This window comes from Cannabis sativa, chromosome 4 (assembly GCF_029168945.1).
Source record: "Cannabis sativa cultivar Pink pepper isolate KNU-18-1 chromosome 4, ASM2916894v1, whole genome shotgun sequence".
Taxonomy (NCBI): Eukaryota; Viridiplantae; Streptophyta; class Magnoliopsida; order Rosales; family Cannabaceae; genus Cannabis; species Cannabis sativa.
In genome coordinates this window covers 79335192-79406877 of record NC_083604.1, presented here as the reverse complement: position 1 = coordinate 79406877, position 71686 = coordinate 79335192, and the positions used below count along the sequence as shown (strand labels likewise).

General features: G+C 30.0%; 10 protein-coding genes and 1 pseudogene across 10 annotated transcripts; 6 read left to right on the top strand and 5 right to left on the bottom strand.

Annotated features, from left to right (window-relative positions):
* Nucleotides 1-4533: 4533 nt before the first annotated feature.
* Nucleotides 4534-5772, top strand: LOC115713834 (auxin-induced in root cultures protein 12-like). Its single transcript, XM_061114648.1, has one exon. It carries the CDS (start codon nucleotides 4796-4798, stop codon nucleotides 5558-5560), a length of 765 nt encoding a protein of 254 aa, XP_060970631.1. The 5' UTR covers nucleotides 4534-4795; the 3' UTR covers nucleotides 5561-5772.
* An 8522-nt stretch (nucleotides 5773-14294) lies between these two features.
* Nucleotides 14295-15532, top strand: LOC115714608 (cytochrome b561 and DOMON domain-containing protein At4g12980-like). The gene has a single exon (XM_030643353.2). The coding sequence runs from the start codon at nucleotides 14679-14681 to the stop codon at nucleotides 15411-15413; it is 735 nt and encodes a 244-aa protein (XP_030499213.2). The 5' UTR covers nucleotides 14295-14678; the 3' UTR covers nucleotides 15414-15532.
* A 3792-nt stretch (nucleotides 15533-19324) lies between these two features.
* Nucleotides 19325-21350, top strand: LOC115713073 (cytochrome b561 and DOMON domain-containing protein At3g25290). Its single transcript, XM_030641556.2, has 3 exons — nucleotides 19325-20092; nucleotides 20220-20474; nucleotides 20730-21350. The coding sequence occupies exons 1-3, from the start codon at nucleotides 19469-19471 to the stop codon at nucleotides 21039-21041; spliced, it is 1191 nt and encodes a 396-aa protein (XP_030497416.2). The 5' UTR covers nucleotides 19325-19468; the 3' UTR covers nucleotides 21042-21350.
* Nucleotides 21351-36733: 15383 nt separating this feature from the next.
* Nucleotides 36734-41252, bottom strand: LOC115715051 (receptor-like protein 33; annotated as a pseudogene).
* A 163-nt stretch (nucleotides 41253-41415) lies between these two features.
* LOC115712488 (receptor-like protein 34) lies at nucleotides 41416-42752 on the bottom strand. Its single transcript, XM_061114647.1, has one exon. It carries the CDS (start codon nucleotides 42341-42343, stop codon nucleotides 41687-41689), a length of 657 nt encoding a protein of 218 aa, XP_060970630.1. The 5' UTR covers nucleotides 42344-42752; the 3' UTR covers nucleotides 41416-41686.
* A 991-nt stretch (nucleotides 42753-43743) lies between these two features.
* Nucleotides 43744-50978, top strand: LOC115713357 (uncharacterized). The gene is made up of 14 exons (XM_030641838.2): nucleotides 43744-44087; nucleotides 44211-44320; nucleotides 45522-45584; nucleotides 45677-45887; nucleotides 46085-46189; nucleotides 46286-46416; nucleotides 46537-47086; nucleotides 47358-47423; nucleotides 47554-47630; nucleotides 48075-48356; nucleotides 49025-49352; nucleotides 49472-49627; nucleotides 49978-50499; nucleotides 50603-50978. The coding sequence occupies exons 1-14, from the start codon at nucleotides 43824-43826 to the stop codon at nucleotides 50789-50791; spliced, it is 3054 nt and encodes a 1017-aa protein (XP_030497698.2). The 5' UTR covers nucleotides 43744-43823; the 3' UTR covers nucleotides 50792-50978.
* Nucleotides 50979-51714: 736 nt separating this feature from the next.
* LOC115715320 (ras-related protein RABA5c-like) lies at nucleotides 51715-55554 on the bottom strand. The gene is made up of 2 exons (XM_030644175.2): nucleotides 55024-55554; nucleotides 51715-52121 (listed from the first exon to the last, which is right to left on the bottom strand). Exons 1-2 carry the CDS (start codon nucleotides 55349-55351, stop codon nucleotides 51799-51801), a joined length of 651 nt encoding a protein of 216 aa, XP_030500035.1. The 5' UTR covers nucleotides 55352-55554; the 3' UTR covers nucleotides 51715-51798.
* Nucleotides 55555-61272: 5718 nt separating this feature from the next.
* Nucleotides 61273-62283, top strand: LOC115715328 (cysteine-rich repeat secretory protein 55). Its single transcript, XM_030644185.2, has one exon. It carries the CDS (start codon nucleotides 61334-61336, stop codon nucleotides 62123-62125), a length of 792 nt encoding a protein of 263 aa, XP_030500045.2. The 5' UTR covers nucleotides 61273-61333; the 3' UTR covers nucleotides 62126-62283.
* A 151-nt stretch (nucleotides 62284-62434) lies between these two features.
* On the bottom strand, nucleotides 62435-66385 carry LOC115715327 (asparagine--tRNA ligase, cytoplasmic 2). The gene is made up of 8 exons (XM_030644184.2): nucleotides 65616-66385; nucleotides 64360-64596; nucleotides 63667-64281; nucleotides 63400-63585; nucleotides 63256-63323; nucleotides 63029-63158; nucleotides 62873-62931; nucleotides 62435-62780 (listed from the first exon to the last, which is right to left on the bottom strand). The coding sequence occupies exons 1-8, from the start codon at nucleotides 66051-66053 to the stop codon at nucleotides 62597-62599; spliced, it is 1917 nt and encodes a 638-aa protein (XP_030500044.2). The 5' UTR covers nucleotides 66054-66385; the 3' UTR covers nucleotides 62435-62596.
* A 389-nt stretch (nucleotides 66386-66774) lies between these two features.
* Nucleotides 66775-67478, bottom strand: LOC133037184 (uncharacterized). Its single transcript, XM_061114040.1, has 2 exons — nucleotides 67463-67478; nucleotides 66775-67265 (listed from the first exon to the last, which is right to left on the bottom strand). Exons 1-2 carry the CDS (start codon nucleotides 67476-67478, stop codon nucleotides 66775-66777), a joined length of 507 nt encoding a protein of 168 aa, XP_060970023.1.
* Nucleotides 67479-69573: 2095 nt separating this feature from the next.
* On the top strand, nucleotides 69574-70846 carry LOC115714777 (uncharacterized). The gene is made up of 3 exons (XM_030643529.2): nucleotides 69574-69956; nucleotides 70347-70423; nucleotides 70503-70846. Exons 1-3 carry the CDS (start codon nucleotides 69902-69904, stop codon nucleotides 70671-70673), a joined length of 303 nt encoding a protein of 100 aa, XP_030499389.2. The 5' UTR covers nucleotides 69574-69901; the 3' UTR covers nucleotides 70674-70846.
* Nucleotides 70847-71686: the final 840 nt, after the last annotated feature.

Genomic DNA, 71686 nt, shown 5'->3' with positions numbered 1-71686 from the left:
AACAACACACACAAACTATACATGAAAAATATATATTTTATTTGTGCACACATTATTATTATTATTATTTTGAAATAAATTATTATTATTATTATTATTATTATTATTATTATTATTATTTATATATACAAAAATAATTACACTTTATTTTAAAATTAAGCCCAATTCTAGTCTAAGTTATGTCTAGGCCCCACCTAGTCTAGGGGCTCAAAAAAATAATCTTTCTCTTTTAAAATTATATATATTTTTTACTAATTTTTCAAAATACTAATTTTTTTTTTCTAAATAAGGATCCAAAAATTAATTTTTTTTTTATATGGTCCACTAAATTACAAGACCGATTCAAAATGCAAGGTATTTTTGGATATGATGTACTATTATATATGAATTGTTAATATTTTTTTGAAAAAATAATTAATAATTATATGCGAAAATTATATTTTTCAGTAGTTAATATTTAAAGTGGAAAGTTTTTAGTAATTACATAATATAATTACACTCAATTCTCATGGGGGCTATGAAAATTAGGGTGTGTGTAATTGAAACTCCTTAATTACCTTGAATTACACAATTACAGTGTAATTACATAGTCAAACAAATATGTCAAATTATGTAATTATCTCTAATTACACACAAATTTAATTACACCACGACTTTCTAAACACAAATTTAATAAATTATTTAATTTTCCATATTAAAGGAAAAAAGAAAAATATTATTGATAGTACTATGATTATTATTAAAATTATTTGAATTTTTTACGGTTAAACCCTCTCAATTATCATTTCACTTGCATTTAATTTTCCAAACTCAAATTTTGGTAGTAAAACTCTTCAAACTACAAAACCATTACCAAATTTAAGGTGCCATCTATTTTTCATAGTTGACTGTCAACTTGGATTACTTATGTACATGACACGTTTATATTGATACATCTAATATTATTATTTAAAAATTATAAAAAAATTATAATATATATTTTTTAAATATTTTTTTTATAATTTTATTTAATTTAAAAATAATTTTTAAATAATAATATTAGGTGTACTAATATAAACGTATCATGTGTATAAGAGTATACATATAAGTAATTTATGATAGCAGTTAACCAGATAATACTTTAAATATACTAACAGAAGTTTAGAGAATCTTACCACTAAAATTTTAACTTAAAGAATTAAATATAAGTGAAACGATAATTATGAGAATTTAACCGCCAAAAATTCAAATTATTTTAAGGCAATAAAAAATTCCAACTACCCAATAGTGTATATAATGTAAATTAGCTTGCCCAAGCTATCCATATTTGACTAAAATATTAGTAATGGCATAATTATGGCTTTTAATTGTATCCAGTAACTATCACGGAAGATAAATATAAACATAAAAATAAATAATATACTAAATTTATATCAATTTATATCGGTATCAGTAATTTTATAGATTATTGCTAATTTATTGAAGCACACCCAAAAAAATAAAATTTATTAAAAGAATATTCAAATAATTATAAAGCTAAATTGACCTATTTAAATGAAGATTTCCTCTTAAATTTGTCATAAATCTAGCCATAACGATTGTACTTTTTCTCTCAAAAAGTAACTCATGAACAAAATTTCTCCCAAAACATGAAATGTATTCAAGCTACACAATTAATACAATGAAAACAAATATATAAATATACAGTAATAAAGCACTAAAAACTTTATGATCTCATGAGGTAACTAAGGGTGTCCAAATACATAGAAAAAACTTTTAGAAAATAATAAACAAAAGAGATAATTGAAACTCATGAGGTAAGGGTGTCCAAATACATCCTAGAAATACTTTGAAAAAAAAAAAAACAATAAGACAATTAATAAGAAATATTGTCAAAAAAAGAAAGTTTAAAAATCTATTTGAACATATATAGACGAACTAGACAGATTTTAATTAAAATTTTCTTAAATAAATAAGAAATAATATTCCCACCTAATACAACAATATTCACATGGTTTTATATTTTAGATAAGTCAATAAACCATATAAAAAATCAAAATAAATAAATATAATATCCATATTATATATTTGTACAGAAAAAAATATTTATTTATTTAATTAATACACATAAAATATTGAAAAAATTTAGACAATTGACCAAAATTTTGAAAGAAAAATTACAAAAATACTTCAATAATAAAAACTACAAAAGTTACACGATTTTTTTTTTAATTTTACGCTTTGTAATTTTTTATTTACAAAAATAGCACTTCAGAAAAACATACTAATTCGTTTTGCTAGTTATTTTATAATTGTATTATAATTATCATGATGTTATTTTTATGGTTTTAAAATTTTACATTTTTACATTTTGCTAAGGAGAGTTATTTTTATAATTTTAAAATTTTACAAATATATTTTTATAAATAAAAAATTGTAGGCCGTAAAATTGTAAATAAACATAAATAATAATAATAATAAAAAAATTTGTAAAGGCAAAGAAAGTAGAAGTATCACCATGAAAAGAATCCAATTCAAAGTCCTCAATACTTATTTTATCCACGACTTAACCAAAGTCATCTTCATCAAATTAAAGCATGAAAAGTGCAAACTATTTTAAAATCAACATCAATAAATAAAAGGGTTGTCTTGTTCTATATATAAATTATATTCACATTAATTGTTACTAAAAAGAAATGGCTAATTAGAAGTTTTGTCTTCCGAATTTTAATATGTACCAAATCATGCCATTTGAATTTTTCTGATCGTTAAAAATTCCCACTGAACTATTAAGGATTTTTGTCCAATTTTAATAAGGAAAGTCTAACATGAATAAAAGTTCATAATGTATATAATTTGGCAAATGTCAAAGTACAAGAGAGAGAAATAATTTAATAGATATTAAAGTCTGAGGAGCATGATTTAGTACATAAACAATCACTAAATTAGTAAAATTGAATGAAATTAGACAAAAATTCTTAAATTCGATAATTTCAATAATTCAGAGAGAATTTTTATAGTACATGTCAAAGTTTAAGGAAAAAAAAAATACTAATTAGCTAAAAGAAAATGCACCCATATTAATGCATATATCATTCAACTTTATTTGAAAGAATATTTATTGAATTGATTTTTGTAAAATATATATAATTAAAATATGAGCTTTGTCGTGAACAACATGTTGTGATTAGACAAAAGTGATACCAAAATTTATTATGAAGTGGTGTTTTATGATTTGTATTATAGAGTTTTTATAATAAAATACGTGTAAACCGGTATTAAATTATGAATGATAATTGAGTAGCTCTCAAATTACAACACAATTTTTACATGTAATTAATTATAATCACATAATTAAAATTTAGTGATAGAAATAGTTAATATTTATACATATCATGTAATAAATGTGTGAAATTTAAGTGTGCATTTATTATTATTATTATTATTAAATTATACCAATTACAATATTGGTGTCTCTTTGAAAATTGTCTTTATTTTACATTCTAAAAATTAAGTATAATCTTTTATTAAAAATTAATTGGAGGCCTAAAAAATTAGGGGGTTTTAGATGAGCACTTTATTTCTATAAATATAACGTTGATATTTCTTTAATGGAGTATTAAACTAAAATGAAAATTGATATTTAGTTTTCTACATATTTTTCTTCATAAATTTAAGTTAACAATAAAAATTAAATGAGTAAATTGAATATTCAATTAAAAAACTTATCAAATCCAATTAATAATTTTTTAAATTTTATTACTAATTATATTGAATTGAATTAGAAAATATTGAATTTGAGACCCAACCCTCTTTTGAAAGCTACTAAACAATATATTCTAGTTTTAAATAGTCAAAAAGTACACAAAAAGATAAAGAAAATCACCCCAAGTTTTTTTCTTTTGAAATGAGAGTAATAAGAAAATTTCACTTGAGAATTATTGTTAATTATTTTTACTTTCTTAAAAGCATTATTATTTTTAGTCTAATTAGTAATTTTTTCTCCCGAACTTTGACATGTACTAAATCGTGTCCTCTGAATTTTTTTGGCCGTTAGAAATTCCCCCGAACTATTGAGATTGTTAAATTTAAGGACTTTTGTCTAATTTCATTCAATTTTACTGTTTCGGTGATTGTTTATGTACTAAACCATGCTTCTCAGACTTTGATATCTATCAAATCATGCCCCTCAAACTTTGATATGTACTAAATCATGCTCCTTAAACTTTCATCCATGTTAGAATTTTTTTACAAAAATTAAACAAAAGTCCTTAAATTTAACAATCTTAATAGTTCGGGGAGAATTTTTAACGGCCAAAAAAGTTCAGGGGGCACGATTTAGTACATGTCAAAGTTCGGGGGAAAAAATTACTAATTAACCTTATTTTTATTTAGTGCCTATTACACGGATTTTCATTTTTTTTTTTAGAAAAAAATAAAATAAAATAAAATGTGTAAGTAGAAAGTCTTCCCCACATGTTCCCCTAATTTTAATCCAATTTTTAAAATTCAAATTCATTTAATGAGCGTGATACACCCCGCAATCCTCGACTAAACCTCATGGTCAACTATATAATAGAGTAATTAAGTCAAACAAAATCTATACTCCAATCATACACTGCCGCGTGTCGTGACTCCACGTGTCATTTTCTTATTCACTGTTGAGAAAGGCCCGTGGTGTTCGTACGCCACAGAATGTCAATAAGCCCATTTCCTCTTCTCTCTCCTCCATTATATATAATCCTCAGTACAACTACAACAGCCTTCACAACTCTCTCTCTCTCTAACAAAAAAAAGCTTGGTTTCTCTCTCTACAATGGCGTCCTCAACTCTTCAAATTCTGATCCTAGGGTTAGCACTATGCGTTATGCTAATCTCACCTGCACATTCCAGTACGACCTGCAAATCTCAGAAATTCACCGGAAAGAAGTCCTTCTCCAACTGCTCCGACCTCCCAGTTTTATCCGCTTCCCTCCATTGGACTTACGACGCTTCAAACTCATCTCTCGCCATCGCATTCACCGCTCCTCCTTCAAAACCTAACGGTTGGGTAGCCTGGGCTATAAATCCGACCGGAACCGGCATGGTCGGAGCTCAATCTCTCATCGCCGTTAAACACTCCAACGGATCCGTTTCCGTAATGACTTTCAACATCAGCTCTTACAGATCGATCGTTCCTTCGAAGCTTTCTTTCGATGTTTGGGGACTTAGCGCTGAATCCGTCGACGGAAACATCACGATCTTCGCTACCGTTAAGGTACCGGAGAAAGCGAAGACTCTTAACCAAGTTTGGCAGGTCGGTTCCGGAGTCAACCAAACGAATGGATTTCTGATAAAGCACGATTTCGCTCCGGAGAATCTCAACGCTAAGGGTACATTGAATTTGGTGACCGGAACAACTGGTGGTGATGCTCCGTCTATGGCTCCGGCTCCGGCTACAGGCTCAGCTTCTTCTCCTTCTGGTTCAAGTAACAGCACTGGTAATGGTAAAAATGGAGGTGTTTCATTGATCGGTAACAGTAATAATTTGGGTTTTTTCATGGTTTCTCTTCTGGTTCTTGTTAATCTCCTTGCTTTTTAGATTTGGTGAAAATGTTATTGTAGAAGCTTTTTATTATTTTTAATTTTTAAATTGATGAATAGAGATTTGTTTCTTCATCATGTGGAGAAGATTTGACTATTTGAGTATGAACGATTTATAGCTTGAGAATAATATTTTTAAAAAAGAATTATGTAATTTTTTTTTTCTTTTGTAATTTTTCTCATTTTGGTATAAAATTATGTGTTACTAAATATAAGCCTTTTTTTTTTATTATTTATTGGGAGAGAATTGAATTGAGTGGAAGAAAATCATCTGCCATTATCTCTAGTGGGCAAAGCTATTATAACCTTTTTTTGTTATTTTTAATTAATTTACAAAAAAAGAATAATGAAAAAGGAATACCCTTTTCATTTTTGGAAATATATGAATTAAATGAAGTTCGAAAAAGGGTAATCAAAATTAAAAGCTGAAGGTTTTTTGTTTGTTTCTTGATAGTATGTTTGGTTGTCGAGATGTTTAAAAGTCGGGATTTTGGTAAATTTATAAAAGAAGTGCACGTGATTGAATTGACTATTTAGGGATTCTATGTATAATAATATGTAATTACCAGCAAAAAAAATGTATAAGATGAAAGAAATGAGGGATTTAGGCAAATAATTGGTACTCATAAATCATAAGTATTATACTTATTATCGTGTATAATAATCATCATAGCATACTCTATTTAGAAATAAAGTTACAAATTGGGTTTAAAAAAAATTACAATTTAAATTATATTTTTTGCACAATAAATTAATTGATTTTTTTAAAAAATATTGTAAATCTTAAATACCATTATGAAACAAAATTAGATTAAAAAAATTCTCTACATACAAAAAAATAGTCTAAGAGTAAACAAGTGAGATAAAACTCAATCATGGATAAAACTAGTTTTACTAAAAAGTGATCATCACTATTAACAATACTAGAAGAATACATAAAAGAAATACCAGTATGGCAATAAAAGAGTAATTTGCAGCTAAATCTTTTCAACTATGATTTTACTTGCACTTAATCTTTTAATTTCAAATTTTAATGGTAAAACTCATCAAACTGCTAAACACTTAACAAATTTAAGGTGCTATCTATTTATCTTAGTTAACTGCTGACATGGACTATCTACGTGTATTATTATAGTCCCCTAATATAATTATTTAAAAATTATAAAAAATATTTTTCAGAATTTATTTTAAAATAAAAAATAATAATTTAAATTTATAAAATTATTAATAAATAAATAATTTGTTTTTTATTTTTTATTTTTATTTCTTCCTAATTTTCTCTATCTCTTTTTCTCATTGATCTCTCTTTCTCACTCTCTCTCCCTGACCCTTCTTCTTCCTTCCAACCTTAAATGGATGACACCTTAACACCAAAATTTGAAATTAAAAGGTTAAGTGTAAGGTAAATCATAGTTGGGAGGATGTAGCTGTATATTACTCCCAATTATTAAGTAATAATATCTCTAACAATAACATTAATAAGAGTAAGATAATCAAATTCCAACAAGGGGACAAGCTTCAGCTACATCAAAAGAAAAAACAACCAATCCAAGTCCTAGTACCCAAAGTTAAGACCAAGCTTGTATCATCACAAATCTAAGATGATTTTTATCAAATAAATTGGGCTTGTGTTTTGTCCTAAAACTTCACTAACCATTTCTCCCAAGTCTATCTACCTCTAATTGAGATTTCGAGGCCTACCAACCTAATCCCATCTCATCTTATTAGTCGGGTTGTTTGAAAAACTACACCTAAAACTATTCTAATCCAGTTAATTGAATGTAAAAAAGCATACATAAATTTTAAATTATTTAATTGATTAGCTGTATTGTCATAAATGCATATTTATGTGTTGTTTCATTATTTAAAGGGCTTTTTCATTTGTTTATTAAATCCTTATCCCTAGCTAACTATAGTTACTAGCCACATGTATTGTTTGCTTAATAATTTAGCATCTTTAATCTATATAGACCTCTGAATCTGAAATCAAGTACAAGATTGAAGGAAATTATATATGAAGTGTAAGATTCAGTTCTAAAATTGAAGTTATTTGTGATTTAGTGTTTGTATGAGTAGAGATATAAAATATTATATGTTATGTTATAATAATTTTATATTACTTTTTCTCCACCTATTTTCCCTGAAACTTTTCACGTTTAAAACTTCAAAGATATTCATTCCAAATATGTATTGGATAATTTTCAATAATATAAATAAATTGTATGATTATTTAAGAGGAACATATACAAAAATTATAATCAGCCTATTATGTTGTATTTTGATGAAAATTAAACTAAACAAAATATTATTTTGTACTATTTTTAAATAAATAGGTTAAATTATCTTTCAACAAAACAAAAAATTCAATCAATAATTTTTCAAAATAATATTTTATATAAAATGTTGTATAAATCTAAAATAATTTACTATTTTTAAATTTTTAGTACAATTTTTTAATTTTTTTTTTTAATTTTAGTATAAACTGCTTCTAATAGAAATCTATCTGAGGTTTATTGATGTGAAGTTGTCTAACCAAACTTTTATCTTTACTTCTTGGACAACTACGCCATGGTGATGACAAAGCTTTCAGTGTGCCAATTTAAAGTCTAAGACAAAATGTCATCTTCATTCTAATATGAACTCAAGAATATGTCATTTTTATTTTTTGAGGTGTACATTAAATGCAGAATACTAAACTTATGTATTATTTTATATTTTATTATATTTAAATTTAAATTTGATTTTTGGAGGTAGCTTCAAGTTGACCCTTCACAATTGGGACCTTATACTCATGTCTAGTGGTTTACAAATCCTCATCAAATTTAACAAATGATCTACTCCAAATTTACATGATTCAGTTGAGCTCAAATATATGTTTTTATGACTTCAAATAATAAACTGAGTGCTCTTTTAGAATTTAAAGAAACTATAGCCATGGACATGGTCATATATATCACATCATTTGGTTACCCTTCATCTTAACGGCTTGAAAAAAATGCTAGAACTTATTAATGGTGTTTAGCACCACTCAAAGTCCATTATAATATTATTATGTGTATAATTAAATATTGAATTTTACATATAAATAGAATTTTTATAATTAGATAAATAATGTAATTGGTATGATTAAATTTATTAAAATAAAAATATCAAGGAAGATAATTTAATTTAATAATTTTATAAAGAGAAATGCTAAAGGGCACCAGTGGTGCCTAGCACCCTCCTATGTGTCAGTATCGCTATTGGTCTAACTAAGTATCGGGTCCCATATAATTTAATATAATAATTATTAGGGAGTATCGCTAACCAATAGCAACGTGACATGTCGAGATAGTGCTAAGCACTACTGGTGCCTTATAACAATGCTCTTTTATAAAATATTATTAATTAGCCCTACGCAAGGCACCTACTTCTAGTGGTGCTAGACATTAACTACACTTAACACTTACTCTATATATTTTTTCTTTTTGAAAGATAGTTCATGCCATATATATTTTCGGGGTAAATATTATTTTAGAAATTGTATTTTACAAAAGTTACAAATTAGACTTTTTATTTTTTTAAATGATAAAATATTTCCTATATTTTTTAAAATGGGATCTTTAGTTTAATTTTCGACAATTTTTTTTGATATAACCAACTTAAAAATAATTCTAAACACGAACAGATATAGAAAATTTAACCAGTTTTATTATAACACCTCTAGGTTAGATTAATATTAAGTTTTATTTTGACATTATATGAATTCAATCTCCTATTTGTACAATTTTAGAAAATACAAGATCTATTTTGTCATTTAACAAAACAAAAAATACAAAACACAAGGTCAAAAATAGTATTTATCCTATATATTCTCGAGTCTAAGTTTTTTTTTTTAAATGTTATGAACTGCAAACTATATTAAAACAAAGAAACCAGTCTAGTTGGACACAAGAGGGGCCAACTTCTCAGCAATAAAAAAATCAAACAACAATAAATTAAAAAAGCCAATTTATAAAAAGTCTTAGCCAGAACACTTTTAGTCCAAGGGATCCACACCACAGCCGAATCCGGAAGTTGATCCAAACCGTCCAGTACCTGCCAAAAAACCGAAGCCATCTTCCAATGGGGAGCCTTAATTTGGAGAGATAATTCCATACACTAGACGACCTTGACAATCCGAAGCCAAAGTCACGTTAGTCCAGCCAACCTCTGGATCAGTACGTAACAGTAACCACAATGGCTGCAACAGAACACAACCCTTTGCTGGAAGCTTCAACAAAAACAACAAAATCACCTTGTCTCATCACCTCATTGCTGCATGAATTTATACCATTGAGGACTCCCAATTACTTAGGACTTCATTAGAGTCTTAGGTGATATTTACTTCGATATAAAAATAATGAGTTTTTCGTGTCTACATGTCTCTTGTCGACTTGGATTGAATTCTGGAAAATACAAAAATTATGCTATATTTGGCACAAAAAATATTGTAATATATTTGTATCAATTTTTAACATTATACTCTAATATAAAATTTAGTATTTTTATTAAAAGTGACATAAAAAGTTTGTGTATTTATAATTATATAAATTTTGACAAATGTTGTATTAAATAGTGAAGCACATTTATAATGTACTGAATTTGTATCATATTTTGGGATATTATTAGAGCAAATCAATTATATTTTACTGTATTTCTATTAAAAATGTTATGATGTGGGGCTGAGAAATTACTTAACAATATCAGCAGAATTATGCTTTAAGCTTCGATTTTCTAAAGAAAACACATTATGTTTATTAATTAGTCAACTATAAAATTTTCAATAATTACGTTTTTTCAAAATGATGAAATAGTAATAATATTTTTTTAATAAATAAATTTTTTTGTCCCTAAATTATAACTACTTTTAAATTGTATTTCTCAAATGTTTCATGTTGTTAAAAGTTTCTCTCAAAATAGTATCACATCACTCCCAAAATTAATTTATTTATTTTATATTTAAAGAGTACATTTTCATATAATTATAACAGTTAGAGGCACAATTGCCTCCCTTGTTCCAAGCTTCAAGATATTCTTGGGAGTTTGCCTTGAGTGTGCTTTATGTGGAGAGTTTTATAGGTACACTATCAAGCATTTGTTCAATATGCATTATGTAATTAATTAATTCTTTTCTCCTTTTAGATTTAAATCATACACATACACATAATATTTATTCAATTACTAAAATTTTATCATCACGATAATAGCAACTTTATAGTTTATGAGTAAATAGATTATTTGTCTTCACCAATTTCAATTTGAGTAAGGAATTGATGTGGTTAAGCTGGCTCTGTTAACTAACTAACTGTTTTGACAGTTGGTTAGTTGTGTTAGTTATTTTCTGTTACTTAGTTTGTTGGTTTTATCTTGTTAGTTTTATTTAAGTTCTGTTGTAATTCAGAGTGTATATAAACTCTCAGTTGGTCATTAATAAAGATTGAACTTTTCCTGAATTTCTCTCTGCTTTGAACATACTCTGTTCTGGTTTCTTCTTTCTTTGATCTGACTCTTCATGGTATCAGAGCCCTTGACTTGCGTCAATGGCTTCCTCCGGTGACCACTCGTCTCAAGCCGGAGCCTCCGATCCTGGTGTGGTGCCAGCTCAGTCCTCCTCGACGGCACCACCATGGAATCCGTTTTCAAATTCTTTGATAGCTTCTCTGACATTAAAACTTGATCGCACGAATTTTCTTTCCTGGAAATCGCAAGTTGTACCTACTGTTATAGGTCACGATCTCGACAATTTACTCTTCAGCAATGAAGCACCTCCAGAAAGACTCATCAATGGTGTTGAAAATCCACAGTTCCTGCAATGGAGGCGTAAGGATCAATTGTTGTTGTCTTGGCTTCGTTCATCGATGACAGAAGGAATCTTGGCTACTGTGGCATGTTACAACACTTCAAACTCTGTCTGGAAAGCTTTAGAGCAGAAATTTGCAAGCCAATCCAAGGCCAGACTTCTTCAACATGGTATCAGAGCCATATCCCTAGCGGGCTTTCGATCCACACTTATGAAAGAGTTAGCCAGCCGCAAGCGAGCAAAATGGTACTCCCAGCCGCGAACAAGAATAAGCGAGCAAATGGAACTCTCAGCCGCAAAATAAAAAAATAAGCGAGCAAATAGCACTACTTATGATAAGGTGATTCAAGATTGGTGAGCAAAAATAGCCACCATCTTGAGGGGGGATATTGGAGAATATTGTCCCACATGGATTAAATGTAAAAGTATTGAGCCATATATAAGAACATGGGCTACTCCACTCATTGCCAATTGGTTTTGAGATGGCCCAATTTCGATCAAAGCGATAGTGACAGGTCACAGCCGTATGCCCAAACTTCATACAGACTTGGCATAAAGGTCTATTGTTATTGATTGGTCTGGATCCATTTTGCCGATTAAAGAATCTTGAGTTGTTATCAGGGCCCTGTCCCTTTGCAGCACCATTAAAAGATCTATACTGACCAGTTCTTAAACCCACTGTTAAATTGGCTGCCATTTTTGCAGAAAGATCCATCACAGACGAGTGTTTTTCCAATCGAGACTCATGAGACATCAAGAGGGCTTGGACTTCTTCAAGAGAAAGAGTATCACTGCAAGAGGTGATGCTCGAAACAACAGAGTCGAACTCGGGACCGAGGCCATTAAGAAGATGTAAGATAAGATCAAAGTCATTAACAGGGTGACCAGCAATGGCCAAAGAATCGCATATAGATTTGATCTTATCAACATAATCTGAAATGGACATATTACCTTTCTGCAAATTTGTAAGTTGACCCTTGAGTTGAACCCGAGCCATGTATAAACAATGAAGTGTCAGCCTTTGAAGCCTTAAATCCCCAAGTAAATAAGGTGTTTTTGAGTTTGTCATTCCATGCCCTCGGGGCCTGCTTTAAGCCATATATTGCCTTATTCAACTTACACACATGATTAGGATAAAGAGGGTCCTCAAAACCTTTAGGTTGGGTCATATAAACTGTCTCACTCAGGTCCCCATAAAGGAAAGCATTTGAGACATCAAGTTGCCTTACTTCCCATTTATATGTTACTGCTTGAGTAAGAATTAATCTAACAGTAACCGGTTTTACTACTGGGCTAAACGTGTCAGCAAAGTCAATGCCTGGTTGTTGTAAATAGCCACGAGCAACAAGCCTAGATTTACATTTGTCTAAGGTCCCATCTGCATTTAATTTCACTCGATACACCCATTTGTTATCAATTAAAATCATATGAGATTCATAGGGCACAAGAGTCCAAGTACCTTGAGCTTTGAGAGCTTTGATTTCAGTTGACATAGAACCATTCCAAACAGGATCTCGAAGGGCAGATTTTAGAGATTTGGGCTCTCGAGGCAGTAAGTATTCTGGCAGCCTATGCTTGGTTGCAAGATAAGCTTTTGGCTTGTAAATGCCTCTCATTGATCGAGTGATCATAGAGTGAGTTCGAGGAAGAGTACCAGCAGTATTTGGAGAATCTGATGCAGCAACAGTATCAGTTGAAACTGGTGCAGAAGGCTGAGGACATGAAGCAGCAATAGCAGCTGCATTGGCAACAAATGAGACAGAGTGAGAAGGACTGTCATTAGCAAGAGGCAAGATTGTTGCAGCAACAGCTGTGTTATTTGCAACTGGAACATCAGCAACAGGCAAACCAGAACCAGGAGCATCTGTATTATTTGCAGGAGCATCAGAACCTGAACCTGATGCATCAGAATCAGATGCAACAACAATACTGGGAACATTATTGGAAGAGCCAGTATCAAATGTCATTGTGGAATACTTGGGAGCCTCAAATGTTTCTGGTGTTGCAGACATGGATATCTTGGATGCAGGAAAGGACAATTCATCAAATATCACTAAGAATTACAGGTCACTCTAGCTGATGTTCCCATTATTTGGGTTGACAATCAAGGGGTTGCAGCTCTTGCTGCCAACCCGGTTTTCCATGCCCGATGCAAACACATTGAAATTGACCAACATTTTGTGCGTGATCAGATTCTCAATAATGAAGTCTCGGTTCGATATGTTCCTTCCGTGGATCAAGTTGCTGACATCTTGACCAAATCTCTGCCTAAAGATAGATTTCATTATTTGAAAACCAAACTCAAAGTTGTGTCATCCCCTTTTCGTTTGAGGGGGGATGTTAACTAACTAACTGTTTTGACAGTTGGTTAGTTGTGTTAGTTATTTTCTGTTACTTAGTTTGGTTGTTTTATCTTGTTAGTTTTGTTTAAGTTCTGTTGTAATTCAGAGTGTATATAAACTCTCAGTTGGTCATTAATAAAGATTGAACTTTTCCTGAATTTCTCTCTGCTTTGAACATACTCTGTTCTGGTTTCTTCTTTCTTTGATCTACCTCTTCAGGCTCAAACTGCAAACTAGCCTTTGGTCTCTTCACTACATCTTTGTGGATACGGTGTTCAAAGATGGAAGAGCTGTTTTGGTTTTGAGGTATTTAATTAAAGATAAGGCATCCATGTTACAATACTAATCTTTTCAGTTATGATTATATTAGTCCATAATAATAATTCTAATACGATGACCGCGTTGTTTGTGGCCTAAGGTGTTAAATCAAAGAGTTGCTTACTACTTACTAGGGCATGTGCAATTAGAAAAGCCCCCAAGTGGAAGTTATTATCTTTGAAGATTATTCAATTGCTTGATATGTTAAGACTCTTTCTTTCTGTTTGTTGTTTAATTTAATATCTCTTCCCATGTATTGGCTAAATGGGGGATCAGTTGCTAAATCTTGTGCTGGTTTCCTAAGTTTTTGGAAAATGAATCCCAATGTGATCACCAACAAAATACATCAAAACTAATAGATAAGAATATACCATTTATTTTTAAAATAGCAATAATTAGGCATACCAAATACTTTCTTATTTAATCAATTACATATTATTTTACTTAAAAAAGAAAATTACTAATATTTCTCCAAATTCAAAGGAATGCCTTCAATTCTTACCATCTCTCTAAACACAATTATCTATTTAAATATTTAAATTATCCAAATCATTTCTTCTTCTTCTTCTTCCTTTACTCATTTCCGCCATTGCTCAAAACCAGGGGAAAGAACACAGAGAGAGAGAGAGAGAGCAATGGCGAGTCTTCTTCCTCTAACATCGATTCAAACATTTTCTTTCTTGTGGGTCACAACAGTTCTGCTAATCTCACCCGCTCATTCCCTCACCTGCACTTCTCAAACATTCGCCAACAAACTCTATTCCTACTGTTTAGATCTCCCAACTCTCAACGCCTACCTTCATTGGAATTACGACGCCGCCAATTCCTCTCTCTCCGTCGCATTCACCGCTCCCCCGTCAAAACCTGACGGATGGGTCTCATGGGCCGTTAACCCAACAGGAACCGGCATGGCCGGAGCTCAAGCTCTAATCGCCGTTAAACAGCCTAACGATTCCGTCACCGTTCAAACCTACAAGATCAATTCATACAGCTCCATTGTTCCTTCTAAGCTTTCGTTTGAGGTTTGGAATCTCAGCGCCCATGCCCAAGGTGCCGAGATCACGATCTTCGCCACCGTTAAAGTGCCGGAGAAGACGAAGAAGCTGAACCATCTCTGGCAAGTGGGTCCGGGGATCAACGAAGGAACTGGGTTTATCGTTAAGCATGATATGAGTCCGGCGAATCTTGGGTCGGTGGGGACGTTGAATTTGGTGGCCGGGACCAATACTAATGGTACCGCCGGTGCCGGCGATGGTGGAGCAAGTGGTTCTGAGAGTAATGGAGGTGGGATTATTGGTAATGTGAAGACTTTGATGGGTTTTTGTGTTTTTTGGATTGTGATTGTTGGGAATTATGTGTTGGGGATTTAGAAGATTGTAATAAGAATTTCCAATGGGTGGTGATTTGATTGTGAACTGTGAGTTTTTCATTGGGAGGAAGATGAAATATGTAAAAACACAGAGAAGAAGTAAACAAAAATATTTATTTATTTTTTTTAAGAAAAGGGATGAATTTATGTTGACTATAAACCGTAACAATATATATTTTAAGTTGTTATAAAATAATATACCATAATATAAAATAGATATGAAAAAAAAAAAGGAAAATGAAGAGTGAAAGGAGAAGAATGTAAATTGAAATTTTATTAATTTGTTAAATCGGCCAAAAAAACAATTCTGTAATTCAGTAGGAATGTCCTTTTCACTGAAAAGTTAAAAACTCAATGTGGAAAAAAAATATGACGATCTAGTAAAGCTGTGCGTAGTCATATTAACAGATCGTTTAATGAAAAACAAAGAAACATTGTTTAAAATAGATAGAAACTTTCGACAGTCCATCACCACTCCCTTAAGAAGCGAAACCAGGGTGATGTTACTTCGAATAGCTTGGACAATTGAGAGACAATCAGACTTGAATTTAATGTAATAAAAAAAAATACAACTAAATATTAATGATGATATTTGATTTAGTAATTTGGATATCTATAAATAATATTTCATAAAACTCCTCCTTAAAGAGAAATACTAAATGGCACCAATGGTGCCTAACACCCTCTTATGTGTCAATATCGCTATTGATCAAACTAAGTATTGTGTTTCATTTAATTTAATATAATAACTTTTAGTGAGTATCGTTAATCAATCGCAGCGACATGTCTAGAAGGTGTTAGTCACTACTGGTGCCTAATAGCAATAATATAATGGTGTTTAACTCTCGTTGGTGAAATATATGTTTGTCAACTGAGTATCCTGTTCGTATTTGTGCTGCTTTGTTGACATATTATTATTGATTAAATGCTATATTCTAACACTCTTTTTCGGTTTCTTCCACTAAATTTATACTTGAAGTTTTAATTTTATTGAGACAATTTTCTAAAAAAGAAAAGAAAAATATGTAAGAATTAATTAATTGCTATTTTGATAACTACAAACTGTATTCCATTAAAAAAAAAATATTTATTTTTTTATTTTTACACTTTAAACTATAATTTTATTGTATTTTCAAAAAAATTCACGTAACAATCAATAGAGCATTGTAACCTATAAAAACTCACATGAAAACTACTAGAATAACCCAAATCATAAAAAAAAAAAAAAAATTTAAAAATGGTATCTACAAAATTGAATTCATCATATAATATTCCTTCAATAAAAACAAAATTGTCCATAATATATTTATAAGATTTTTTTATTTTTATACTTCAAAATAAACTTTTTACATTCTTACATAAATTTATATAATAATTAATAGAGCAATCAAAATCAGCATAACAACTCACATAAAAGTCACTGAAGAAATTACCGAAACAGCTCAAAATATAATTTTTTTTTTATAAAAAGTTAAAAAATACTATATAAAGTATTTTCTTATATTTATACCTCATGGCTTCTAAACACCATATTAAGTAAATTGAGTAATATTCTATTAATTGTGGTTTAGTATGATGCTCACGTATAATTAGTATTACGTTATATATATATAATATAACATCAATTCTACTCTAAGTTTCTAACGTATCTCTCTCTTTTGTATATTAATAGGCACTTTACTACAAAATCTTTATATATTTCTATACAGATTTTGTTGGCCATATAACTCTTATAACCGATAAAGAATATTAGGATTATTTGTTTACACAAACTAATTATACGTATATAAAGATATGCTTTTATTTTGGAAAATTCATGTATACAATTCCAAATCAGTCAAAATATATGCACGTATTCATTACGGAAAGAATGTGTTGATATATATATATTATCGACCTTACCTTATAATACAACCAAAAAATAATAATCATTATGAGCAATGAAAAATAGATTACCAATAATAATTAAACAATAAAATAAAAAAGGAATGACGATTTTAAGTCTCATAAAGTAAAACCACCATGTGAACGACCTTTTAAAATTCCAACAATTTTAGGGTCTTTCCCATTGCATTTTATTATTTATTAGCTATGCTATCTACAAATTTTCGTACAACATGAAGAAGCACATGTTAATGTAGAATATTTTAAAAACAAAATTTTTGTTTATTGGAATTTAATTATTTCATTATAATCATTTCCTTTATAGATATTAAAATTTGATTAAACTAAAACTATATGCTTAAATACATTTAGGGTTTCTAGGTCTTATTATATTAACTAACAAGTAACATTATATTTGGATAAAATATTATATTGTGTTAGTTATTGCAACTATAAATTTTAATAAAAATATGAATTGTATTATTTAATAATAATATATACATGACAAATGATTTATATTAACTTTTATTATAATATTCATAACTAGTTTGAGTCCCAACTCCAAACTCAAATTTGGAATCAAACTTTAAACCCTAACCTCTATCCTAAACTTCAAACCTTAAATTTCGGACTTGGTCAATCTAAATTAATACCAAATAGAATATTATATTGAATAATATTAATATAATTCAATGCAATACTATACAATAAGTGTACTAAACAAATAAACTTATTTTCATAACAAATGAAAAAAAAAAAAACTAAATATTTGAAAGTTTGGGAATGGCCTGCCTATCATTTTTTTTTTTTTTGACATTATCAAATAAATTTTATTAAATTCCGTAGTTACTTGTTTCTATTTTTTATTTTTTTTTCTCATTATTATTATTATTATTTCTTTTCTACAGCTCACATCACCAGTTTCCATTTATTTATTTCTTTTCCTTCACATTCATATAATTCGCGTGTCCACCACAATCTTCGCTTTAACGATTTAGACTAAAAGTTTGACTCCGAAAAAAAAAACGAAAAAAGAAAGTCAGCATTTCATTCCGCACCAACTAATCAGATTATGCCACGTAATCACATACATAAAAATCTCTCTACGTGTCATCTATTGGATTAAAGAAATTATTTCCATAATTCCACTTTATCGGTGGCAAAATGGGTTTCTACACAATAGACGAACCGCACGAAATTTTACAGATTAAACTTGAAAAAAAATTAGATGTGGGTTGAAACAGACCAAACAAGACACAATTTGTTTAACATAAATTTTTGACACAATTTTTTTTTAAATAAATAAAAAAATATTAATAATAATATATTTATATAAAAATATATATTTAGTAATTTAATTTTAAATCAATTCTTTTTAAAAAAAATTAAAATATTTTAAAATTTTTAATTTTTATGATACATATTAAAAAAAACTATATACACAAATATATGAGTTTTTTTAATAGAACTTACATTTTTTTATTTTTTCTATAATTTTAGCTTCAATAATAATAAAATAAGATAAAGTGGGTTAATACAAACAAAACACAATTTTTTAAAAGTCAAATTAGAGTAAAGAAAATTAGACACAAGTAAAAAACGAATCGACACGCCTAATACGAAATATAAAAATAAGTCAAATAAAATATAACACGAATACGATCAGGGACGGACCCATTTAGCCCCTACTAACAAAAATACTGCCTTTTAAAAAATTAAATATAATTTTTCAATTTAATAATTATAAACCAAAATAGTAGAATAGCCCCCATAAAATTAGATAAATTTAATAAGAGTATTATAATGTACTTATAAATATTTTTTTATGATAAATAAGCCACACAAAGTAAAAATTCAGAGTCCGTCACTGAATACGATACGATAACACATTTTACCACCCCTACTTATAATCCAAATTAATTTTGCATTTTTACTATCCAAGAAAAAAAAAATTCCTAGTTTTACTTTACCAACCTTTTAATTAAAAAACCTTTTTAAATAAATGAAAAAGACAGCTCTATTTACTAAATAAATAAGTAAATCCCCAAATTTAGTGGGGAAGCGCTCTTTATTTATTTCCAATTGTCTTCCATTTTATTTCTTCTCTGTAATATTTGGCCGTTGCTCCAAAACCAGAGGAAGAAAATAAAAAATTCCTCTGTTTTCTCAGCAATGGCATCTCTTGTTCTTCTTCTTCTTCAATCTTCATTGTGGGTTACCTTGGTTCTGCTAATCTCACCCGCTCAATCCCTCACCTGCACAACCCAGAAATTTTCAAACAACAAGCTTTACTCTCAATGTTTAGACCTTCCTTCTCTCGGTTCTTACCTCCATTGGACCTATGATTCCTCAAATTCCTCACTCTCCATCGCCTTCATTGCTCCTCCTGCGAAATCCGACGGTTGGATTTCGTGGGCTATTAATCCGACGGGTACGGGCATGGTTGGATCCCAATCTTTAATCGCTTTCAAACAATCGGACGGTTCCATGGTTGTTAAGACTTACGATATCAAATCTTACAGCTCTCTTGTTGAAGGAAAGCTCTCGTTTGATGTTTGGGATACCTCAGCCGAGTACTCCGGTGGGGTTATGAGGATCTTTGCGAAGGTAAAGTTGCCGGAGAAAGCTTCTTCGGTGAATCACGTATGGCAGGTGGGTCCTTCCGTGGCTTCTGGTAGACCAGACGCTCATGAGTTTCAGGGTGCCAACCTTAACGCTAAAGGGAAATTAAGCTTGAATGGGTCTCAGATTAGTACAACCACCACCTCTGTAGATTCAAGGACGAAGAAGAAGAATGTGAGTTTCTTTTTTTGGGGTTTTTTCTTTAAAAAGTTCTAAACTTTTTGTGTGATTGATTCTAATTAGGGTGAAATCTAAAGGGTTTGATAAAGTTTGTATTTTTATTTGTTTTTTGTGTTATTAGATTCATGGGATTTTAAACGCTGTAAGCTGGGGAATATTATTCCCACTTGGAGTTATCATAGCCAGGTACCTTAGAACTTTTGAGTCTGCAGATCCGGCATGGTTTTATCTCCATGCTTTTTGTCAAACATCTTCTTATGCCATTGGAGTAGCTGGTTGGGCTACTGGGATCAAGCTTGGAAGTGAGTCAAAGGGGATTGAATATACAGGCCATCGTAATATTGGGATTGCCCTTTTCAGCCTTGCAACTCTTCAGGTAAAAATCTCAGCCTAATTCTATAGTTCAATGCCGGTTTGTTAGTCTGTTTCGGCATTTAGGAGAACTTTTTAGTACAATTTTTTCATGATAGACTACAATTTTTTTCTGGATGACTAAACAGAAACAGAATAGGAGTTTTAGGTAGGTGTATGTGAAATTCTGATTTGTCGTTGTTCTTCTTCAACCTCAAAATCACAAGAAAATTGTGTCAAGTTTGTGTTTTTAAATATGGTTCTATTTTGTTGTTTGTAGATTTTTGCTCTGTTCATTAGACCAAAGAAGGACCACAAGTATCGATTCTACTGGAACATATACCATCATGGTCTTGGCTATGCCATCATTGTTCTTGGTATCCTAAACGTGTTTAAAGGTATTAATATACTAAGTCCTGCTCAGAAGTGGAAATCTGCATACATTATTTGCATTGCTGTATTGGGTGGAATTGCTTTGTTATTGGAGGTAATCACTTGGATTGTTGTGTTGAGAAAAAAGTCAAGAAGGTCTACTAAACCTTATGATGGTTACAACAATGGTCAAGGCTCCCAAAGACCACTTGGTTTCTGATACAATTTTAATGGTAGATAGATACCAGTGAAGAAAAGGGTTTTTGCCACGGCTACACAACAACACAACACAACACTCATTCGAGTTTGTATTATTCTTATCTCCTTAATTAGTCCTCACCTTGTTCTTGTTTTCATGCCTTTTTTAATCTATCATGTATAATTAAATTGGCTTGATTTCATTCTAGATATTATTTGTTCAGAAGAATATTATATACACATTCAGCTTCTTGTCCCACTTTGTTTTTATTATCTCATTGTGATTAGGTTAATTGAATATGAAGATGAGAGTACTCACAATTTTTTGTTTTGTTTTGTTTCTTCAGTCTATATTTTTGTATTTATGATTTTATTCTATTTGGATTCATTCTTTCACTATCAAATTGCTTAAAACCATTAGTTGTATTATATGGATAAAGTTCAAGTTCATTAACAACCACAAAACTTAAACATGTCAAGAGCCAAGGACAACCTTGCTAGCTCCGGATAGTGTTCCAAAATTTAAGGAACTTTTTTACTTTTCAGTTCAATGAAATCAAAACTAATTTGGGGGTTTGAAAACAAAGTTTTATGATTCTTTATCAAAGACATAAGATATCTTAACATGGTTTGTTAGAAGTGAATGAATCATGGTCAAATGTTTAGGTGAAAAAACAGACCACACTATTATTGTTCTTGGTATCGAAATATGTAGAGCTTTAATTAAAATATAACATGGTTTGAAAAAGACTTGCCATGATGGGAGACAACCTATAGTGTTAGTATGACTTGTCACTTTAGTGAATTAGGAAAAAGAAATTAAAAATAATACTAAAAAAAAAGTTAGTAGAATAAACACAGATGTGATGCCCATTTTTGTATATGTTTGTTAGGAAATTTCTTGAGGCTGCTAGGATTTGTAATGAGTTGATTTGTTAGGTATGGCTTTAGTTATGATAACCTATGGCCAAAGGTCCCAAAGTAACCCAATTATACATTCAAAATAAGAGTCATTTCCACTTTTTTTTGGGGGGTGTCTTTATAAGAGGAGGGTCCCTATTATGGTGCAATTCTTTTCTTTTTGGTCCCTTCTTTCACTTTCACTACACTTGCTTTTTTGTTGCTTTCCCTAATTTCATTTTGGTTCATAAGATTCTCCATGTGATGCATGATGATGATTATGATAAGTGTTTGTTTCTCCCTTATTATTTTTTTTCCCCTTGTTATTTGGAATGAGAATTCTCCTTTTGTTTGGGACTGTTGTTAGAGTTATGGATTATAATAAAAAGTGAAAATTATTGAAGGAAAATTGGCATCAAAATTTATATTACAAAACAATAAAGTTGTTTAGACAATGTCATTATGAAGGCTCTTGGATCCTTTAAGTTATTTTGGTTGCTACATTAACCTCTTATTTCAATATTTTATTTAACTTTTGTGTTTGAAAATATATTTTAAAATATTTTTTTTTTCTAAATTTTTTTTATTGTGATATTTGTTATAGTTACAATATCAAATTTGTAAAAAAGAATTATGTATAGTTTTTTAGTATCTAAATAAAATTTTGATATTTTATTTACCACGCACATTCAAAAAATTTTAAACTTGTTTACGACACTTACTACTCAATTTTTTTTTTAAAAAAAATGTACAAGGATAATGTTTTAACTATAACAATATCTCTATGAAAAATGAATTAAAAAAAGAAACAATACTCCAAACTATATTTTTAGGATGAAAATTTAAAAGCATTGCTATTAGACACTATCGATAGAACACCAAGAAGGATGCTACTTATAACATTTCTCAAAATTTAAAGGTGTAATTAATCTTATTTTTTTTTTACTTTAATAGATTTTCCTTGTAGTAGTGAATCTGTTCTGTTGTACTCTCTTATCACCTTTTACTGACTTCCAAATATGTAAAAATTGCTGTGTTTGGCTTTCGTTTTCTCAAAGCTTTCAAAACTTAATAATTCTCTATGGAAAAAAATTTGTCAGCAAAATAAGAATAAAGTATAAAGAAGTAATAATGTAGTAACGTCGACCTTATTATAAATCATACAAATATTATAACTTATATGTAATCTAGTAAAACATACCTACCTTTGGGCTTGGGGACTTTATTGATCAAAATCAACTTGGTTTAACTGTAAAAGTATTATTTGATTAAAACTATGAAAAGAAGAAGCAAGAAACTCTTATATCTTTTATAAATCGAAAGAGAGAGAAAAGGCAAATTATACCCAGCGTTAAGAACTAAAAAATTAATCATCGATAAATCTAATAATGTTAGAAATAAAAAGCAGTCAACCATCCCATAATCTTTTATTCATGTTGAACTGGTTCTTCAACTCGAAGATGTTCTTGAGGTTGGTTGAGTTCCACACGTTATTCGGATTAGGAGGGTTGATGTTGTGGTACTCTCTCATCAAGACTTCCTCCTTTGGTGAGTCACTAAAGAACATTTTGTTTATAGGTTTCCGTGAATATCCCAAAACAAATTTTGTTTAGCTGGTTTTCTACACAAAGGTAGCTTTTGATATTGATTAAGTTATAAATAAATAAATTGATGAACATTCAAATTTTTTGTTCCTTTACCAATAATAAAAAATATTATTAAATTAGCTAAAAATTAATAATTGAAATGATGGTGGAAAATAATTTTTATCAAGTTTGCTAAGTTAGTAATTACTAAACACATCTTAAACAAAAATATAAGAGGTTATGTTTCCAAGTTGGTTTGATATTATCCATTTGGGACTAAGCCCTAGTAGATTTGCTTTTAGACTCCACCCAAAAAATGTCATACCTATGATTTTCTCAATTTTTAGTCAGATTTTAGTTGCACATTCAATATTATCAATCAAATTTGAGATTAATTTTGATGTAGTTTATACTCACTCTAATATAATGTGACGAACCAAATAAATTAAACTCAATTTTATTTTATTATATTATTATACTTAGGGGTGGTAATTCATTTTGACATGTTATGTTCGTATTGTATAGAAACTTATTTATTATACAAATATATAATTGACTAGAACACGACCTATTTAATAATTGTGTCAAAATAATGAACTCAAATACTACCTATTTATAAATAGATTTATACGACACGAATCATGTAATAAATAGATCTTATATAAATATGTTAGTTTGTTAATTTATTAATAATCTGTGTTTACGATATATTTAACATATTTATATTTATGATAATTAAAACCCTAAATTGATTTTAAATAAGCCATTAATGGATTAACCCGAATACGATCCGCTTATTCAGACGAGTCAACTTAAAAATGACCTGATTATTTAAGGTAAATCCAAATTCACTAACTTTCATTTAAATTTCAAGTGGTGTTATGTGTCTGTCCCATTTTATTGCCCTTATACTTTTATGGAGAGATAGTGCTATATATAAGAACAAAATCTCAAGTGAGGCTCTTTAAATCTAAATAAGACTAAAAATTTGACTTGGTCTACATGCAATGCATGAAATAGTTAAGTATGCAATGGATTGCTTTCTATTTTTCCCAAGTCTCTGTTCCCACTATTCTTAGTCTCTAAATCCTACTAATGTAAAAAAAGAAATGAAAACAAAGAAAGAAAGCAATATTTTCAGCGCCACTTATGTACAAAAGAGTAGCCGTTACATTTAAGTCTGCAAATACATAATTTAAAAATCTCAAGACCAAGTGAAAATTAATAAGTAGATCTTGAGATTTTCTAAGTCAAAGTTAGGTGAAAGTGTGGCTCTTATCGATACAGCTTGGTAGATATCAAAACACCATTAAAGCTCACTATTATTATAATTATTATTCAACTAATGAAAAAGATTCATCTAAAAAAGAAAACTAATATAAAAAGATGGTAGTTTTTGATTATGACTAATGACCCGTTAAGAGACACGGGTCTTTATTTTATCTTTATTTTTTATTTTGCACATAAAAGTATTACCATGTGAGCTTTTAACAAAGTGTGCATTAGAGGACACTTCATGTACACCATACATCCAGCCTATATCTATTTTTATTTTTGTTAATTAAGTGTCGTTTGGTAACATTTTTATTTTCTAATTTTTTAATCACAAAATGAAAGTAAAATTTTTGTTTTTAAAAATTTTGCTTTTGAAAAATAAAATTACGTCCTGTAACCACTTTTGTTTTTCAATTTTAAAAACAAAAAACAAAAGTGTGTTCTCTAAAGTTTATTTTCATTTTCATTTTTTGATTTTATTTACGTCGGGTCTAGGTCCGGGGTCGGATTTGGATTCAAGTCAGAGGCCGGGTTTAGCGCCAGGACTGTGGGAGAATTTGGGTTTGGGTCATGATCGAAGTCCAAGATATTGACTAAGAAAAAAAAAATTAAAAGTGATTTTTTTTGTTTTTAAAATTTTGATTCTCAATTAAAAAATTAAAAAGTAAAAACAGTTTTATAATATGTTTTTGAAAAATATTTTTACTTTTTCAATTTTAAAAACAAAAAACAGACTAAAAAAGTAAAATCAAACGGTACCTAAGGAGTTGAGCTTAAATAATCGTAATTGAGTTGATTTAACCGTTGATAATTAATTATTGAGAACTAAAGTATATCAAATTAAGTTTAGGATTGTGGACTGTGGGCCTATGTATTTAGAATTAAGCCCTCATAAATTTATTTTTGGTTATTTTTTGAAAAAAAATCATATTAATATAGATATTGTTCATTCTTTTCTACTCATTTGTTTTTATTTTTAATCAGAGTGCGATTTTAGTTTTAGTTGTATATCCAACAAAATCAAAGTATACATAAAAAAAAAAAAAAATTACTTTTCAAAGAGAATGGAATGTATTTTTATATTATATATGAACAAAATCCATTAGGAATATTATAAAGGGTCCATGAGAGTATTAATAGTAAAGTGGTAGTGGTTCAATTTTGAGTTGCTCTTTAATAATGAAGAGGAATTACATCCTTAAAACACTCGGATCTCTCTCTAATATTATTGCTACTAATAATAATTTGATATTAGTAATCAGACAACTAACTAACCGTGGGTTTGGTTAAATTATTTGTTGTCTTAAATTGTCATTTAGTGACATTATACTATTATAGAGAGGTTACCAAAAAGTGATCAATTATGGGCCATATGTCATTGTGATGCTATCATGACTACATCCCTACTATCATTGTGATGCTATTATTATTATTATTATTATTATTATTATTATTATTATTAACTCCACCCATAAGGAAAGGAAGCTACACATTATTAGTATACATATATGTTAATGTTATGGGCCTTTATTATCACCTCTTTAAAACAAATGAAAATATTTTTTGTTATTATATGTGGACACTTACAAAAATACAAGCAACATACGCACTTACATTGAAAGAAAACAACACTGTTTACTTTAATCCGTATTCAATCAAATAAAAATAGATGCACACATATTATTATTATTATTATTATTATTATTATTATTATTATTATTATTTTGCAGCAAAAGATGCATATTAATTATAATTAAATATTTTACACACATATACAATAATGATAGTTTTATTTATTCAGAGACATCAAAATAAATTTATTTGAAAAAAAATTAATTTGTTTTTGTTAAGGAAATCACTTCTAATGAGATGTCTCTTATAGCTCATAATGTTAGTTGGGATTAGTTAGTTAGTCTCATAGTTAGTTTTTTTTTTTTTTTGTTATTGCTAATTGTTTTTTAGTTAGTTTGGTTAGTAATCAGCTGTATATAAATGATTGTATTCATTTTCTTCAATTAATGAGATTACACTTTCTTTTTCTTTGTTGTTTCTTATACTCAACATGGTATCAGAGCTCACTCAATCAAAGCTATCTTTTCAATCCCAAACACAAATAGTGATCGACACAACAACATAGTCAATATTGAGTTTGAAGATTGGGAACAACAAGACAATGTTCTTGTCTCCTAGTTTCCGTCGTCAATGTCAAAAAAAATCCTCACTCGCATACTGCAGTATGATACTGCAGCTTAGATATAGATCACTCTTCAAAAGTATTATATAACTTTGAATCGTGCTAACGTTGGACAATTTGGGACTTTCCTTCGAAACAACAATGCTTGTTATATTGACAAACATTACAAACTTCATTTTTCCAACTTTGAAATTGTCTATATTGATGCTTTACAAGCTTTACATTCTGAACTTTGGGGACCAACACCTAATGGATATAGATATTATATAAGCTTTATTGATGCTTATAGTAGACACGCGTGAATTTATATGCTAAGAACTAAAAATGAGGCTTTATCCACCTTTGTCAATTTCAAAATACAAGTAGAATTACAATTAAATGCTAAGATCAAACTTATACGACCTGACTGGGGGTAAATATCAAGCTTTGACTAGCTTTTTATAGGCTAATGACATACTACACAGAGTATCTTGTCCCCATACTCTTGAACAAAATGGTATAACTGAGCGTAAACATAGACACATTGTAGAGAGTGGTCTCACATTGCTTGCTCAAGCCTCTCTACCTCTCGAATTATGGGATGAAGCATATAGGTCAATTGTTTTTCTCATTAACAGAATGCCAACCCCTCAACTTGGATACATTTCCCTTTTAGAGAAACTTTTCCAAGTCAAACATGATTACTCTTCACTCAAAGTGTTTGGTTGTCTATATTTCCCAAATCTTAGGCCTTACAATAAAAATAAAATGCAGTATAGATCCAAACCATGCACTTCATTAGCTATAAAGTTAAAAAATGCATTTCTAAAGATGGCAGGCTTTATATCTCTCGAGATATGTTGTTTAATGAAAACATCTTTCCCTTTGCTGCTGAAGCTTCATCTCACATCTCTCCATTAGTTACCACTATTGCTCACTCTCTTGCATCTCCACCAGTATTGACCTTCACTTCCCCATCTTCCAATCCACCACCCTTCCCACCTGACCTAATTCCCACCCTTCTAACTACTCCAAGCACCTCCTCCCAATCTGACACTCTTCCTGCACCTATTGCCATTCATGTTCAACCTGTGCTACATGTTCGCATTAGTATTTCTCTTGCAGATCGTGATGTTCACAGGTCCACTACTGCTGCTCACTCAGATATTGCTACAGCAAGTTCAACTACACATCCTATGCCTGCACCAGCATCTCAAGTTGTTGACCAACATTAGTGGCATCTGAGTCTCTTGTTCCTGAATCTTTAAATGCTAATCCAATGAAAACTAGATCCAAATCTAGAATTAGAATACCAAAGGGTCTTCTGTATGAGCTCAGATTTTGAAAGTTACTGAGCGACAGTTTTTTATATGTTGTATATTGAGATTTTTTTTTCAATAAAATGGAACAAGATCTCAGAATTATGAAACCTTATGTATTTAGTATTATTTATTAAAGTTTAAGTTTAATTATAAAATTTTAATTAATCACATTTTTTTAATAAATTCTTTGATTAACAAAGAAGCACACAATATTTAAAATAGCACGGTAGCGTGTTTAAACTAGTAGGGTGTTACAACCATTGTTGTACGAGCCAAGTTTCATCACAGTGAAGAAGAGTCAAGCTTCTAAGGTGAGCTCTCAAGGATGTAGCCTAAGTTTTAGGGTGAACCTTACCAAAATTACTGTGTTTGATCTCCTTACTTCTCTGTATTTTACAATTCTAGTTTTATGTTGATTGATATGCATCTATAATCTTGAAGTACTTTGATTGTTCCAAAAAAAAAGGCTAATACAATTGTGGTTCCTGATCAAAATCATGATTTAGAATTTAATTACGAAATTACAATCATAGAATTAAGTGTGTGCAAATGACAATATGTTTTTGAATGGTTTTCTTTTGTTGAAAGATAAGATCAGGATTGATCTGTCTGTGTGTCTGTTCACTGAATTTTTAGTCAACAAACACATAATCATAATAAATGAAATATAAATTAAAAAACGAATAATAAATGTAAATAATGATACCAGAATTTAAAGAGTTTGACCCGAAATGTCGATAATAGACTATTCCCCTTGTATTTTATTAATCAGAGTTGTAGGATCAATGACAGACTCTTGCATGTAAAAGATAACAATGGTAGAGTTCTTTTTTCTCTAAGTACTCAAACTTTTAGATCTCATTCCCAGGTCATGGGTGACCCCTTATATAAGGGAAGGGTTGGTGCTTCTCGTTTCAGGAGACGCGACCATTGCAGAGATATCTCAACCGTATTTTTGGTTTTCAGAAGTGGTTGAAGTCTGATTCTTGTGATAATATCCCACTATTTTCGTGGGTTTGTAACCACCGTTAAACTTTTTGGGAGATTTTAATATTTGAATTAGTTAATGATGATGAGGGTGCCCCCAGAGTTTAGTATGACTGTTTAACTTCCTTTGGAGGTAGTAGCCACTACTTTGGGGTGAGACCCATGGTTTAACTTCCTCAAGACCTTTTCCAGTTGAAGGTGTAGGGGTTAGTTAATGACGATGAGGGTCCCCCCATAGTTTGGTATGGTTGTTTAACTTTCTCATAAGGTAGTAGCCACTATTTTAGGGTGACACCCTCGAGACCCACTCTGCAAGGGATGATATTCGCCATCTCGAGAGGTACCTCTGAGACCCTTTCCAGTTGAGGGTGTAGGGTGTAGGGGTATACTAACCCCTTAGGATTTTGGGGTGTACCCCTAGACTAACTCTTTAGGGGGTAAAGAGTGTACCCTTAGACTAATCCCTTAGGGGGTAAGGAATGTAAGCTTAAACTAACCCCTTAGAGGTAAGGGGTGTACGCCTAGACTAACTCCTTAAGGGGTAAGGAGTGTGCCCCTAGACTAACCCTTAGGGGGTAAGGGGTGTACCCCTAGACTAACCCCTTAGGGAATAAGGGGTGTACCCCTAGAGTAACCCTTTAAGGGGTAAGGGGTGTATCCCCAGACTAATTTAATAGCTCTGGGGTGTGGTGATTCTTTAAACCATTGTGAAAGTAATTATCCACCGTCCCCAGGGGTAGCCACCTTGCTTACACTAGGGGGAGGGGTGACCGCTAAATTTAACAGTTGTGACCTTCGGGGTAGTCACATTTCTTAAGCTATGTGAAAGGTGGCCATTAAACTTATCTTCCAACTGTCATGACTCTGAGGGTAGTTACTTTGCTTAAGCTAGGGAAAAAGACGATCGTCAGATTTCTTTTTCGACTTTCATGATTTTACACATTTTTTATCAATTTGATTCCGGTATTCTCGTACTAAACAATGTCTAAATCAATTTGTGAGTTGTGCAAGAATTCTAACAATACTAAATTGTATTTCGTACATGGTATCAATATTCTCAAATTTAAGTTATCAAGAAAAAAAATCAAGAAAAAAAATCTGAAATTTAAAAATAGCTCTCGAGATTTTTTTTTTAATAATTAAAGAGCCCTCGAGCGAGCTAGAGTGGAGAGATACTCCATGACAACAAAAATAGGCTTGCGCTCATACGAGTGAAACCCAAAAGGTGTGAACGAAAGGGCTAATCTATGGGCCCACAACTGTTTGCTCACAGTTCTTTTGGGCCTCATAAATTGGGACCACTAATTCAAGCCCAAAGTTCTCCTCATTTCACACTTGGTGGTCCCTACTATATATTTCTAAATGTTATTTTAGGTTGTATATTATTTAATTTGAAGTCAACTACTCTTAAAATAATCAATTAAATCCTTTCCATTCTATATGACTTTACTGAGAACATTTTCAATTATATATCTTATGAACTGAGAATTTCATGCCCATTTTTATAATTGCCCACTTGACTTTTTGAGTTGCAAAATTTCACTTGTCTTGCCCTAGTTCAATTAAAAAAATACCAATATTTGAATTTCCAATTAGTTAAGCAAGTCAAAATTGAGAGAGACCAGGCTTGAAATGAGGATTTGGAACTAATTATAAATTAAAATATTATTAGTTTGTTTGTACATATGTGACTCCTTTCTTAAAAAAATTATAAATAAATTGTATAATATGACTCTTAGGTCAACAATATACATAATCTTTTACTTACTTTACATTGTATGACATGTTGACATGTGCATTACTTCATCACTTTCCATTTTGATTTTCTTTTCAAAATGTTATTTTTTGAAAAGAAGAAATGAAATAATTAGAGATCAAGGTGGGCCTGAATTTTAGTAATTTTAGGTCCACGGTCCAATGAGTTTAGTTGTTGAAAGCCCAGCCCACAATATAAAATCCATAACTCTGAGCTTTCACTAATATTTTAGGAAAAAGAAGAAGAGAAAATTACTTATAAACACATGATTTTAGTTTTGAATTGGTTTATTAATAATAAGTATCCATAAATCGATCCAATTTAATGATAATCGACTAATCTAATTAGATTGGATAAGATGTTTTCTATTCCTACTTGCCATCCACAAAAGTAAAAAATATGACTACAAGGAAGCCATCACGGAGGCAATCAAGCTCAAGTGATTCATGACAATGAAATTTGGATATAATTTAAAGAATATTACTATTTATTGTGATAACCAAAATACTTTACGTCTCATGAAATTTTTTATATCATTTACATCAAATCAAATTTCATTTCATTCGAGATATAATAATGTCAAAATAATTTCAAGTGAAGAATATATACACTCGTGATAATTCTGCTGATATATTTACTAAGAGTACAATCAGAGATAAAGTTGTTCAATGTTTGAACCTACTCAACATACTAGATTGCAAGAGTTCTCACTGGTACAACTTTTAATTCACTATTGGACATAAGAAAATGTATCAAATCAGGTGGAATTGTTGTGGATTTGATTCACTTACTCGATGTTCACATATTCCAATTTTATGTGTCCGAGAATGGTAGTTAAGTTAGTTGGTCCTCATTTCAGCTCAATAACTCTAACTGTCCATCTACTACTAGACACTATAACTCTACATTCAAGACTAATTCAGCACCTAGGTATATCTCTCACATGTCCATATTCATCTCTCTCGAGTCCAGTTTTGTCCAAGAAATTTTTGAGTGAAGAAGGGTTGTAATAGGTTCCTTGTGTGTAATTGAGTTGTAAACTCTTGTTGTAGTGAGTTGAATCATCAATAAAGAATCATTCTTTTTCTCTATTGTTTCTCAAGCTAAGTTTTCGGTTTTATGTTTAATGCTACTAATTTTGATTCAAGTTGATTATGTTTGAATTATATGTGTTTTTTATTGCTGTTTTATGTTCTAACAGTGAGATTACATTGGTTTAATTAATCCACTAATATTTGAATTTCATGATATCTATAGCTATTTATCATTGTCAGAATTGGAGTACATTAACTCCATTAGATTGTTGAATTAAATAATTTAAATTTAAACGATATCATTTTTCATTTAGCAACTAATTAAATTAATAATAAATCTAAACATAAACTTGCTGCTCTCATCATGGTTAGATAGCAATATGTTTTTAATTTTATTACTTTCACATACTATAATCATGTATGCTTAGTGTTCTTTTAGGCTATGGGTATGTGGTTCATAATATATAATAATCTAATAATAATATTCTTCTTCTTCTTTTCTTGTATTTGCACATTATATTCATCAAGGTTTTCTTGTTATTGCCAAGGGAATACCAACTTTGGAGCTGTTACAGTGGGCCAGTAAAGAAATTAAAAAGGAAACTATGCTCTTGAAAATTTGACCTTTATTCTATATGTTATCTTATTTAATTATACTAAAGTTAATATTATGCCTATAAATATAATTTTTTATTACAAATATATATCCTAACTAATTCCGCCTCGCTTCTCTAAAGCTATTCCTGTAACTAGGGTGAGTTGTAAGTTTTCATGAGGCTGTACATTACCCACATTTTCTTATTATCGAGTAATAAAGCTAAGAGGGGACCCCTTGTTATTTGGGTGTGTGTTTCTCTCTAAGCCCACATTGTTTGTGTATTTAGATTTTAAGAGAATTTATGTTTAAGTAGCTACCACACCATGATTATATTTTGAGTAGAAAATTTTTGTAATTTTATTATAATATCTGTTGATACAGATTCCCTTATATTTTTCATCTATAAGAGAAGTTGATTTCTCTTGGGCTGGTTGATTGTTTGGGCTGTTTGACAAGATGAGTCTTGGTTTGACTCGTTCTTGGCTTTGACTGAATTGATTGGAAAGAGAGTAAGACTTGGTGTTGGGCTTATTGACATTGGGCCTGAAATAATATATCACAAATAGTGAGTTACAATAATATCACTTATTATGGACACATAATAAAGTGTAAAATTGAAAAATACCATTTTTGCATATTGTATTAATTTTGTTTCTTTGAAGTGTGTTAGACAAAAACAAAAGCTGCAGATTTTGGTTTAAAATTCCAACAGTAGTATCAGAGCTAATTAATTTCCGCAAAGAAAGATTTAAATTAATACGTTTAAGAAGCAAGTCGAAAGTATTCAAAATTAAGGACAGGAAGAAATTGATCTTCAAGAATACCCACAATATCTATCTTACTAATAAATGTTAAAAAAATAATTTTTATTAAATGTGGACAGTAGTAGGTAGTGTTGTAAGTTCGTGCGTGTCGTGTTTGTTCAGCTCGTATTTATTTGTACTTTTCAAAAAACGGGTTGTGACATGCCGTGTCATACTATACTTTTACATGTGGGTAGTATTTTTGTGTTGTGCTTTGCTGGTGTCATCTCATATTTCTTAAGCAAGCCAACCTATTTTCATATTCGAGCTTAAATTCGTACTTTATTCTTTTTTTTTTACAATTACTAAATTATATGTATATTTTGAAACTTTAGTTATATTTATATAATTTTTGAATAATATTTTACAAATAATCATATAAAAAATTATAATTTAAATATTTACTTATAAATACTCAATTTTTTATATCATACTCTATAAATAAATTAATATATAATACTGGTTTTTTTTTTATGTTTTAATAATTTTATTTTATAGAATTATAAGGTTCAGTATTATATTTAAATTTTATTATTATTTCAACTAATTTATAATTGATAAGTTATAAGGTTTTTTAATATGTCGTGACGTGTTTTTCAGACTTATTGTGTGTTGTGCTTTTTGGACTAGTTTATTCGTGCTTATTGTCTTTCATTCTTCTCGTGCCGTGTCGTGTTTAAGGATATATTTTTTGTACCGTGTCGTGTCCAAACTCGTATTTTTTTATGTCTAGTTGTGCTCGTACCTTTTAGGCTCGTGTACCCATATTTACAACACTAACAATAGAAGTGAGAATGTTGTTATTAATCTCTTTAAATTAATTACTTCTAAGATGTGATTTATTATTTTGATGGATTTTACAATATGATGATTAGATAGGTTAAAGCGACTTATACATAATTGTTTTTTTTTTTTGTTTATTTGAATGGAATTTATTTTCACTAAACAAGAGCTAATTGCCAATGACACGATTATCACATAGTATTCAAAATCAGAATAAATTAATAGAAAAATGTAATAGAATAAATGAAGAATTATCAAAATCAATATTTGTAATATGTTGTTTACTAAAATTATTTGAAAATAGTATAATAATTATTTACTAAATTAGAATGCTTTTTTTTTTTGAATACGAAATTAGAATGCTTAAATTGACTAAATTATGCTTTAAGTTAAACTATAGTATATGATTGTTATTTTGTAAGACATATTTAAAAGGACAAAATTATTTTTATATATTTAATATTAAAAAGTAAAATAAAAATAAATAAAAGTCATTACTAACATTCCTTAAAATAATTAGTAGGGGAAGTATTTCATTTATTTTATTCCTTATATAATCAAGTTTTGGATAAGTATATATATATATTTTTTATTTCTTATTTAATCAATTTCTCTATTTTTTAAGTTTTAATAAAATAAGTAAATGAATGTAAGAAAATGAATATTTATTGTTAATTCTCATTATTTAATAATAAATATACCATTAAAAGAGACATATTCCTTTTAGATAGAGGACCAACATAACATTGAGAGTCTAAATAATCTCACAAGAAAATACACAACTCAATTAGTAAACCATTTAACACAAGGTAAACCAAACAATAGTTAAAAATCCCAATAAATATTTACAATCTTCAACCACTAAACCAAAACCAAAAAAACATTATTATTTCTCAAAATTAACCAAATATATTATATATATATATATATTATTTATGGAGATAAGTAAAACACTCACACATATAGTTATTTATGAAGTTGAACACTTTATTATGAAAAAAATGATTGGAAAAGATGAATAGCGTGACAAAGTAGAGCAAACGATTAACTCCACATTTTGGTGAGATTATTAAAAACAATAAGTTGTATTTACTAAAAAATAGGGTCGTCTTTAAAGTAGGGGTCAGGATCGTTGCCCAAAGTCTCTCAACCTAAGTGGCTTCCTATTAGAGTTAGTGGGCTACTCCTCTTATTGCTAATTAGTTTTGAGATAGAATTACATTTATTTTATTCCAAATTCTAACATGGTATCAGAACCGTGATCCGTTGTGAGCCTTTTCCCTTTTAACCTCCATTTGATGTGAGGAAGGTGTATTAGAGTTGGTCTCACATTGCTAATGTGTGGAAATAAATTACCATATATAAGATAAGTAGACTACTCCTCCCATTGCTAATTGGTTTTGAGATAAAACCTCATTCATTTTATCTCGAATTTTAACACCTCCTAATAGTAATTTCTTTATTTTTTTAACATTAACCCATAATGCCTCAACCAAATATTGGCTAGGAAAATATTTTATAAAAGTTATTTGAATTTCATTTTATTTTTTAATAAAAAGCCAATTTTTAAAATTTTACCCAATACTCCATAAAAGCTAAAGACAACCCTTGACAGTACTTACAAGTTTAGAGTTATTATATAATACAGTCTTGAATTTATATTCCTTATTTTATACGTTCCAAATTTAAATTAAAAATCTATATTATCACTCAATCAACTCCTTCTAATACTAAATCTTAACAAGTGACTACTTATGATGACTCATAATTTCTCCTTCTCAATTAAATTAATACTACCAATTATTTTGTGATACATGTCTTAGGAAATTGCCAAAAAAAGTTGCACATATATACAGGGCTGGCCCTCACTTTTAGTGGGCCATAGAAAAAAAAATTATTTTGGGCTATTATTTAGAAACAAATATGGTATTTTTCAAAATCAATTAAAAAAATTGTATAATTTTAAAAGGGAAATATTTTTTTTGGGCCCCTGGGCTAAGTGGGCCCTAGGCACAGGCCTAACCCGCCTATGCCCAGGGCCGGGCCTGCATATATAATTAAGCTTTATTAGTGTTTTTGTCATTTCTATTTACATTAAGTCTTTACTTTGATAGTGCTTAAAAACATACATACAACAAGCCGTGTTTAACATTCCCCCATATCATACGTTGCAAACCATAAATATAGTGCTTAAATTATATGAGACTCAATATCTAATTGTACCAATTGTAATGCGAATCTATTTCTTACAATGTTATTTTTTGTTCAAGTCCTAATGTGGGTGTTAAACCAACATATACAGAAGAAATGGTTCAAAGAGTTTGGTTGCTCAATCATAAAATGATAAAAGGAAAAGAGCAAAATCACAAAGAGAAACATTATTCAATTGTTGCAAATATCCCACTTTAGTTACATTTAGCTTATATTTTTTAAAGCAATTTGCTTATGTGGTCATGCATTAAAGGTATATGTAATAACCCCAACACAGTTTCAATTAGAACCATTATTCATCATCATCATTGGTACCAATTTTTGCTAAGTCTTCAATAGGATTCATCATCATGTTATCATCTTGTATATAAATTTTGAACCACAAGAGAACAAAGGACTTTCTCATATAACTGACTCACCAAATCTCTTATTTATTAAAATAATGGATGCAAGTACTTGAAATTAAAATTAAAAAGCTTCCAATCCAAGACACCATATTAATTGCAACACTGGCATTAATTCTTACTAATTAAGTACTTGAAATTGAACTCCCTTCATATAAAATTATCAAATCATTTCTATGTGAAGCTCCTTTATTAACTTACTCCTGCATAAGAAATCAATAATTCTAATATTGATCAGTACTATGCTTTATAAAAATGCGAAAAACCAAAACCAATGAGAAAGTAAAAAGAGTGAACTAAGAAAACATAAACAGATAAGTCCCACTAACATGTTTGTTGAAAGCAATGACAATCAAATTTATTGAAAATAATCACAATGTCTATTGTAACTACTGAAAGTTATTGAATAAACACTATCTTTTATTCAAAAAAAAAAAAAACAAGTTGTCTATGAGTAGCACTCATTAGGGACACTCCTAGAAAATTAAAAACAACCTCTAACAATGATCTAAAGACATAAGAATAAGTATCTCTCATTGAAAATTGTTGAGAATCATGGGGTTCCATCTCAAAACCAATTAGCAATGAGTGGAGTAGCCCATGTTCTTATATATGGCTCAATTCTCTACCATTTATTCTATGTGGGACAATACCCACAATAAAAATTAGCAATCATAGTTGCTAAACAAATTGATTTAACCTACTGATAGGTTCTTATATAATTACATCATCAATGTCAAACATGTTCTGGAAAACTTATTTTTCTTCCTCTAAAAGCTCCACATGAAAAAAGTATTTCCACTTAGAGGAGAGCAAGAATGGCGAGTGATCAAAAAATGGCAGGCTTCGCCTGAGAAAAGTTGGCTTCGAGAAAAGTATTTATAAGTAAATGATAGTAGGAGAAAAAAGAATTACAACTCTGAATGTTAAATAAATTATTAAGATACCTTTTTTATTTCTTGGAAATGAAGAGATATCCAGCCAAAACTCCACCAAGAAATCCGCATCCATATCCTATAACAACTGGTTTCCAACCAAAACCAATCTCAAATTCAAATTCAGATTCATGATCAAGACTCGTGCTTGGTGTGACATCATTACTCTCACATTCCTTTGATAATGGAACACCACATAATTCTTCGTTTCCATAAAAGGAAGAATTTGGAAATGTACTTATTTGTGTGCCTCGTGGTATCAACCCTGTAAGTTGGTTATTACTAAGGTTAAGATACGCGAGATATGTGAGAGTTGCCAATTGTTGAGGGATTCTTCCAGAGAGCTTGTTGTTGGAGAGATCCAATGATTCAACTTCTTTCAAATTCTCCACTGACAGAGGAATGTGACCTTCAAAATTGTTACTCGATAGATTCAGCACAATCAATGATTTAAGATCCCCAACAGATTTTGGAATTTCTCCATGAAAATTATTGTTTGAGAGATCAATGCCAGAGAAGATTGTTAAGATCCTTAGAAATTCCATTTCAAAGCCTTTATTTATGACAGTTATAGACTCATGGTAGTACCCATTCCCATCCATGTACAACGAACTTGACTTATTTGCACTAATATTAATTGTATTAATGGCACTCCAATTAGCAAAGTAATTTGATGACAATGTTCCACTAAAATGATTGAAAGAGAGGCAGACAATTTGTAGTTTTTTAAAGCCTACATACTTATTAGGATCCCATATTGGACCATGAAATTGATTGGAACGCAGTACAAGAACTTGCAAACTTGTCAAATTTTGTAACCAAAAGGGGAATGTGCCACTCACTCGATTGCATGCGAGATTGAGAATTTGTAATACTGCATTTGGTTAAAGATTCTGGAAGCATTCCTTCTAATTGATTATTGCTGAGGTCTAGTGTAATTAAACTGCATCCATCCAAAAATGTTTGAGGCATCTCTCCACTGAAATTATTCTGTTTCACATTCAACAGTTGAAGAACCTGGCTGAAACTACCCAAGCATTGTGGCAAAGAGTCGGTTAACTGATTACTTGAGACATCAAGAAATTGGAGACGTGTGAAAGTGCATAACATTGAGTTATTCCCCACTCTGGGAATTCTACCTGATAACCTATTTTTGGAGAGATCCAAATAAGAAAGTGAAGTCAAATTCTCAAGAGATAATGGGATGAAACCCTCAAATTTGTTGTTTGATAGATCCAAGTATGAGATAGAGCTCATGGAACCCAAACATGGAACAATCTCGCTACTTAAGTTGTTATTGGACATATCAAGAACATTTAGATCAATTAAGCTGCAAAACATTGGATGAATTTTCCCACTGATGTTGTTGTTTGAAATGTGGAGCTCAGTTATGGAAATCGGCAGAACATCTGTTAAAGGGTCTTGAAACCTGTTGTGACTTAAATCGAGACTCAACAACACTTTCCATGGAGGCACTTCCAACACTTGTTCATAACCAGTGATGAAATTTGTAGACATATTTAATGAATACAAGGTCTCAGCCCCTATGGTGAAGAACCATTTGGGGATCTTCCCTTCAATTTTGTTGTTGGAAAGATCTAAATATCTTAGCTCATTTTGGGTTTGTAGGAAAACAGGAAATTGTGTGATGTTGCATGAACCCAAACCCAAATAATTAAGTTTATTGGTTATGGTGGAATTTGTTGTTGTATTTGTCACTATAGACAGACCGTTATCTGAAAGATAAAGATCTCGAAGTTGACTCAACTTCGAGAACATGCTCATATCAATTGTGCCACTTAAGTAATTTTCACTAAGGGCAAGTTCTTCCACTTTTTTCATCTCAAAAATTGAGGTTGGAATTTGTCCTGTTAGCTTGTTCCCATCTAAATAAAGATTTGACAGTTGAGATGACAAACTGACATTTGGAATGGTCAAAGGACCTGTAAACTGATTATGTTTAAGATCTAGATATTGTAAATTAGGAATTTTGAACAAAGATGATGGAAGTTGACCATTGAAGTTGTTGTAACTCAGGGCAAGAAATGAAAGGCGTGACATATTCTTAACTGAAAAACTATTGGAACCAAGATTCAATGACTTTAGATGACCCTTAAAGTTATTGTATGACACATCAATGACTTGAATATAAGATAGATGAAAAATATTTTGGGGAAATTCACCATGCAGATTGCAATATTTTAGAGATAAAGATACCAAACAGGATAGATTTGCCATGGATTTAGGTAGTGGTGAAGAAAGATTCACGATGTCCAAGTGAAGTTCTTCCAACTTGGTCATGTTTTGAGAAAATTTTGTTGTTGTACTATATGAAAGACTAACATAATAAGAACCGGAGAGATCAAGAGAAATCATATTAGACAAAAAAGAAATTTCAGAAGGGACTTGACCAGAAAAATGGGAATAAGAGAGGTTGAGAAGGGTTAACCTCGAAAGCATGGCAAAACTTGATGGAATCTTGGAATAACTGAAGTCGTTGCAAGCAAGGTTGAGTAGTTGAAGTTGACTTAAGCTGAATAGGCTGCTATTGGAACTCAAAGACCCTTTAAGCCAACTGTGACTGAGATCAAGGCCTATAAGTTGTCCTGTTTTGGCGCTGCATGTGACGCCATCCCACTCACAACAATCCTTTCCTTCCTTCCAAAACTTCATCTTTGGGTAAGAAGGCAGATCATTGTAAAAAGTGTTTTCATATATAAACTCTTGCTTTAGTTGCAACAAAGCAGAGCTTATGTGAGGAAGGCATCTCATTCTCATTCTCATTCTCATCGGAGAGAAAGAGGCATTTAGATCAGCATGATGTTGATGTTGTGTTGTAACATAGCAACAACACATGATCATGATGAAAAAGCTAAACATGGGAGTAGTGAAGAGGGGCAAAAGATTCTTCATTTTTGGCGAGATTATTAATAATAATGAGCTGTAAAAGATGAGTATTTGAGAATGAGATTTGAATTTGTTTATATAATTCAATTCTTTCATTTATCTTTGTTTGGTTTTTAATTAAGAAAAGTCTTGATGATGGAATATTTGTCCATCATCAACTCCTTTAGTTTGGAATATATTCAAGTCTTCATGAAAACAAACAAACGAATTTGGTTAGTCTTTGAATATTTTATATTCCCCATTTCATACGTTCCAAACATAAATAAAAAAAATCTACATTATCTATCACACTCAACCAATTCCTTTAAATCTTCCACTAGTCCCTAGTTTGGTTAGCAATTTCTATAGATTATTTTGTATCAAATTTGATGGAATGATTTACTCAAATTTTAGATTATTATTATGAAACCACAATTTATGTTAACACTCTACTATGGTATATAGGGTCCAAATGCCTTGTCCCATTATTTATCACATGATATGTTCTTGTATAAATTTTAAACCAGCAAACATTGTGTTTAATTTTCATGTGTAGACACCCATTGAACAGTCTTGAATAATAATGTTGAGTTCAAATAAAGATTAACAAAGGAGAGATAAATATTAATTCAAACACTGACACTAATTTTCATTAATTAATTAATTAAGCATATTTATAACAAAAGAGACAGAAATTAATAATAATTCTGATATTGATCTCACTCTTAATAATATCATTCCTATGTAAAGCTCCCTTCTTCATATAAGAAATTAATAATAATTCTGATATTGATCTCACTCTTAATACATATAATTTTTTTATATAATAAGAACTAAACAAATCAGAATAAAAAAAATAAGTAGTTATAATTCTCAATAATAAATATCATTGCCATAAATATTTTTATGATACCTGTGATTTATTTTTTTGGAAATGAAGAGATATTCACCCAACACTCCAACAAGAAACCCACATGCATATCCTATAGTCACTGCTTTCCAACCAAAACCACTCTAAAACTCAGATTCATGATCATCCAGAGTCGTATTTGGTGTCTCATCTGTACAATCTTCACATTCTTTTGATAATGGAAAGCCACATAAGTCTTCGTTTCCATAAAATGAAGAATTCTCAAATGTGTTGAATTGTTCACCTTGTGGAATCAGTCCCATAAGTTGGTTCGTGCTAAGGTTGAGATAAGCAAGAAATGTGAGTGTTGCCAATTCTTGAGGGATTCTTCCAGAGAGTGTGTTGTTGGAGAGATCCAATGATTCAAGTTGCTTAAGATCTCCAAAAGATAGTGGAATGTGACCTTCAAAGTTGTTACTTGATAGATTCAACACAATCAATGATCGAAGATCCCCAACAGATTTTGAAATTTCTCCATGAAAATTATTGTTTGAAAGATCAATACAGGAGAAGATATATTGTGGACAATGTCCCACATGGAATAAATGGTAGAGAATGATTCTCAACAAGATAGTTAAGATCCTGACCATTTCCCTTTCGAAGCCTTTATTTGTCACAGTTAGCGACTCTTGGTAGTAACTACGGTCATCCTCATCCATGTACATCGATCTTGGCTTATCTCCAATCTGATGATTGAAATGATTGAAAGAGAGATCAACAATCTGTAGTTTCCTAAAGCCATCTACTTGTTTGGATCCCATATTGGACCATGAAATTTGTTGGAACGCAGTACAAGAATTTGCAAACTTGTCAAATTTTGTAACCAAAAAGGGAATGTGTCAATCAGTCGATTGTGTCCGAGATTAAGAATTTGTAATTCATTACATTTGGCTAATTCATTATAAATTATAGTATATAATTGTTATTTTGTAAGATATATTTTAAAGGACAAAATTATTTTTATATATTTAATATTAAAAAATAAAATAAAAATAAATAAAAGTCATTACTAACATTCTTTTAAATAATTAGTAGGGGAAGTATTTCATTTATTTTATTTCTTATTTAATCAAGTTTTGGATAAGTATTTTTTTTATTTCTTATTTAATCAACTTCTCTATTTTTTTAAATTTTAATAAAATAAGTAAATAAATGTAAGAAAATGACTATTTATTGTTAATTCCCATTACTTAATAATAAATATACCATTAAAAGAGACATCTTCCTTTTAAATAGACTAGAAACATAACATTGAAAGTCTAGACAATCTCACAAGAAAATACAAAACTCAATTAGTAAACCATTTTTTTTTGAACAAAAGTAGGAACTTTATTACTTCAAATCATCCAAAATCAAAGATGAAATTACAAAAGGTAAAGACAAACTAGTAAAAATACGATCAGCCTCAGCAAGAGAGGATCGTGCCAAATGATGCGCAACCCTATTAGCAGATCGCTTAACAAAACTCAAAGAGATATTACCAATCTCGGCGCATAACGCCTTACATTCTAAAATAATATGGTCATACGGAGAGACCATACTTTTATTGCTTTGAATATCACTAATCACTCTCAAACAATCTGACTCCAGAATGACCCCCACCCAACCATTGGACTTTATCCAACTCAAAACTTCCTTAAACCCGAGAGCTTCCACCTCATGAGGCTGCAACAGACCAGCCTTTAACATTGTTCTTGCTTGAAGAACCATCCCAGCCGCACATCTAGCCACTAAACCCATGCCAAACCGAGCTTCGGGGGTGAACAATGCGCCATACCATTTCTCACACAACACACTTGACTGCACAGGAAGAGTTTTTTTTTCGAACTGTTAAATTAGTAAACCATTTAACACAATGTAAACCAAACATTAGTTAAAAATCCCAATAAATATTTACAATCTTCAACCACTAAACCAAAACCAAAAAAACATTATTCTCAAAATTAACCAAACATGTTATTTTCATTAAGAAAATCCGAAATAATATAAATATTATCCGTTATTGTCACAGCATAATAAATAACCGCCTTTTATTCCGTGGCATATGCTTCTCCGTCCTCGAACACGAAACGCTGCGTTTCTCTTTCAGAGTAAGATTACACAAATTAAATTAAATTAAAAATAAATAAATAAATAAACTATCTTAGATTTTTTTGTAATTAAAAATTAAAAATTAATAATAAAATAAGAGAAGAGAACTGTGAGAGAGGTGTTTGTCGATAATCGTAACAGAAAAAAACAATGGAGACGTTACAGAGCCGAGTGGAATCGTGGATCAAAGAGCAGAAAGCCAAGATCCTCAAGGTTTCTTGGGGACCACTCCAGTGGAGGATGAAGTGGCCTTGGAACGGTGTCGCCAACGGCCACCAGAGGAAGAAGCTCCAGCAAGAGTACGAGCGTCGCCGGAAGCAACTTCACGATCTTTGCATCGCCGTTAAGGCCGATTCCGTTGCCGATTTGCAGGACATCCTTTGTTGCATGGTCCTCTCTGAGTGCGTTTATAAGGTACCAATCTGTTACTCTTTACTTTCTTGTTATTCCGGTAATGGCTGCGAAAGCGATGGTGGAAATTAGGTTAATTTTGGTTAGAGATTGAATTTATTGTTTTTGATTTTGTTGCGATTGTAGAGACCTTCGACTGAGTTAGTTAGAGCCGTGAACAAATTTAAGGCTGACTTTGGAGGTCAAGTTGTTTCTCTTGAGCGCGTTCAACCTTCTTCTGATCATGTTCCTCACAGGTTTTGTGTTTATGTTATGCATTTTTTTCCCATTTCAAGCTCTGGGATTTGATTGTTGATTTGGTTAAATTTATGGTTTTAGTTTCACAAAATGTCTCACTCAACTTAGATTCTTAATTTCTTATGTAGCCAATTTTGATAAGTGGTGCATTTTCAGTTATTAGAATTTTTTACAGACTTTGCTCATGCTTTTGATAGATATGATAATATTTAGTTTTAGGTGTTAGTTTTCATCCACACTGAGTAATAGCAAATCATTCAAACAACATAATCAGTTGGCTATGAGATCCATGTTAGAGAGTAACATACTACTACTACTAGTTTGCTCAATTGAGGTGCATGTTAGAAAGTTCCACAATGTGTGGAAAGATAATAGAATGTATAAGATCCAAGAGCTACTCCTTTTCAATTCCAATTAGTTTTGAGATGGAAATCCATGCATCTTACAATTCTAACATGTTATTAGAGCAAAGCAACCAAAAATCCAAAAAGAAAAAAAGTAGAGCCAAAAATAGTTACTTGAGATTCAGGGATAGTGAGCCAAAAAGAACCACCAAAAATTTAAAAAATTTGATCTAAAAAGTAGAGCCATTTAGGGATAGTGAGCCAAAAAAGAGCCGCTTGTGATCGAGCTGTCTAAGATAGTGAGCAAAAGATAACTACCATCTTGAGGGGAGATGGAACCCCGTGCACCTTTCCAAATTCTAAAGTTTTCATCCACATTGAGTAATAGCAAATCATTCAAACTACATAGTCAATTGCTCAAATCAACATCCAAAATCACATTTTATTAATGACATCAATTGCAAAATAACAAACATAAATCTTAAGCTTGGCACCTATTCTCCAATGGCCATCAAATCTGTCCGCAAAAAAAGGAAACGCATGAGTAGAACAAGAAATGCAAGAGAGAAGCTATGGGTGAGCAACCCTTACCAAACCTTACCTTATGACCCTAAGGCTCAAAATGGGAATGTTTGGGCTCATAATATTAATGGATTATGATTTAATGTGCCAATCTATAATCATTTGAGTGCTACCTTATGTCTCAAATGTAATTAGTAATTGATAACCATCTCATTATGGTTATTAGCAAGTAATGGACACTTCAATTAATGGCTGTCAACATGGAATTATGTTTTGTGATTGTATTAGTCCATACAAAATTCGAACATTACTAATTAGATTTTCCTTGGTCCAGGTATTTGTTGGCAGAAGCGGGTGATACATTGTTTGCCTCCTTTGTTGGAACTAAGCAGTATAAGTGAGTGTTGTATGAGAATTTATTGATTTGCTTTTGTTTATTTATTTTATTGGGAAAAAATTGTGATTTTTAAATTTTTGAGTTTTCTGAAGGGATGTCATGACTGATGCAAATATATTGCAAGGCGCAATATTTCATGAGGATGCTATGGAGGATGTTGATGGAATTGAAACTAACAAGTCTGATCAGAGTGAAAGTCGGAAGGGCAATGGGGAAAATTTGTGGAATCCTCTAGAGTCAAAATCTAAGCAACTGAATAATAAATCTAAACCTAAACCTAAACCTAAACCTGCTGCTCATCGGGTTAGATTTCAATATGCTTTTAAGTTTATTACTTTGACATGCTTAAGTCATGTGTGCTTTGTGTATCAACCATAAGTTATCTATTGGCTCTTCTTCCCACCTATATCCATGTGTGCTTAGTACTCTTATAAACTGGTGGTGGGTATGTGGCTAATGATAATTTAATACTTCTTGTATTTGTACATTTTTTTCATCAGGGTTTCCTTGCTCGTGCAAAGGGAATACCAGCTTTGGAGTTGTATAGGCTGGCACAGAAGAAGAAAAGGAAACTTGTATTATGTGGTCATTCACTGGGAGGAGCAGTGAGTTTTCATGTGGTTATTTTATTTGAACATTAGCCATATTTTCTTGTTATTGAGTAAAACTTACATCTTTTGCTCTCTGGTTTGTCTTTGTAGGTAGCAGCACTAGCCACCCTTGCTATTTTAAGGGTTATTGCAGCTTCATCTTCATTAAAAGAGAATGAAAATGTTCAAGTCAAATGCATTACATTTTCCCAGCCCCCTGTTGGAAATGCTGCTTTGAGAGAGTAGGTCACCTTTGATATTTCATTAAACTGTCTTTCTTATTAATAAATGCCAAAAGTCTCCCTTCTTCTTCTTTTACCAAACAGTGGTGTTTATTTTGTCTTTTGTTTTCTTAAATACAGTTATGTTCATAGAAAGGGGTGGCAGCATTATTTCAAGAGTTATTGCATTCCGGAAGATTTAGTACCACGCATCTTATCTCCTGCTTATTTTCACCATTATAATGCACAGCTTACTTCGGTACCTCTTGATACCAAAGATAGTAAAGTGTCTACAATAAAACGTGAGGAATCCACTGATAAAGCTAAAGATAATGAAGGTGAACAGTTGGTTCTGGGTCTTGGACCTGTGCAAAATTCTGTTTGGAGACTTTCAAAGCTTGTTCCTTTGGATAGTGTACGACGACATCTTAATAAATATAGAGGAATAAAAGTTGGTTCAGTCGAAGCTACATCAGATTCTGCTACAACAGCTTCAGTAGAAGATGTAGTAGAAGCTCAATCTCTTGAAATTGAAGAAGGTTCTGATGGCATTTCTCTTAAACCTATTTCTGACACCACACCGGATCTTGCTACAAGTAGCAAGCTTGCTAAAAAAAGCACTACTAAAAGTGAGGATGGTAGGAACTGGGGGGGCGTTCCTTACTTACCTTCTTATGTACCATTTGGGGAGGTATGTAAATGAATTGATTCCCACATTTTTTTTCTTCTTGATTTTATGAGCATGCATGCTTTCCGGATAATAGGCTTAAGAGTATTTAACCTTGTATCAGTGTTGTCTTTTTGCTGTGCTACTGAATTATGCTGGATGGCAATGATTCACTTGGAAAATTATTTACTTTTACCTTTTACTCATTCTAGAGTTAGTCTTCAATACCTTCTAAAAATAACTTCTTGGAGCTTATGTTTATCATAATCTTATCCTTTTCTACTCATGATACCAGCTTTATCTTTTGGAGAATTCGTCAGTACAGTCACTTTCAGATGCAGAGTACTCAAAATTGACTTCGGTATGTTCTTCCTTTTCTTTTTTGTGTGCCTGTATATATGACTATCTATTTCATCGTTGACTTCTAGTTGCCAATTTGGCTTTTACACTTTCTCATCTTGTTTGCTTTATTCTGGCAAAGATATATTCAGGTCAGATCTGTGATTGCGGAACTTAGGGAACGATTGCAGTCCCACTCAATGAAGTCATACAGGTCTCGATTTCAGAGGTATAAAGTCACTGATACTTGAATTGGCATCAAGAGGAGTTAATCAATTTAGTGAGTTTTATATTTATTTTTTTTTACTTTTTTAGGGAATAGACCCTTTCACTGCACTGCCTAGTGCCTACTTTGACAGAAAAGGATTGCAAAGTCTGCTCAGTGCATCAATCTTATTTGATTGAAAGGCACTTTCATATCTACTATGTTTCCTTAGCAAAATGTTTTACTTATGATTTAGAAAGATAAGACTTCAGTGTACCCAGAAAAATAAATAGAACTAGGAATTCAATTGTCCTTGACTAATTTCTAAGGCTGGAAAATCAAAGTAGGTGCAGAGTATGTGAGTTTGTGTTGCTGTCTCAATAGCAAGAAGTTCAGAGATTTTTTAGGACTGTAGTCTGTAGGTTTACTTGACATGACCTCTGACCGTCTGACTTTGTCTGTTTTCAGAATATATGAACTGTGCATGAGAGATGATTCTTCGTCTTTCATAGGGATGGAGCAATGGCAACAGTTTCCTCATCTGCAGCAGTGGCTTGGTGTTGCAGTTGCAGGTACTGTTGAGCTTGGGGATATAGTAGAATCACCCCTAATTCGAACTGCTTCTTCTATTGCCCCACTAGGGTGGAGTGGTGTACCTGGCCAGAAGAGCAGCGAACAGTTGAAGGTTGATATAACGGGCTTTGGATTGCATTTGTGTAACATAGTTCATGCTCAAGTGAATGGTAAATGGTATTGTCCTCTGCCACTTGTCTTGTGCTAATATAACAATTTGTTCAAATAAAATTTAGTCCATGCATATAAAAGTAACATTACATGGGGTTGTTTGGTGTAAGAGTTTTACTTGGTGGGCTTAGTTGAGAGGGGTTGAGATTAAGGAAATCTTGTTCAAAGAATTTGAGATTATACCCCAAAAATAAACTAAAAATAGGACCCACACAAACGTAAACCTACCACTAAAATCATACCAAACATAGGTTTAGTTTCACATTTCCCGTTCCCAAGAACCCGAACCCCCATAACAAACAACCTAAGAGGACCATAAATTAAGTCTTATATAAATATAGAGTAAATACAAAAAGTATTATTATCATTGTATCCTTGTTTTGAATACCCTTATTTTCTGCTCGAGTCTGGTAGCAGAGAAGCTTTAACATCTTGAACACCGAGTAACTTTATTTGGAGAATGTCCAATTCTACTTTTGCTGTCTCCTGTCATCCGTGTCCATCACTCATTATTTCAGTGTGACCACCATTAAATGCTTTCTGAAAGTAAAAATGATACTCTATCAAAAAACTAATGCTTATAATGAAAATATGTGTGAATCTGTACTTGGCAACTGCAATGAATTAAGAAGATTGAATGTTATATAATCAGATAATCCTTTTATCAAATTCAGGTGTTCAACTATGGTAGAATCATTCCCTCAAGCTCCGGAATATGGGGCTCAGCCAGAACTACAAAAAATGAGAGTACTGGTTGGAGCTCCATTGAAACGGCCACCAATGCAACAGACAAGCACAGATACATTCATGCACGTTTTTCCTTCTATTGATTCTGAAGCCTCTAATCTCAATAGGGAGCTTATTTCTGGATCACCTCATGAGGAAAAATCCCTTCGTCCTGAAGGTTTGAGTGATGTTTTTGTGTCCTGTACCAGTGATTTCACCACAGTCTCCAAAGAGGTTTATGTACGAACGCGTAGAGTACGTCTACTTGGTCTTGAGGTATTGAGACATTCATTTCTCTCACTTTTTTAATTTTCCACGACTATGCTTGATTCTTCATGATTTTTTTTGTTTTTGCTCCTGAAAAGATTCATCACACGAGTTATGGGCTTGTGCAGGGTGCTGGTAAAACTTCTCTTCTTAAAGCAATATTGTCTCGAGGTAGAATAAATAATACTTTTACAAATATTGAAAATCTGCTCCCAGAGACTGATCCTCAAGAAGTTATTGCTGGGGGTTTGTGCTACTGTGATTCAGCTGGAATAAATTTACAGGTTAGTTAATTTCATCAACACTTACACCTGTTATGGAATTTTATTTTTCCACTATTATAAACACATTCACATTCTTGTTCTGGGGAACTGTACATGAAAACCTTTTTTTTTCTCTTTATTCTTTTTCCAGATTCTTTAAAGTTCTTAAAAAAGTATTATTGTCAATGTCAACCAACTGATTGTTGTAAATATCCTTAGCGCAAAGGAAAAAAGAAAGAAAATTCAAATGTAATTCATAGAATTGGCACACTGGACAATGTTGCACAGATCTGTTAAGAAAATTTAAGCTTTGTTCTATCTGCCGCTTAACAATCTCTTATGTATTTATTATTATTATTTTTTTTTTGCAGGAGCTGAATATGGAGGCCTCTCATTTCAGAGATGAATTATGGACTGGCATTCGCGATCTTAACCGAAAAATTGACTTGGTTATTCTTGTGCATAATCTTTCCCATAGAATACCACGGTACTCAAATGCTTCACCGCAAATGCCTGCCCTTTCACTTCTGCTGGATGAAGCTAAATCACTTGGAATCCCTTGGATCCTTGCCATGACTAACAAATTTTCAGTCAGTGCACATCAACAAAAGGCTGTGATTGATGCTGTAATTCAAGCGTATCAAGCATCTCCAAGCACCGCGGGAATTATTAATTCCTGTCCATACGTCATTCACAGTGCTGCTACTGCTTCACTGTCCTTGGGTGCTACAGATGATGGTAGGGTGGGAGCCCAACGGTTTATTTATGCTCCTATTAATTTTATTCAGAGACCTTTCCAAAGAAAAGAAACCATTCTCCCAGTGGAGGGTGTCGATTCACTTTGTCAGCTGGCCCATCGCGTGCTAAGATCCCACGAGGAAGCCTCGTTAGAGGTACACAAATCTAAATAATTTTCTGTTTAGTCTTTCTGTACATATTTCACAAATGAAGGTCATTAGTTATATTGCTTATAATTTATTTTCTTCTTCTATAAAGGAGCTTTGTAAAGAAAGGCTTTTGGTGGAATTGGTGCGAGACCGTGCAAGAGCGAAAGGTGCAGGTGGAGACTCTAAAGCCAAAGAGAGTTCAATAACGGCTGCAGCCGTGGGGGCTTCAGTTGGGGCCGGTCTTGGCCTTGTATTGGCTGTGGTCATGGGTGCAGCATCCGCTTTGAGAAAACCTTGATCTGAGCTCACACATTCTAAAATCGGAATTAGGACTAGCATATTGATATTGTCATATTAATTCTTAAATATGTATTATTATTGCCTTTACCACCAGTTGGTGACCAGCCATTTGTTCATTCTATTCATGTAAATTATTACGGGAGAAGCAATATTTTAAAGAAAGTTTCTCTTTTAATTGAACCAAATGCAATGCAGCAAGAGGATATGCAACAAATAGTGTGATAAAATAGGGCATAAACATTGACCAGCAACTTGATCTTCTGAGAATCAAAATTAGGACTTTTTGGTTGATTTGATATTAATTTAAATGTCTCTTCATCCCATAAATTCTATAATTGTTTTTCCCAATATTAGGTCTTCATTTGTACTTCATTTTATAAAGAAAAAGCAATTGAATAAAATAGGTTATATTGAATTATATTGTCCCACATGACTAAATTAATTTTGATATAAAATAACAATTCATATATAAGAGTAGTAAATTAAATAATAATTAACTATAATATTATATGAATTTTGTAATATTTTTTTATTCTTTTATTATATGAAAGATTAACTTATTCTATTAATTATGGAGTTTGAATAGGTTCCTAATTGTTTAATCTAAGTCCAATAAAACGATTAATTATGGAGTTTGAATAGGTTCCTCTCAAGAAGTTTACGTTTTTCAAAAAAAAAAAAAATCAAATATATAAAAGAAAAAACATTATTTACTTTTTCAATAAAATGTTATTAATCAAATTAAGGTTTATAAATAATAAGCATAAATAATATAGACGGTAGTGAACTAAGTTTCAACAAGTAAAATAAATAAGTTAAAAGTCTCAAAATACAAAACTATTATTTGATATTTTTTTTTCCTTAGCAACTATTATTTGATAATTGATCTTCAAATACAAATACAAATACAAATTAATCATATGCTTTAAGCCCCAACAAAACAACTCTATTAATAATTTTTTTTTAAAGAAAAAAAATCCCCTTAAAAAAGTTGTACTTTTTTGCTTATCGAGCACAACAAGATGATAGATTAAACTTATTTTGCTTATCTGAACCATCCTTAACAAGAGTGACTCGATTAACTGATAACTCAGCCTTTTTATAAGAATCAGAATTTAGCATTTTCCTGCTGATATTATTGTAAATATCCTTAATCACAGTCTCAAAAGCTTGTTGAACATTAGTAGATTCAAGTGCAGATGTCTCCATAAAGAAGAGGCCTTCTTCTTCAGCAAAGCTTTTGGCTTCATCAACACTCACATCTCTTAAGTTCTCCAAATCACACTTATTCCCTACTAACATTCTTGCCACTGTTGTATCGCAGTGAGCTACAATATCATTCATTAGGTCAATTGAAGAGCACTCATAATAGATATTTATAACACATAATTCTAAAATGATCAACTAAAAGTACACTCCATTATATGCTCTAAATTGTTTAGATATAACTTATTCAAAATTTTCTACTTTTGTTCTCCATTTTAATATGTTACATGTCTATATCTAAATAATTAACAACATTTTCTTTTTTTATATTTTTACTGAAAATAAAAAAATTTCACATTTTTATGATTTACTTGTTTTATTTACATTTTTATGAAACAACAGAGTAGAAATGTAACATAACATCAAAACAATATTAAAATAACATTCAGTGTTTACATAAAAAAACAAAAATTATGCAATAGACGAAAAATTTATAAAAATACATTAATACAGATTTTTTTTTTATTTATTATAATTGTCATAAATTATTTTTTATTATTTTATAGTTTATTTATAATTAATTATAGTAATTTTTTTTTCTTTTTTTAATTTTTTTTTATTTTATTTCTGAGCAAAGTATAATTTTTTAATTTTAATACTTTACAAGAATATTTTATAATTAAAATTTTTAAGCTTTAAAATTATAAATAAAATATATATAACAAAAAAGATTATTTTTTGAAAATTTTCCAAAGTTTTTTCTTTTTGTAAAGGTTTTGATACCAAATACAGTTCATCACTTATGTAATGAAATTCTCATTTTTCTTAATTAAAATATAAAAAAGACAGAATCTTTGAATGAAACTTTTGTCTTACTAGGAACCCAGATGATTATAAAACACCCAATCAATTAAAAAAAATTGTAATAAAAAATTGATGATCGAGTACCCAAAAATCTTAGAGTAATTTACGTGAGACAACCTGATTGTTAAATTATTTACGGATATATTGTTAGCTATTTAAATACCGGTCTATTCTAAATATATATGAAACACCTATACCGAAGTAATTGAATTTCTATCAATCCACGCATAAACATTGTAAGCTTTCTTTTTTATTTTTTATTTATTTATTAAATTCAATTAACTTCACGTGCTCCAATTTTGTTTTCTTACTTCTCTTCTTTTTTACACATACAATACTAAATTTATATATTAAAAAGATTTTTCTTTTCATATTTTCTTTTCTTAAATTTAAAATACTTTTTTGACTATATAAATAATTATTTAGTCTTAAAGATTACATTATTTTAATCTACTCATTAAAATAATCATTTTAATATATAAAAGTAAATGTATTTTATCATTACGGTAGAAAATGATCAAAATTTAAAGTAATATTTTAGTTTCTTTTTTATTTAGTTAACTAATTAGTAATCAATATATTTTTTTAAGAGAATATAAGTATTGTATTCCAATTAAACTTATTTTATAAATTAATTTTGATAGACTTCTAAAATAATTTAATAAACATCATATGAGTTACATTAAAAAAATTACACTAATTTTATTTCTTAATTATGTTTAAAATTAATGTAAACTATGTTTGAAAAAAGTAACACCAAAATATCTTAAACAATAAAATAACATAATATAATTTGAAATTTTAAAATTAAAATTATAATTTTAAAAGTTAACTATGAAATAAGTAGCCAAATATGTTTAAGACAAAATTATCTTGAAATAAAGTTTTTCTTTTTCAAAAAAATAAACATAAAATAAAATTAATATATGTGGGAAGTATATATTTTTTTGCCGTTTTCGAAAAAAGACGACCAATATTAAAAGTAACTTTTTCGTTTCTTTTTTTTTTAATAACTTTTTAACAAAAATCATAATAAAATTTTAAACTTATAAAATTCAACATATCAAGTACATTATAATTTACTATAAAGTCTTTAGTTATGTTATATTTAAAAGTTACCATATGATACACTAATAAAAAATTTATTTAATGAAATAATTTTGATATATTAATATAAAAATTTATAAAGTTACCAAATAATATCTTAGACATAGTAGTTATAAAACTAGTAATACTATGAAAAATATTATATATACTAATTTTTTTAATATAAATTATATAGTAAGTGCTTATATTTATCAATAATGTTTTTAAGTAAAAAACTATTCCTAATAAAAAAATAATGTAAAAGTATCTTAAATAATAAAAACAACATAGTGTACCTAAAAGACTAAAATTAAATTTTTGTAATGTATATTGTTTTCGTATGTTTAATTAAGATGACATTAGTTTCCTTATAAGTTTTTTGAAAATACATTGTTCCATAAAATAAGTTTATTTAGAGATATCAGATAACTTTAAATATGAAATAACAAAGTTTGTATAGTATTTTATAAAATTAATTTGAATTTTAATTTTTTTTTTTAAATTTATAATTTGGTTACTTGTTCGTAAATAAATTATTAAAGAAACTAAAAAGTTGTTTTTAATGTTGGTCATATTTCTCCGTACATAAGAAAATTATATTTTTCATATTTTAAAAAGTAGAACATGGTGGTATTATTTTTCATATTTCTTCAAAAATAAAATAAAAATAATAAGAATAAAAAGTACAAAGTGTAATTTGAGGAAAGAGAGACAATTTTTAGAAAAGAAAAGAAAGAATAAGAGAGAGAAAGAAAGAGAGAAAAGAAACGATGGAAATTATAGAAATTATAAGAAAGAATTAAAGAAAAACAAAAAAAAAAAACAAAACAATTGAGAATCAAATTGCCAAACATTGATTTCGGCATAAACATTGATTTCGGCATAAGCACAGCAGCACCAGCGGTATTTCATAGGAGATTATTTAGGTTAAAGATATTTTTATAATTATTTACAAATATACGTATATAATTAAAAATATCCCAAAATCTTATCTGTTTGATCATAATCGAAAATAATGAAAGAAATTAAAGTGAAATTGAAATGGATAAGAAAGAAGATAAGATTAGTACTTACTGGTAAGTTCATCGAGCCAACGCTTGACACTTTCGAAGGTAGACTTGCGAGTGATATCGTAAACGACGAGAGCACCGACGGCGCCGCGATAATAAGCTGAAGTGACTGCCCTGAAACGCTCTTGGCCGGCGGTATCCCAGATCTGGGCTTTGATCTCTTTTCCGTCAATATCGACGACCTGGGTCTGAAACTCAACCCCAATTGTGGCCTTTGAAGTGGGGTCGAACTGGTTTGTAGCGAAACGGGAGAGAAGGTTGGATTTACCCACTGCTGAGTCTCCGATCAAGACTATCTTGAACAAGTACTCTTCTCCTTGTTCTTCCGCCATTGTGGATTAGATATATATAAGACTTTTTCTTGATCTCTTATATATTATGTTCTGAGAGAGAACCCAGAAGAAGAAGAAGAAGAAGAAAGAAGAAAGGTTTAGTTTAGTGTGAGTTTTGGGGTTTAAGGAGATTTGTAGACATAATGCGTAATTGGCGGGGATGATTTTATTTTATTTTATTTTTTATTTTATTGACGCGTAAAGCTACACTAATTTCCACTTCAAAGTTCAAACCAATACATATAAAATAAAATAAGAAAAATTTATGGGATAAGTTTGAGAATTATTTTTTTTTTATTACACATTAATTAAATATAATTGTATTAATATATATTTTTTTATAATTAAAGATTAAATATAATTGCACATAGCTTATTAAAATTAGAATCTTGATATATAATGAGAATATGATCCATAAAATTAGGTATAAGTTAACAAGTAATAAAAAAGGTAAAATTTAAAATAGAAAAAATAATAAATGAGTATACATTTAAATACTTTATTTTTATTTTTAGAAGTAAAAATACTCAATTTTATAATTCTTTTACGCTCGTTACTACAACTTCTATTAATTCATAAATATGAACACGTGGAGGGTTCAAATATATTACATTTATTTATTTTTTATTTTAAAATTTAATTTTACATCTCTCTTATTTTATTTTTGAAATAAGTAACATTTAATTTTTTTTATATTAAATATTAAATTTTAAAATAAAATAAATAAATGTAATGTATTTGATCCCTCCACATGTTTATATTTATTAGTTAACGAAAGTAGTAGTAACAAATATAAGAAAATTATAAAATTGAGTATTTTTTGTAAGGAATATTATAATATGTTGGAAACAATACAAATAATAATTTTATGAACAATAAATGACTTGAAATAAATTTATATAAAAAATGGAAGATTCCTTGATATTAAAATTATGAGCACGCATAAAAATAATTTCTAATTAGGCCTTCTACTTTAACTTTTATTTTAAGTTTACATATTTTATCAATGATTAAAAAATAATTAATATATATTCCTTATGGAGTATTATGGAGTGTTTGGTTTCTCGTATAATACATCGATTTCATAATATTCTTAACTTTTTGTATTTAGTCAAATGTTAAATGACCAAACTCAACTTTGAAAGACTGTTATTAATTGTTAACTATTTGACAAAACACAATTATCCAAAAATTAGTGTAAACTATCTCTTACCACTCTCCTCCTTTCTCTCACCCATCCTCCCCACTTTCCTTTCTTCATTTTTAATTTCTTTTTCAACAATGGATTTTCAAACCCTAGATCTACAAACAATCTACAAACCAACCTTCAGGACTGTTCAAAGTCAAAGGTCCCAAACCTATGACCGGATTCAATATGGGCTAGGAGTACTCCATCTTTAACATGTTCAATAATTTATCTTCTTTGACAAGTTAAGTGTAACTCTTTAGGCTATGTCTAAAAATTGAATTTTGAGGGAGAAAAAAGAATATATTGAAAATATAAGAAAAAGAGAAAAAGTATGCGAAAAATTAATTCATGGTCTTATTTGTACAATTTTATAAGATACAGAGTACATTTTGTTATTTAACAAAACAAAAAACTTAATTAGTAGCTTTTACAAAAACATAAAGTCTAAAATAATATTTATCCATTAAAATATGTGAGACACGGTGTATAATAATACGAATAAGAGTATAACTAACGTGGTGATACTATACACCACTAATGTTGTTTACCATTTTTCTTTCCAAATAAAGAAGCTTTAAAATGTATCCCTTTAATAAAAATAAATGAGTTCATAATTGTACACAACATCTGTATTTAATTAAAGTAAATGAACAGTGGATATTACAGAGTTAATTTCATTCGTACAGTTCACCTACCCAATAATACATCATGATTTAATTAGGTTATTGACTTACTCAATATAAGAATTTATTGTTGTCTTAATATTTTAGAATATAAATACTAAAATGCTTGTTGCTATAAAAAATGTAGGGTCTTTGGTTTTGTATAGAGTCTTATACTAATAATGCTATCTCTTTAGAAAACTAGTAACGAATTAATGTTAATATAAACTCATTCAAATATTTAACAATTACATATCATATCATTTTGAATGGGCATTCCTTTTTTTTTTTTATATGGATTGAATTGTGCATTGCTAATGGAGACCCCAACACTTTTTAGAGGTAATATTTTATGATTGGTTAGTGATATTTTCTAAAAGTTATTGCATTAAATTATGAGAATTGCTAGCTAGCAACTCCTCGGTGTCTTATTACTATTAGTGTAATTAAGTATCGAGTCCCGTATAACTTAAGAAAATAATTTTTAAGGAATATCACTAATCAATTGTGAGATACTACTTATAAAAAGTATTGGACACCACTTGTGTCCAATAATAATATTCTTAAATTATATAAAATTTCGATACTTAATTATATAAAAAATGATATAACAATTAAAAGAGTGCTAGACAGTAGACACCTAGGGCAATATGAACTGAAACATAAATTGTACCATAGACTTACTATTAAGAAAACATGACAACATTTTCTTCTTTAAACTAATTTGTGTGATGATCACATTTATAATTTTATTTAAATTTAGTAGTTGGAAATGAACTAACATTATAAATATTTGTGTTTTTTTTACACTATGTAATATGTATATACATATTTAATTCTTTATGAGAAACTGATATTAAGCTAGTTGCAGACTGGCATGGAACCAAAATTATATAAAAGAAATAATAAAAAGTTAAAATGGACCATTCTATTTGAAGGACCACACACATACCCATAACCCATATTTGTGGTGGATGAAATATCAAAACAAACCACCAACAGAAAAAACACAATTAAATGGACCGTTCATTTGTCATTTACAAAAATCAATACAATTAGCTTTTTTTTTTTCCTTTCAATTATTGTCTTTTGAAATTTTTTAAGTGACAAAAATTCTTTTCGAATTATAATAATTAATGAAAACTTGACTTTTTTTTGTGATATTTTTAGAATTTTTTTTGAATAATTTGCTTGTGTAGTCATATGTGGTATTTATAGTTACAATTCAATAATTTATTTAACTAATTAAAATTATGATTTGAACTAATAATCTTTCGACACGGTAGTTGACACCTAGTTACAGACTCGATCAAGACAATACAAAAGACATAAACACAGTCACAGAGGTAGAGTTAAAATCACTTTCCTCTATAAAATAAAGACACTTTCTTACAAAATATGAATGAAATATAAAGAGATGAAAGAAATAAAAAACCTAGCAACCAATATAAAGTATTTATGAATAATATATATGCTCATATTGGACAACTCATACATGGATTAGACATGTCCACAATTTATAAAAAACTTTCCTAATATAATTTTTTAATGTGAGTAGTAAGTATAAGTTTCTTTTTATAGAAAAAAAAAAACTTACTTTTCGAATTTCAACCTTCAATATCTGATCAAATCACTTAAATATCAATATAAGATCATAATAATATATGAAACTTGATTGGAAAGAAATAGCTCTAGAAGATTTGAATTTATCATTAAAAAATTATCATATTTGTCTTACTTTCCCAAACTAGAAAAGCTAGACACTAAATATTCTAATTTAAATAAATAAATCAAATAAAATATATATAGAAATTAATATACAACAACGAAATATATAAATAAAATAATAAAATATTTTATCAATTAAATATGCTATTAATAATTTTTATATACTTTTAATAGAAATTTAATACTTTTGTTAATTTTCTTACATCTTTTTATTAAAATAAATTTTTTTTATAAGTGCATTAGAGTATATTAATAAAATTTAGACCAAATATAACATTAACTTATTTTTTGAGTCAAGTTATGCACAGATTTTACATTAATTTGATGTCTAAACTCACCTAGCTACCTTTTCTCTATAAATACCATGTAATAAATCATAAATATATTAGGTTATCGTAAAATTTATGTTAAATTTAGTTCAAAAATAAATAAATATTAATTTAGCTTAAATTTTACAATAACTTTTAATTTGGTGTAAAATTAACTTAAACAGTTATCAGAAGCTTTAAAATTTGACTAAATTAAAAGTAAATAAAATCAAGTGAAATGTAGCCAAAGTCTCCCTAAGCTGCGAAACTTTTTCTATTTATAAATAAATAATAAGTGAGATGGCACCTTAGTTAAAAATTAGTACATAGATCATCAATTGCATAATAAAATATTAATATTCATGATTATTGTGGGGGGTATTATGACTCACATTGTTAATCCTTATCCTCTTATCAACTGTTAGAGATGAATAAAAGAAAGAAAATTCCAGTCAAAAATCATTGGGGCAGCATATGTGGAAAATTAGGTCTATTGTCCAGAATCAAATTAACTAAAACTTGATGAATAAAAAATTAGCTATGATAATATTAATAAAACACAAACAATAATTATGAAAAAATAGAAACAAACAAAGTTATCTAAAACTAGAAACAATTAATGCAGTAAAACATATATACTGGTTCAAGTTTTATAGATCGATATAATTTATGGTTCTACTCTAATTCTTGAATACTATTGAATCTTTTTCATTGATTGAGCAAGAACATGTTATAGTATAATCGAGATAGATTTTTTATTGGATTATCTCAAAGTATTTACTCTCACACTCTTACCTAAAATTCTTCTTTATCTACAGAAGATTCTTACAAAATCCAAACTCAATCTCTCTCTCTCTCTCTCTCTCTCTCTCTCTCTCTCTCTCTCTCTCAAGATCACCTCTCGAAACTCGTCTGAACTTCTTGTCCTGAAAAGCTAAGTGTTGGTGGTATTTATAGGCTCAGGACATAAATCCTAAAGGCAGTGGCCAGAAGAGCAAAGTTATTAAGTTTGTTACGACATAACAAACTTAACAACTCCTCGAAATAGAATCTTCACGTCAGCACAAGATAAAGTGCTTCCGGACGAGACATACGCTTTTGGGACAGAGGACTGAAGCATATGCTAAAGGAACTCCTGGATAGGAAAAGAGCCAGCTAGAGTCAATTATCCGGGACTCTCTTCTAGCGAAAAGCTAGTCATCTGGAGAAACACACATGTCAGGAGAACATGATAGACATTCGAGAACGCTCTTCTGGTTGGTAACTATCATTTCACGAGACTACTTCTAGATGGACAAGTTAGTCTTTCTGGGAGACAACTAACTTCCATAACCAGTACAACTTTTAGAGATATTTTTGTTTTATTAGTAACTTTTTTCAATTAGTAATGCCATACCAATTAAATATTTTTCGTCCTAAAATTTAATATTTTTTTATGAGCAATTTGTAACGAAACTCGTTTATATTTTAATTTTTACACACTTAATTTTCTTATCTTTTTTTTTTTGTGGCAAAATCTCTTTAAATTTATTTCTCTTTGCAAATTTGATACGCTTGTTAGATATTATCGTTAAATATTAACTGGATGACCATTGTTTACACCTATGTATGTGTAACAATAAAATCTCGAAGTCGATACAGTAGTAATTCAATTGGTATTTAACGGTGATATCTAACTGACACTTTAAATTTACAAAAAGAATAAACTTAAAAGAAATTTTACCACAAAAACAAAAATAAAAGAATTAAATTTAGGATGAACAATATTTAATTGGTCTGGCATTACTAATTGAAAAAAGTTACTAATCAATATTCATTGTTATAAATGAGCTACCACTTTATTTTGTCTTATGAAGTACCAAGTTGACTTACTAGAAGGTTTGACTTAGAAAAGAGGAATGTATAATTTGGAAATCATATATGGATTCATACGTATACTCCACTCAATCATGGTGTTAATTAACACACTAAGAAAGTCAAAAATGTCTGCAACTTATGTCCATATATACTCACTACATAATCAATCATGACCACCTTTATAAAGATTAATATGAACTGAGCTTTTCAACTAAAAAACATTACCAAAAAAGAAAAGATGAAGTTACCACATGAAATTGTTGTTGTTGTTTTTCTAGTTCTATGCATTTGCATAGCCGAATCAGCAGACCCTTTGGGAGATTTCTGTAACAAAGAGACTGAGATAAGTAAAGGCAGTAAAATATCATCAAACATTGACAATTTGTTGTCTGAATTGGCTCTCAAAACTCCCTCAACTGGCTTTTTAACTAGCTCCTATGGTAAAGGCGAAGACCAAGTTTATGGCTTGGCTCAATGCAGAGGTGATGTGAGCACTGAAGACTGCTCAAGTTGTGTCAAAGATGCTGCTGATAAGATCAAAACTCGTTGCCCGAACGAAGCTGATGCTAGGATTTGGTATGACTTTTGCTTCTTAAGGTATAACAACAAGAGTAGTTTTATTGGAAAAGTTGACACTTCTTATGGCATACTCTATGCTAATGTTCAAAATGTAAGTGATCCTGAAAATTTCAAAAAGGAGTTAGGAGCTTTGATGAATCAGATAAGAAAAGAAGCTGTTCAGCCTAAGAATCGGGGTCTTGGCAAAGGCGAAACACAGCTTTCGCCTTTTGTCACGCTCTATGCATTGGTACAATGCACAAGAGACATTTCTAGTATAGATTGTGCTCAGTGTTTGGCCATTGCAGTAGAAAACTTTGACCATTTTTGCAAAAACAAAAAGGGTTGTAGAGTTTTGTATAGTAGTTGTTATGTAAGATATGAACTCTATCCATTTTTCTTTCCTCTTGCTTCAAACAATACCAAGGTTTTAGATCATTCTATGATAAACATGATGAAGGTGAACCCATAGAGTTTTGGTATCTGTATTTCTGTCTGTCGTATTAGCTAAAAGATTTTCCAAAAGGAAAAATGACAAGACAAAGGTTTTCTAGTTTGTTGTAATTCTCATCTTTGAATTCAAGCACAATGAAATAAGACCCCACCAAGTCATTTTCTTCTCTTTTCTTATTTATTGACTAACATGAGAGAGATGCCTCAGGAAAGCTAGACAATAAGACTTTAATATCATAAAAATAACCCCAGCTCATTTTGATACACTGTGGACAGCTCAAATGCTAATAGTAAAAACAATGAATCTGAAGAAAAACAGAAGAAAAAATAACAACTAATGTAGGAACTTTATTACTTTCACTTATTTCATCATGTGTACAAGTATATTTGCTCATTTGAGCCTTATTCAATTTTTCAATAAGAATCTTTACAGGATGTATATGTTTTTACATGTTTCCCTATCTGGATTTGATCTTTTACAGAAACTAAATCAGTTGCTGATTTTTCCATAACTTCTTGGAAAGGGGATAACATCTCTAGCATCAGCAAGGCCAGTGGCAAAGAGAACCATAAGATCAAACCCGAAACTGAAGCCAGCATGCTTGACTGTTCCATGGCGCCGAAGATCCAAGTACCATTCATACTGCTCAGCTCCCAATCCCAGCTCCTTAATCCTGCCAAAACACAAAGCTTAACTATCAAACTTTGAATTTTTTTGTTTAGCAAAATTATTAAGTGTCATAAGAGTAGAACTTGAAGCCATTACCTTGTGCTTAACACATTGAAGCGCTCCTCATTTTGGCTCCCCGAAACTAAAACTCCAACCTACAAACAAATTTCAGTATGGATTGAAACTTGGAACTTAAGGAAAGGCCATTAAAGGTTTTGTTTCAAAGTGGGATTTGTACAAAGTTTATGTTACCTTTGGTACCACCAAATCAAATGCTGCAACTGTTCTTCCATCGTCGTTTTGGCGAACATAAAATGGCTTAACTTGTTTTGGATAGTTGTATATGATTACAGGCCTTTTGTACATCTCATCAACCAAATAACTGTCATGAATTAACAATGGTAAGTAGTATTGAAATAAGGCCTAATTTGGTATAGTAAAATGTTACATTTTTACCATAAATGAATGATGTTGAATACCTTAGATGTTCTGTTGTTAGTGCAGCACCCCATTCAAGTTTTTTTTCCATTTTCTTATCAGCAGAATGCTACAGAAATTCACAACTTGAAATTAGATAAATATTACTATATGATGAAACCAAAGACAGATTGAAAAAAACTCACTTTCTTCATAGCTTCTAATGCTTCAGTGTAAGAGATCCTTAGAGCTGAATTCAGTATAACTAAATGAAGGCGTTCGATGCAGTTTTTGTCCATTCTTTTCAGGACAAATTTCATATCTTCAGAACATTTTTCCAAAAGCCACTTGCATAAGAACTTGAAAAAGTCTTCAGCACAATTCATAGCATCCTGAAAAAACAACATGACACATTATAATATGAAGTTAAAGAAGAGTTAATAAGCCATTATTTAAGCCTTCATTTCACATACCTCTAATTGTGAAAAGGCCATTTCCATCTCAACTGTCCACATTTCTGCTACTTGTTTTGGAGACTCGGTTTTAATTGCTCGAAATCTCGGTCCAAATGCATAGACATTCCCAAGAGAAGATGCATAGCTCTCCAAATGAAGACGACCAGAAACAGTCAGATGAGTTTGAGCAGAGAAAAAGTTATCAGAAGCTGTAGTAGTAGTGTGATGATTATGATCAGCTGCCTTTGAGAAACTCTTTGATTTGGATTTTTCTTTAGCTTCTAACTGTGCAGCTAGCTCAGAAGTTTTCTGTAAATCCTTTGTTGCAGCAATTAATGCTTCTCTATTACTATCAGTCCTTTTAAGCTCCTCAACTATCTTACTTTTCTCCTTAACAACAGCTTTAATAACATCAAGACTAACATTTTCAGTGTCATCTATCATCTTCGGCTCATCTTTCTTACTCATAATTAATTTCTCAAAAACCCCATTTGTAATCTGAAACTTTTCACTGAAACCTTCACTGTCTGTGATTGTTATGATTGGTACTTGTACACATAGAAATCCATTGTTTTGGTTGAAAGTATGAGCTGCAAAACTCAATGCACTACGAATTCGCATAACGGTTGCCACCTAAAAATGACACAGTTGGTTACTCAAGTTGACATGAAAAAGAGATTAGAAAAGAAGATAATGAAGAAGAATCATTACAGTTGTTGTTCGAGGTCGAAAATGAGGACATTCTCTTAACTGATTCAATGGAAGTTGCTTCTTTGATAATGGATACTTATCATATTCAACTCTTCCTATATGAAGTATTCTCTCAACTTTGAGTTCTATGACATGTTTTCCCTCAGTTGAACACCTCTTGATTTCACCTTCTGCAACTATACAAGTTCCAGTATGTAGAATCTGACAAGGGGAAGCTATAGAAGAATCTACAACAACCTGATCATCAAAGACTCAGATTACAATACAGCCAAATTAAGAATGATAACACTAATGATAAATACTGTACTCTTCAATTACATACTCTTATGATGATATGTACAAATTGAAAGTCTTTAACTAAAGTCAAAAGATAATAATTCTTTTAAGAAAAATATATAATTTAATAATTTCACTATTAATAAAAAATAATAAATTGCATGACTCAATTAAGAAGCTTTTATATAAAAATACTACTCTAGTGTAAGTTATTTTATCTTGAAAAAGACTCCTACATAGTAGTCTTGTGTTGCAATAGAATAATTCTTGTTCCTTGGATTTTATTCTTTTTGAACATTTATAAAACCTTAATCATTTTTTTTTACAGAGGATAAAACCTTAATGAATTAATAATTTATTAACTAATACACGTAATATATTAATTTATCTATAAAAATAATATTTCTATTAAAACATAATAAACTTTTATTTTATCAATAAACTAGAGCAATGTTATTATTATGATTAGGGGTATGAGTACCTTAAGTTATTCAACTATAAAAAATTTCGAAATAAATTACTAAATTTTTATATTACTTATTAAATTAAAATATATAAAACCCGAAATATCATAATAAATATCATAAGGTCATTCTACAATGCATATCCTCCAAAAAGGTGTATTAATACACACTTTATGTGTTTTGACATTTAGAATATTTGTTTAGTGTAATATTTTTTATATTCGTGTTATAGTTGTTTAAGACATCATGTAAAATTTTAAGAAATTCAGAATAATTTACAATATAAAAAATAGTGTTTAAACAGTTTATTTCACAAACGTTTAAATTAAAAAAATCAAAAGTGTAACAGACTATTTAAATCATAGTTTCCACGTGTTAAATTTCTACAAAAATATTATAAATTTACAAAATATCTTAAATAACTCTAACTTATACGAAAAAAGTTAAATCGAAAGATTCTCGACATAGAAAATCCTCAAATAAGATACTGAAATAAAGGAAAGATTATAGAGTTACCAGAAGAGTTGAAACGCAAGAACCATCATTAATCTGCAAAAAAGAGATGGAAGGAGGAGGTGGCCTTGGAGCTGAAGACACCTCTAATTTATCACGAACAGAGTAATTCCCTCCTCCTCCCAACATTTTCAAGATGGATCTTATAAAGGGTATCCGAGATTGAAGAATCTCAGAGCAAGAAACATCGCCACTCGGACTCCGACCCGGATTAGCACCCACATACTGATCAACCGTAGCGGCGGGCGGTTGGTCAGCCGCGGGAGAGGGCTCTTTCCTAACCTCTTTAGAAGACTTAACCCACCCACCAACCACAACTCTCTGCCCAACAAATCCCAGGGTGTCACCCGATTCAAGTATCGTTTTCAACACAACCCGGGTAGAGTATTTGAATGGAACAGGGGTAGCAGAGGCAGGAGCAGAGTCTTTTTGTTCAGACATAATAATGAATGAGATAAAGAAGAAGAGAATGTTAATTGGGGTTTGATTTGTGAAGATGTGAGAATTGAGGTGATATTATTTATAGGGGTTACTGTACTGAGAATGTGAGATATATATACCTTGCTTGAGAAGATGAATGAGCTAGATTGAAGGTTTGGGAGAGAAGGAAAGGGATTGTTTCCCAGTATTGACTTGGTGCACCTCATCTATCTTCATCAAAATCATAATCGAGTTGTATAGTATGGTATAGAAGAGAAAAGAGGCAAGGTTTGGTATTCTTCAAAGGTTGGGTAATCGCCGGACTTTCATTTCCTTTGTTTATTCAAAACTACTAACGCTTTTCCAAACTGTATCATATGCCAATTGGCAAGTACACATGTCTCAATTTTGATTTGCCACGTGGAAATAATAATCCAATTGAAACGCAGATGAACAACACGTGGACTAAGATGAGTTAGATTTCTACCTATGGCCCCAATTCAAATGTTTTTTAAGTTTTATTTGCTACCCAGAAAAATATAAGTAGAGTAATGATATGTTCACACAAATTTTACACATATTTTCGTAAAAAATCATTTTAACTAATTATCTTTATTTTTTTTTGAAACATGAAATATCAATTTCATTAAAATAAATCATTCAAATTATAAATTGCCATGAAAATCAGCCAGAACATCAACATTATGAATGTTACGATCAAAGTAAAAACAAGAACGCCTAGTCACGAAGTGAACAACTTTATTTGCTGATCGTCTAATAAAACGAAGACTACATTAGATAGAGAGGATAGAAGAGTTTTACAATCATTAGTAATCAAACCGAAAACAGAAGTCATTTGTTGATGGCTAAAAATTGCCTGAACAGTGAGTAAGCTATTAGTTTCCACCTCTACCATATTCCAACTTTTGCCTTTAAGCCAACTAAGTGCCTCCTTAACCCTTAAAGCCTCAACTACCTCGGCAGAGGAGGACCGATGAGAATACTTAACCATAAAATCAATAATCCTACTTTTCGAGTCACAAGCTACAATACCAAACCCATATGCATTATCTTTCTCGAAGGTAGCTCCATCAACATTGATCTTGAATATCGTATTAGGAGCATGTTTTGTCCAATGCTCAAGGTTGTTACCATCACCCAACATAGAAGATGATAACAAACATAATTTATCTTGAGCTTTTCGCCAGTGATTAAGAGTAGTCCAAATTGACACTACAGCAAATAATAAAAAAAAAACTCAGATTCCTTAAGGAGCGACACAATGTTGTCGCCCCTAATAATCCTATTATTAGAGGCGACTTTTAGTCGCCTCTAAATTTTTTGCCCCTAAAATTCCAATTTGTTGTAGTGTGAAGTGAGAACCTGAGAAAGGGAAGAAGCTTTTTGTCCCAAACTAAGATATTTCTTGCCTTCTAAAGAGACCATCACAGCATCACAACACGAATATTATCATAAAAAATACTGCTTATTCTGAATGTGATTCCCAAATTAATTAAATAATTTATTCTAAATTCGATTCTTAATCAATCTGACTCTTAGTTATTCAGATTACTTGTAAAAAAATGTACTATTAGTGTCTTCTTAAATATAATCTTCGAAATATAATATTACTTTAATTTGTAAAGTTTTTTTTTTTTTTTTGAAAGTATCATTCATCACTAGAGACTTGCTAATGGTGTTCCTTACCAAAATATTCTTTTTTATGGAACAAAAGTTCTAACTGTTAAGGGACTGTTTGAAATGGGTTAATGCTAGTAAGGGAATGATATTGTTAAATATTACCTTGTTTATTTTGAGGGTAGAGCCTTAAAATGTTATTCCCTTATAATATAACTAGAGGAGGGTAATGTTGATACCTTAAAAGAAGTAGGATTGAATTATTACCTTACATTATATTAATTTGAATAGTATTTTTAAATTAATAAATAAATTTAAATACCAATAATATATATTATCATTTATTATAAATAAAATATTACGATATATGTTAGTTTGTGAGATTGATTTTTTTTTTTAACTCAGTTATTTTTATATTATTAACAATAACATGTATATATATTCATTCTAACCAAAAAAAAATATATATATATATTCATTATACATAAATTTTATGCAAATAATGTACATGAATAACATAACAAACAAAATAAATAACATAGTAATAAAATTCATAGAAATGTTTATTTTAATTAATAAAAAATACAATAAAATTTAATATTTACTAATTAATAAATATATTTCTTTAATAAATAATTATTTTATTTTTATATATAAGTAACATTAAATATAAATATAATAAAAAAATATAATTATTTTAATTTTTTAAAATAATATATAAGATTACTGTACTCAACCAAATAGTGTAATTTAATAACAGGAATATGATATTCTCCTACACAATTAAACACAATTTACACATTTTCCTACCATTATATTCTCCTTCATAATATTCTCCTAAAAAAACCGTTTTGAAAAACTATTTTACTTTGTACCATATAAATATAAACATTTTGTGAAGTTTTTTTTTTTCTTATTAGACATTTTGTGAAGTTTTTTCTTTATTTTATTTTACTAGAACAAAATATTTTAAATAACATAGTGTAAGCATTAGCAACTTAACTCCTATAATAGTCACCAAAGCAAAATGAGAGTCAAACTAGGCTATTTTTGACCAAGGAAGATTAAAAAAAAACATTATATTTAAAAAATAAAAACAAAAACAAAGTGTTAGAAACATTCATATATACTAATTATACACTTGAGTAGTATATAAGAATTTTGAGGCAAATAAAACCCAAAAACAGCTCTTTTCACTTTAGTGCCAACGGTTTGATATTGACTTGGCTTCACCTTCTTTAAATTGTTCCCTTTGCATATATCTCAAAACCCACCCACAACCCATTCTTCCTCAATTATTGACATGATGTATTATACACACATTACTTATATATATGTATGTTTCCCATTTTGGTTCAACCAATTTTCAATGTATATATATATCTTTCTGCCATGGATTATTAATTATTAGACAATATATATAGTCATATATATATACATACTCATCATCATGCTCATGATCAAAAAAGTCAGGCTGCAGCAAAGAGATTATATGTCATACATTAAAATGTCCTTATTGTTTGTTTTGTTGTCACTGATAAAAACTAGTGATAAAACCCAAGTGAGTAGTAGTGATCAAGATAGAGAGAGGGACAGTTTGATCATTTTGAAAATAGAGGTAAGAGCAGCAACAGACCTACGATTTAAAGTGAGGAAGACGTAATTTTTTTAAAAATAAAAGCAAAAGTAAACTCAAATAGTAAGAAAATACTCTCGGTGAGATTTGAACTCTGACCTCAATCTAGCTTAATTATTATACCAAAATTAACATAAACATCATTTTTTATTATAAATATGTCGTAACCAACTAAATTGTATAAGATAACTGATCCGCTTCTTGTTTGTAAGTGGGTCCGCCCTTATGTAAGAGGTAAAAGATTCCATATGAGAGTCCCACGGGTTAGCCACAAAGGGGCGATCTGTCGATTAGAAACTTATAGGTGTACTCTACTGGCCCATGGGTCAGTACTTACTGTCCACTGCCCAGTACTACTCTATCTTTTTACCTTTTTATTATTCTACTTTACCACAATTCACACAATACATATTCTCAATTCCTTCTTCTTCTTCTTCTCCAACTTCTTCTTCTTCTTCTTCACTTCTTTTCAAGTCTTATCTTTATTATCCCTTTGTGTGATAATATTCACCACATTTTTTTCAAAATTCTCTTTCACTTACTCTGCTTCATCCAAAAATTTCCTCCAATTCCCTCTTTGCCAAGGCACTCAATAATGGCCAAAGCTAGGCCTATATTAATACTCTTCATCTTGTTTTTTGCTGCACAAGGTTATTTATTTGTATAAATATTATCTCATCTGTCTCATCCATTTTTTCTCTTATAAATATAAATATCCTTATCTTCTTCATGTATAATATTTCCCATATTTACTTTACAAAAATTGTTGCACCAAAACACACACACACACATAACTATTTATTATATATATATATAATTATATATAGTCTCTTCAATTTCAAAAGTGATTAGTGATTACCATTTTGGCATACGTATATAAAATATTTACAAAATTGCTGTTAATTAATTAACTTAAAGAACACTATATAACTAGAATTAATAATACATAATTGTGTATAAAAATTTATGTGTATGACTATAATCCACGTTTCTAGTCTTATAACCATGTATTATAAATATAAATTGTATATATGCTGCAGAATCCAGAAGTGAAGCACCACCTTATCTTGATAAGCTGGCCAAATTCTCTACCACTGAACCACATGACAAACATCAGGTATATAAATATATATATAATTAAACAAATTAATTGTTATAGTATAAATTAATGAATGAATTAATTTCTATATATATAGGAAAATAATTATAGTGGTGGGAGAAGATTAATGATAGGATCAACAGCACCAAGATGCACATACAATGAGTGTAGAGGATGCAGATTCAAATGCCGAGCAGAGCAAGTCCCCGTAGAAGGAAATGACCCAATTAATAGTGCATATCACTATAAATGTATTTGTCATAGGTAATAATAATAATAATATTAATATTAATAGACACCTTCATTAATTATATTCTGTTGTTATTAATTTTGGGACCCAAATTGTACTAGTCAAAAAAAGTAGAACAATATATTTTTTTTCGGTTTCTTCTTATAATAATTAATTACCAACATATATACAATTGTGTACACTCATTCTAAATTAATAGGGTGTAGTGTACCCTTTATTATTATTATTTTGACTTAATTATATGTATATATGATTGGGGTAGTTTTAGAATTTTTGATGTGATGTTTAAACTTTTATATATAATAATTCAGTTAATTATATATGACCACGTAAAAGAAAGAAAATGACCACGTAAAAGATAATATGTAGATGTATATATATATCATTGTATCAAAAATTTATATATTTCATAAAAAATATTTTAAATCTCATTCCGTTGAAACTTATTTCAATTAATGGTCAAGAATATTAATCACGTGATATAGTTGATAAAAATTATTCTTATAAAAAGATATATCAAAGGATCCATATTATTGTGCTTACGTATTAAATATATATATATTTATATACTAAAAAACTACGCCATGGCGACGTATACTAAATTTATGCTAGTTTTTTTCTATGTTATTTGAAAATGATACAATTAAAAATTAAAGAAAAAGTATTATTAATTATTAGGTGAGATTAGTATTATGTGTATCTAAATATTATATTTTATAATGTTGTCAATTAAAAGTGAATATTGAATGAAATATATTAGTGTTTAAGAAAACTTGATGATTTAAATATGTTCTTAAGTTAATCCAAAAATAAATTAAAATTGATGTTCCAATACTTAAAGAAACATTACTTAAATGGGTGTAAGATAAAAAGAAAATTAAAAATCAATCTCTAAATTACTGATAATTGAAGATAGCATTTGTTTAAAAATTGTAGATAAGAAAACTAATGATAGTCATTGGTGGATTTCAATCTTCATTTGCTTCGATAGAGACAATAGTGTAATTTTTGTATTTTGCCCTTTTCATTCT

Excerpts from the sequence above, each read along its gene's own strand:
- LOC115713357 (XM_030641838.2), top strand. The coding sequence starts at position 43,824 with ATGGAGACGTTACAGAGCCGAGTGGAATCGTGGATCAAAGAGCAGAAA. Across the intron at positions 44,088-44,210 it reads TCTCTGAGTGCGTTTATAAG|AGACCTTCGACTGAGTTAGT; the intron begins GTACCAATCTGT and ends TTGCGATTGTAG. Across the intron at positions 50,500-50,602 it reads ACGAGGAAGCCTCGTTAGAG|GAGCTTTGTAAAGAAAGGCT; the intron begins GTACACAAATCT and ends TCTTCTATAAAG.
- LOC115715328 (XM_030644185.2), top strand. The coding sequence starts at position 61,334 with ATGAAGTTACCACATGAAATTGTTGTTGTTGTTTTTCTAGTTCTATGC.
- LOC115715327 (XM_030644184.2), bottom strand. The coding sequence starts at position 66,053 with ATGTCTGAACAAAAAGACTCTGCTCCTGCCTCTGCTACCCCTGTTCCA. Across the intron at positions 64,282-64,359 it reads TTCGACCTCGAACAACAACT|GTGGCAACCGTTATGCGAAT; the intron begins GTAATGATTCTT and ends TGTCATTTTTAG. Across the intron at positions 63,324-63,399 it reads CATTAGAAGCTATGAAGAAA|CATTCTGCTGATAAGAAAAT; the intron begins GTGAGTTTTTTT and ends GAATTTCTGTAG.
- LOC115713073 (XM_030641556.2), top strand. The coding sequence starts at position 19,469 with ATGGCATCTCTTGTTCTTCTTCTTCTTCAATCTTCATTGTGGGTTACC. Across the intron at positions 20,093-20,219 it reads CAAGGACGAAGAAGAAGAAT|ATTCATGGGATTTTAAACGC; the intron begins GTGAGTTTCTTT and ends TTGTGTTATTAG. Across the intron at positions 20,475-20,729 it reads TCAGCCTTGCAACTCTTCAG|ATTTTTGCTCTGTTCATTAG; the intron begins GTAAAAATCTCA and ends TGTTGTTTGTAG.
- LOC115714608 (XM_030643353.2), top strand. The coding sequence starts at position 14,679 with ATGGCGAGTCTTCTTCCTCTAACATCGATTCAAACATTTTCTTTCTTG.
- LOC115715320 (XM_030644175.2), bottom strand. The coding sequence starts at position 55,351 with ATGGCGGAAGAACAAGGAGAAGAGTACTTGTTCAAGATAGTCTTGATC. Across the intron at positions 52,122-55,023 it reads TTGGCTCGATGAACTTACCA|CTCACTGCGATACAACAGTG; the intron begins GTAAGTACTAAT and ends ATGATATTGTAG.
- LOC115712488 (XM_061114647.1), bottom strand. The coding sequence starts at position 42,343 with ATGGGATCCAAACAAGTAGATGGCTTTAGGAAACTACAGATTGTTGAT.
- LOC115714777 (XM_030643529.2), top strand. The coding sequence starts at position 69,902 with ATGGCCAAAGCTAGGCCTATATTAATACTCTTCATCTTGTTTTTTGCT. Across the intron at positions 69,957-70,346 it reads CTTGTTTTTTGCTGCACAAG|AATCCAGAAGTGAAGCACCA; the intron begins GTTATTTATTTG and ends TATATGCTGCAG. Across the intron at positions 70,424-70,502 it reads AACCACATGACAAACATCAG|GAAAATAATTATAGTGGTGG; the intron begins GTATATAAATAT and ends CTATATATATAG.
- LOC115713834 (XM_061114648.1), top strand. The coding sequence starts at position 4,796 with ATGGCGTCCTCAACTCTTCAAATTCTGATCCTAGGGTTAGCACTATGC.